General features: G+C 32.4%; 2 protein-coding genes across 2 annotated transcripts; both read left to right on the top strand.

Annotated features, from left to right (window-relative positions):
- The first annotated feature begins 28,701 nt into the window (after window positions 1-28,701).
- On the top strand, window positions 28,702-31,001 carry LOC107434993 (2-oxoglutarate-dependent dioxygenase 21, chloroplastic). Its single transcript, XM_016046525.4, has 3 exons — window positions 28,702-28,905; window positions 29,001-29,227; window positions 30,282-31,001. The coding sequence occupies exons 1-3, from the start codon at window positions 28,774-28,776 to the stop codon at window positions 30,847-30,849; spliced, it is 927 nt and encodes a 308-aa protein (XP_015902011.3). The 5' UTR covers window positions 28,702-28,773; the 3' UTR covers window positions 30,850-31,001.
- Window positions 31,002-44,825: 13,824 nt separating this feature from the next.
- On the top strand, window positions 44,826-46,727 carry LOC107434992 (hydroxycinnamoyltransferase). Its single transcript, XM_016046524.4, has 2 exons — window positions 44,826-45,344; window positions 45,739-46,727. The coding sequence occupies exons 1-2, from the start codon at window positions 44,874-44,876 to the stop codon at window positions 46,384-46,386; spliced, it is 1,119 nt and encodes a 372-aa protein (XP_015902010.3). The 5' UTR covers window positions 44,826-44,873; the 3' UTR covers window positions 46,387-46,727.
- The last annotated feature ends 25,362 nt before the right edge of the window (window positions 46,728-72,089 follow it).

Raw genomic sequence — 72,089 nt, 5'->3', positions numbered from 1 at the left:
TTTCTTGGATGCATTTTAATTTTTTGTGAAAAAATTAAAAATAAAAGAAATGACAAGAAACCAAAACAAAATAAAACAAATACATAAATAAATAGAGAAGATCAGAACAAAAAAATAGAACCTGATTATGGTAAAACAAATAAGCACAATGATAAAAGCTTTATAATTGTGTTGTTTATGTAGAAGAGCCAAAGCACATAAAAAAAAATTGTAAGCCACACAGCCATGGAGAAGATGAAGGGTTTTTTCTATTTGTATTTAAATTAATAAGAGAAAATTTTCCAAAGAGCTATTAATTTTGGTCCATTGCTATCTTCTTTTAGCTAATAATTTTCTGTAAACTACGATATAAATATATTTTTATTAATTAGTTTTGCATATGGTCGTATTTATAATGCATTATTATATAGGTTGCTTTAATCATATTCGATCACTATTAATTGTGATATGAGTTTCAAAGAATAATAAATAAAATCTTGTTAATTATATGCTCTTTTTTCCCCCCTTAAAAATATATATATATATATATTCATATAATATTTATATATCTTTAGAATCCTTTTATCTCCAAATTTTATGTTCATTACTTTTGGCAAAAATAAAACTCTTCTAGAAAACTTATATCTATAATATATATATATATATATATATATATATGCCTTATTATATACCTATGACTATGGTGCCTCCATGATTGTAAGACACTGTGAGGTTGAACATGTTACATACCTTTAAGGTTGACCCTGCATGCCAGTATGGTGGCCTGACAGTGCTCTGCATTCATTGGCATTCCACATTTTTGCTCTATTGATATTATTCTTATATTATCCATCGCACTCTAAATAGTATGGGATTTTTGTTTAGATTTTCTAGAAGATCACCCATCTATCTTGAGATTGCTTCCACTGAAGTATATTTTACCTTAAAGTTCCACTAGAACGGCTTCAATTGTTAAAAGAGTGACTATTTTTATATTTGAACCATCACTGATCCATACCTGGGTGATGTGAGATTGGATATCATGTAGCCTGCTAGTGCCTCATATTCGCCCATGTTGGTCTTCAGTATATTATTCATTAATCTTGCCCCTTCTTACTTCATATCCTTCAAAACTCATAAGTTTTATAGTTGACTCAAAAAAAAAAAAAAAGGTAAAAAATATAATTTGGTTTCCAATTGATAATATTACCACTTTATAGTCTTCCTATAATTTTTTATTGTAAGAGCAGATTGAGAAAAAAAGTAAAAACAGAAAATTTCATTTATACTTTTTCAATTTCGTTTTAGTTACATTTAGATCATACATTCTTAAACATTATCACTAAATTTTGTTTTTCGTCTTTTAGTGTTAAAATTAAATGGGAAACTCTAGTATATTAGTTAATTTTAATAGATATAAAATATTAAAAAAAGCTAATGATGGTTTTTTTTTTTTTTTAAATCATGGGATCTAAATATAATTATGATAAAACTGAAAGGTTTAAATGAAATTTGCTCAAGAAAAAAAAAGTATCATGCAACTAGGATGCTGTTTGTTATGTGTTCAGTTTTTATTTTTTGTTATTATTTTTTCTTTTAAATTGTATATAGTTTGTTTATTTCAATAGTTTGTTATTGTTGGTTGATGATAATTAGACATTTATATTAATTATAAATATATGGAGAAAAAAAAAAAAACAGAAAATGAAGCAGAATTTTAAATTGCATTGGCTTTTAATTTTCCTTCCATCACATTTGGTGTTAATTGATATGTCTTTAACTCTAACTACTACTACCTAAGAAGACTAATAAAAAATTAAAATAAGAAAATTATACAAGATTTAAAAGGAAAAAGAAAAGCAAAAATAAAAACTAAACACGTTAATGCTTAGTTATCTTTTGTTTTTTGTTTTTTGTTTTTTTGGTAAACTAGTCATCACTTCATTAAGTATCTAAAACCATTATGAATTTATATTTTACAATTAAATAATAATTTTTAAAGAGTAATGTTACAGATATCATCTAGTTTATAAATATATTTATCAAGAATACATATCTCACTGTTTGATTGTTTAACATATTCATATAATCTAAAATTGGATAAATGAACTTTTGAAAGAATAAATGTTATTAAATATAAACTAATCAATTATTTACATGTGTATTTTAGTATATATGTTGGTAGATTAAATAGTGCCTGTAGAATTATTCATTTTAAAAAGTTTCTCTTTTTTTTTTTTCAAAATTATTTTGCAATGAAAGGAAGATGTATTGATTACACATATTTGATTATGGATTCATGATATTATACATTAGGGTTAAATACATTCAAGTCCCCTAAATTATTACTTGTTTTGCACTCTACCCTTGAACTTTATAAAGTCTCACATTTTGCATTGAACTATTAATTTATATCATTTCAATTCAATCATGCATTTTCAATAGAATTTTATGTTTTTCCAAAATAGATGAATCTTATGAATTTAACTATACATCATCTATGTAGCACTATTACAAATTTTTTTTATTACATATTTGACGGGTGTGTATATTTAATTAGGACAAATTCATTAGAAAAAATTGCATAACTGAACTAAAGTGAGCAATCTAATCCTTTCTTTCATTGGGGGCAAAGTGCTGAAAAATATAATATTCAAGGTGACAACATGTAATAAATCCCATAAATTATTTTTTGTTTTTAGAAAATAAAATACAGTAAAACGTTTTTATAGAAGTATTCTATATTAGAATAACCTCCATTTAGTCAAAAAAATTTGATCCTAACTTTAACTAGTTATAAATAAGAATAAACTTTACATTGTAATAAGTTATGATTCTTTAAGGTTCCATATTAAACAACTTTGCCTCCACATAATAATAATTATTTATGTATTGCAAAAAATATGTGGTACCTTACATTCAATGTTTAAGATAATATTAAATATTTATGTAAACTTATTTGGGATAATAATTTATTCTTTGGAGTTGTTACAACATCTATAAACTGATTGATATATAATAACTTGCCGATAAAGTCACCTTCTTATTGAAGTCAAAGTGTTTTTAACTACAACTCTATTAAGTTATAATTTTTTCATAGTTATAAAATCAATTTGGTCCCAACAATATGACTATAAAGGTTTTATTATATCATCATTTTTTCAAAAAAGTATAATTTTAAAAATAAAAAAAGTTATTTAAGATATTTCAATGGAATATTTTTATATAAACCCATGGATTTTGGAGTAAATACAAAAACATCGCTTATTTTTAATCATATCATTCACACCTTTTGAAGGAGTTTAAATTACTTTTATACCCTTGTTAATGTTAAATTACTACCAAAATTCCTTTTATTTCTTTCTTGTTTTTGTAATAATTAATTTGAAGACTGTGATAACCTCCAAAGTTTTTTTTTTTTTGTTTTTTTTTAATTAAACGATGTGATAGCTTATCTTTTTTTTTTCTTAAAAAGTATATCATAATTTTAATTACATAATTTTTTTTAAATAATTATATATTTAAGATAAACTTAACTAAATCTAGTAAAAAATTATAATATATTTGACAAATTATAATACATTTAATGTATATATATATATATATATATATATGTATATTTATTTCGTTTTGGTTGAGAATATATTTAGTATAATATATTTGACAAATTATCACTTGGTTTAAAAAAAAAAAATTATCACCATATGGTTTTTTTTTTTGTCAAATTGAAAAATTATCACTTAGTTTAACTAAAATTAATTAAAATATAGATTAATAGAGAACTTTGAACTCTTCAATTAATAATTTGGAAAAAAAAAGAAGAAGAGGAATTTTGATATTAATTTAATTTTAGTAAAGGTATAATGGTATTTAAACTCTTCAGACGTAGAAACTTAAAGGATGTTTTTGTACGTACTGAAACCTGAATGGGTGTGAAGGGTTGTAAATGAAATATTTAATATTACAAACTCAAACATATTTTTAATGTTGGTTAAGTTGGTCGTTTTGGTTTTTTTTTTTTTCGTAATGTATTTTTTAAGATATTACAAACTCGCACATATTTCTAATGTTGGTTAAATTGGTCATTTTTGTTAAGTTTTATTTGGTAAACTTTTCTTTTCTATGTTTTTTTTTTAATTTTTTTATAGGAGGAGTAATTGTCAGTTTCCTCCATTTTGTAATGCATTACTTATTTATTTTTTGATATTAGAAGTTAAATCATTGCCTTAGTGATATTGATTTTTACCATTTGATTGTCCACCAAGGACTTGCAATTATTGAATGAGACCCAAAAAAAAAAAAAAAAAAATTGCATTTGAGAGACTAGCGTTCAATGCTATGTTTGTTACTTGATTTCGACAATAATTATTATTATTATTTTTAAACTATGATACAGATATTTGAATTCATAAATCATTCTACGAGAAAAAAATGTTGTTTCCAAAAGGACCTAACACAGCAAGGAAATTAATGAGATTCAACACACAAACAACATGCACCTTCTTGTATTGATAAAAAAAGTAAAAAATAAAATAAAATAAAATAAAAAGAAGATTTTATGTTCTATTGCCAATTCGTACCATCTATATTTATAAATTTGCCTGAGGAAAATCTTATACGTTTCCATATGGAAAAACTAGGAAAGTATGCAAGCGAAGTGAGGAGACTAAGCATTGATATAACAAGGCTCATTATGGAGAGTTTAGGGTAGAATCAAAACTACATGAGGGAAAGAGTTGAGAAAAGAATTCAGCTAGTAGTCATAAACGACTATAGCATCCACAAACACAATGGGAATAGCATCTCACACAGACCACACCCTCATCACCATCCTCCTTAAAAACACTTAGGGCCTTGAGATCTTGGATGTGAAAGGTAGTTCATGAGAGTTTCTTCCACAAACGGATGGGACACTTCGGGTTCTAGTGGTTAACCACTTGGAGATTCTTAGCAATGGGATTTATAAGAGTTCCTTTTCATAGGGTGGCCTAGAACGCTCAAGTAGTAGAATATCAATTGGGAGCTTTCATAGCATAGCTTAAACATTCCAACCTGAAAAAATGCTTCGAATTTAAATTTTTGACTAAGTATGAACAAAGTTGACCGCGGGTTGACCAAGTAGGTTTTACTGTTGACTTGTTGGCATGGTTAGAGTCTTTTTGACTAGGGAATTATCACAAAGTATGCATCATAATGAGTTCGTAGACTGGTAGCATGCCAAAATTGGACTTGAGATCATAAAGTGATAGTCATATCAAAGTGAGATCCATATTGATCGACTGAGGCTAAAGTTGACTTATTATTTGTGTAAATTATGGCTTTGAATTTTGTACCACCATATAGTGCTCATTCATACGAATCCGTAGACTCAGGTACACTTAATTTGGATCTATGATTTAAACGTTATGGATCTATAAAGTTATACTTAATTTTTTTTTTGAAATGACTTTATCGGGTAGTTTCTATCAAAAAGCATGTAAAAGGATAGTTGAAAATATCCTTGATGGGTGCCATATGTTACCAATCTACAAGTGTCATGTGGCATACTTCTTTTTCTGTCTATTTTCCCATGTGGGCTCTCTCTCTCTCTCTCTTTCTCTCTCTTTTGGGGTTCGACCAAAATTGATCATTTTTAGCCACCAACTCCAACATGTGCTGACCGTAGTCCAAGCACAGTCACCGGCAACCTCGGCTGCCAAATTTCATAGCTGGTCGACAAGTGACATGCTTGGATTGGGCTTTTAAAGTTGGTGGTGACCATTTTTTTTTTCCGTTGATTTGGCCGTTTTTCAGCCAACCCAGCTCGAAACACACCTCTATCCCCCTATTTAGACATTTTGATTCCGAATATGGCCTTTATTTTTTGAAATTCCAAACCGTTTAAAAGATATAATGATTTGAAGTTTGTTTAAAACTTTATGGCACTGCTTGTGAGGTTGGTTCATTTGAGCTAAGTATTTTCAATCCTTGTCTTACAAACTTTCATTTGGTATATAATTTGCTACTTAAGGATGAGAATTTAAAATATTGCCATTTTTAAGTTAATTTCTATAATTAATGTAAAACTGGTTTGCGTTGAAAGTTGTTTCTAGGAATTCTTATTGCAATTAAGTTCCTAATGATTAAAAAAGGTTAATGAAATATTTAATTTTATGAAATTGGGTATAAATAGGAAAGTCCCAAAGTTTTTGGGACCATCGGTCATTTGAAACCACTGTATATCTAGGCTCCCTTAGAGTCCAACATTGTGAATGTGAAGTAGTAAAAATAAAATTTTAAAATATTTATAGCATTCTAATATTCTTGAATAACATATTTTATATCCAAATAATATTCATGGTGAATGTTAGGCACTTGACGAAACTAGTAGCATACCCTGCAGTAGAGCATGGATGAGCAAATGTTAGTGCTGTGAGTGACATATTTTCTAAATTATATTTTTGGGATAAAATAAACACACACACACACACACACAGATATATATATATATATATATATATATATATATATTATTAAATTTAGATTTAATGTGTTATTTAACAAATTATTATTAATTTGGTACTTTATGAAATTTCAAAAGGTTTAAATGTTCATGTTTAATTAAAATAATTTCATTAATTGGTTTATTTCTATTAAACGCCGATCTATGGTTTTGTGAACTTTAAATTTTTGGGTTACACCAATTTAAGTTTATCAAAATATTTGCTTACATGTAGATTTATAGACTTAAGGGATTTATACTGTTAGAGAGGCATTTTAATATGTTATGGTTTTCCTTGCCAGCTTACTACAGTGCATTGATAGAATTGGTGTTCATATTAATAGAATGTGTAAATGTATTTTCATGTATTCTTATAACTATAATTATTATGTATAAAAGTAATTATTTCATGAGATTGGATTGAAAAAGATTTCGTTTTTTCCTAAAGTAATTTGGGCTTGATTAAATGTTAAACTATTTATTTGGGTTGGTTGTAGAATTAAAGAGATATTAGTTTATACAATTTTTTTTTAAATGTTTCAGTACCTTAATTTTAATTATAAACTATATTTGAATTGTGAAATTATTTATTATTACTTTAATATTTGGTAAAATAAGCATATTATTAAAACATGTCTATTTATGTGTGTGGGTGATTAAATATAGTGTATGATTTCATAAGATTATTTATTTATACATTTATTTTTTAACTTAAATGTTAATTTTAAAGAATTGAGAGTTATAAAAATATCTGATATTAAAATAATTTTAACATGGTCTATTTTCTTAAAAATTATATTTGGGTTTTCAAAACTTTTATTACTAGTTATTGATTTTTGGATAATATTTAAAAGGATAGAATTACGTTTGATTTTATGGAATATGTAAAATTATTTTGTGTGTTTAATCCCTTTTATTATTATTTATTTATTATGTGTATATATGTATATATTTATTTAAGGTTTTAAAATGTAATTATAGAAAATTCATGCTGTTGTACTTGTATGTTTATACGTGATTAGTTGGTTAATAGATGCACCATATAGTACCAATGTTCTCGTTATACACGTATCAATATTAACGCATAGGTTATATGTAGTCATCATTCGAGTGTCGTTGTAAGTAAAAGTAGACAGGTATTTTGTAGTGATAGTATTAGTCATCCTCACAATAGCCAAATGATGACAAGTTATATTTAACCATCCTATGGACATTAAGGTGGACGAGAATAGACATGTATTTTGCAATGATGACTTTAGCAACACTCCCTTTAGCCTTAGGATGGTAGTTTGTTTAACATTGGAACCCTGAGGATGCTAGAAAGGCCGTGTGGGGGTTTTCTTCCTCCCCCTCTCTCTCTCCAATTAATCTATCAAGTGGTGTTGAGACGCTAAATACCACTTGGCTGTACTAGTATATTGTATGGTGCATCGGGTGTTCTTTCGATATATATATATATATATATATATATATATGAAGTGTTAGATGTACTACACTATACCAGAGCAATGATCGAGTTAGGCTCATGAATAGTTTAGTATCATATTTCTGTTGCCTACGAAATCAGAGGGTTAGATAACCATTGTAGGCCCCTGACCGTATTGGTACTAGTATACTTATGGACGATTGATATCATGGGACTATACACTGGATATCATATGGTACATCAGATGTATTTTTGCTATGAATGTGCGGTTTAAGTAATATACTTATCAATTTTTTTGTTCTATTTTTATATTATCACTATTACTATTACTATTATTATTATTATCATTATCATCATCATCATCATCATCATCATCATCAATTGCATGATTGTTGTATTCGTTTGAATTAATGACTTTATGAGTTTGAAAAATAAGTGTGTAACATTATAAAGTAGTGGGAAAATTCATACAGTAACGATAATAAAAATCCAGGTCAGCTTTTAGACATGTATTTCAGCCTTCAAATAAGTGTATTAGCCTATGGGTAGGTTACTCAAATCTTTTGAGAGATTGTATATGTATTCATATTTAGATATATATATATATATACACAGTCCGTCTATGGTGCGGACGGTCCTCATGCGGACCACAGTATTGGTGACAGTTTTTCATAGTATTGGTGACGATTTTCTAAAAAATCATCGTTAATACTATGAAAAACCGTCACTAATACTGCGGTCTTCATGCGGACCGTCCTCACCATAGAATTTCCGTATATATACAGATATATATATGTATATATATATATATATATATATAAAGAAAATACGTATTTATATTGGTTATGGATAGTGGTGATGTTATCGGAATTAGTATGACGACTTTAGCTATCTAATTTAAAGTATTGTTTCTAATACAATTTATTTCATTTAAGGGTACCTTACAAATTTATTGTTTCTCAATGACAAATATGTATATGTATATTTTCTAAATGTTGAGATGTGAGTCGTATGGTTTAGGATCTGAGACCCAAGTTATCTTTATTTATTTATCATCATCATCATCTTTTTATTCATATTTAGGTGCTGGTATATTTATGAAGTATTATAAAATTGTGGAACTGTAGTAAGTTGGAGGTGTGAGCAACTATGAATGTATAGGAACAACTTTTTTATGCTAAGTTAAAAACTTGGGGAAGAGTCGTAACCATCCTATGATTTCGATAGGAAACTTTAAGAGGGGTCCAGACACACAAAAAGTATTTATGATTTATGATTTATATTTTTACTTTATTATTATTATCAAAGTTCCGCAAATTTATAGAAAATCATAGTAAAAGAGGGAGGAATAAGGTGAATATATATTTTTGGAGTAAATTTTCTATTCAGGAAATATTAAGGGAAAGTCCAATTTTTAGTAGAAATGCTGCTGGATGTTTTGTAGAAATTTAGGTAAGGTTTCCCCTAGTGAGGGCTATACTAAGGTTTTGGTAGTAACTCTGGGAGGATCCTAACATTAGCCATGAGAGATATGGTGGAGCTTGCTCTAGAGCTAATTAATGAAGATAATCCCAAGAGATATAAGGCAAGTAGTTTGGAAGAGTTTTTTAGATACCTTTCCTCTAAACAAATGATACCTTATATTGAGTGTTAGAAGATCTGAATTTGTATAAAACTATTTCTATTTATGACCCTTTTCTATAAGTTGAGTTTTATTTTCTTTCTTTTTTCCAACACTTTTTTGTAATTTGTTTGTTGATTGGTAGTTATTATAGGATATTACCATTTAGTATCTTTTAGTTTGGAAGAATTGCAACTTAGACATTCAAATTTACAATATTTCAATTTATATCCTTAAATTTTAATTTGTTACCTTTTGGTCTACTTTACCATTATGAAAATGTAACTTAATTCAATTTATTGCAATTTAAGGTATATAGTTTTCTAAATTTGCATTAACCTTCAATCACACAGTTTTATATAAGGGGGCTTAAAATAAGGGCATTAGTTAAATATACATGTGTGTGTATATATATATAGATCTTAAAAATATGGAATTAATACATGATTTTCCTTTTTCAGCCCTTAGATATCGCATCAAACATTGAAATTAAAAATTACAATTATTAATCAGCAGGTCCTGACAAAATTCGCTTTCCGTCAATAAAGTTTTATTATGTCATTAAATCCATATTTGATTACTTTTTGAATTTTGAATCATACCTCTTGGTATAATTTAATAATCATCAATGGTGAATCTTATTTTATTGGACCTTAATTTAATAAAATAAGATACACCTTACTTAAGACTAACTATATTTAGATTGAAGGGGAAGAATGGAAAAGAGATAATAAGTTTAATGAGGAAAAATATGAAAGGAAAGGAAAAGAATAATTATTGTTTGGTTGGTTAGTAAATCGAAAAGCGAGGAAAGGAAAAATAAAGTATATATAATAATTTTTGTTTAAAAAAACTGAAAGGCAAAATAAAAAATAATTAATGTAGTCTATGTTTTCTAAAAAAAAATCTTGCATATAAAATATTTTAATTAATTAGCTTTTAATTAATAATGATAATTTTGGAATACTTAAAAGTTTCATTAAACTCAATTTCTTTCATTTTTTGTCAAATTTGAGTTGAAAACTAGACTCATTAAAATAAACATAATATAATCTTTTCATTTTCTTCTCTTTCTTTCCTTATCCTTTACATTGCACTAATTTTAACAATCCAAACAAATGCATTGGATCTTTTTCTTTCTTTTCTCTCTTATTCCCTCAATTCAAAAATAATATTAATAAAAAATTTGGGGGAATTACACTATATCCTCTAGTTTAGGGTAGTTATACATGTTAGAAAAGTTAAATAAAAATATAATATACATAATAGATAAGGGCATTCAAATAAAATTAATTACAAACAATTCAGTAAGCCTAATTTATATAAGCTTGTAAATATAAAAATAGCATGCAAAAAGCTGCAAACAATATACAAAATAATCTGGATGATAGAAAAATAATATGGACGATAGAATAATAATCAAAATGTAATGATGCGAAATATATTAATGAAAATAATAATATAAAAAAACTTGTTAAAATTAAATTAGGTGCAGGATTGAACTTTGGTCCAGGCTTGTGTTCTATACGAGTTCAAATAATCTCATGTTGAAGATTGTTCAAAAAATAGTTTAAGAAAATTTTCCTATGTTTATTTGAAGATTGTAATATATGGTATTCTCTCTCTCTCTCTCTCTCTCCCCAGTAATCCAAATCACTGAAATTGATTAAGACAAAACCCAAGTATTAAAACAGATGCAAAGCATATCAATCTTACTACTCCAGATCTGTACCAAATGAATTTGGTTCACAAAAACCCAATATCCAAAATTGTTTAAATTGCACCAAAACACAGTTAGTCAAAAATAAAAAAACACGCGTCATCAGATAAATAACACATAAATAATTCTAAAAACACTTTTTCCACCAAGGCCATGATACCAAAAAAAATTTCAAAAATTTTAAACATGGCCCAGTTTAGAAACTCTATATTCAACTTAAAAAACAATTTTTTTAGAAGTTGTTAAAAAAAAAAATGAAAAATTGTATAAGGGTTTAACCTAAATATACTGAAAACAATGGATTTCCTTGTTCAATCCAAATCTTATAAAAAAGAATTATCCAAATAAAATATAAACGGAAAATTAAAGTTTTTTTTTTTTTTTGGACAGCCAGCAATTCAATAGTTAATTACACAAAAGACAAAAAGGTTTTGGAAACACTGCCATTAAGTTCCCCCTATCATTACGAACAACTATTCCCACACCTGCTATTTCATTGTCATTCAAAAGAGCTACATCCACATTTGGTGGCTGCCAATCCCCGATTACCGTGCTACTCCTTCAAACTTTCAGTCTAATTAGATTTTTTGGTTGATGGTGGCTCATCTAATTTTAAAATGCAATTTGATCTAATTGTTGCAATCCGAATTCCAAATTTCAGAGATTTTCATTTTAATATTTTCTAATGTAAAGCCCAGCATTGTTTGTCAAAAAACCTAGTTGAACCACAATACAATAAATTAAACTTGAAAGCCTAGATTACAACATTTTATATTTAAGAATTCAAAGTGCAACTGCCAAATTAAAAAGTATATTAAATTCCATGTAAGACCTACCATTCTCGTAGGTTTCAAAATAAAAATCATTAAATGATTTCAAATTTATTTAGTATTAATTACCAAATTATGGTTTTTGTGTGTGATTGTGAAAAGATAGTTTTGCCCTCATTTATTTGAGAAACAGTTGAGGTATAATGATCCTTTTATTTTTTATTTGATTAGTTGTTAAATATTTTTGTGAGTGTAGAAATTAGACATGTTAAGATGCAAAGGAGTGCCAAGTGGCTCACTGTGATAGGTAAATGGAAGATTTGACTGTCAAGTAAGCACTAACATTAGTGTAGGATTAGACCCATGCAGATAGGTTAATTTTTAGATTTTCTCAAAAATGCTATAGGAGGAATTACAAAACCCATAAACAACGAACAAAAAGCCTCGAAAATCAGCTTTCCAAATAATTTTATGGATAAATTTTTCAAGTTTTTTAGAGATAATTATGAAGGTTTTGGTGAGTATATGTTTGTTCTAATGGATCTACCCAATTTGGATGGGTTTTGGGGTGGATTTGACTTTCAAGGACCCATGGATATGTGGGTATCTAAGTGGAGGAATTTTGGATGGAAAAGGATTTTGTTTTTCAGCTCTTACTTATTTAATTAGAATAAGATAATAAAGAGGGGATATCTATTGTTTTATTTTAATTATCCTTTTTTATAATATTAATTAATTTAGCTTTCTAGAGACCCTAAGTAGTATTTAAGGTTTACAATATAGTTTTTTTCTCATTACCAAGTATAAAATAGTGAGGAAGAGAGAGAGACTTCATAGAAGATAAAACAAAGAATATAATGATAGTTTCTCTAGGGCTTCCAAGTGAAGATTAGAGAAGTTTGAAAGCTTTTGAGGGACCAAGGTAAAATCTTTGCTTAACATGGTCTGGATATTTTAATCTAGTATAGAGATTATTTTTGTTTTTGGTTTCTATTATTTGTTTCTTTTAGTTGGGAATCAAGACTTGGAATGGATTTTTGATTAGTGAGCGTAATTAAGATAATTTTCTGTTGTGGAGGATATTAGAATATGTTATTATGTTTATGACATTGTTTTTTGTTGATGTATCGATTTAAAATTATTGTATGGTTAGTATATGTACTTATGTTGTGATATGATTAATATGAACATATAAATTAATATATGATGATTTCTATGTGTAATTTGTGGCATTTTTCTTTGTTTGATTTTTTAAAATATGGTCTTAAAGTTCAAGTTGAAAAATTGTTTTTAGTCTCACCTAAACAGAACCCATTTCAACCCATTTTTTGACCGTTAATCATAATGTTTTCTCAAAATGTGATTTAACATCCAAACTAAACTCATGAATGAATGTTTTACAATTTGAACCACCCCCACATGATTTTTCTATAATTAGTTATGAATTTTCTAAAACGATCTTTGTGTGCTAAGTTTGTAAACCTGGATTTCAATTTAATTAACTTGCTGTTTGTCCCTGGTACATTATATTTTAAAAGTCAACTTAAAAACCTTTATTTTAAGTTAAAAATCACTGAATTTGGATTTTTATATAATTATTTATGATTTTTGTAACTTGACTCACTTTCTGAAAAATTAGAAAACATTATTTTTACGTGAGTATCTTATGTTGAACGATAACTTTTATACGTATATACATTTATTTTTGATCTAAAATTTTTTGGCATAATCTAGACATTCTAAAAAAGTTTATAAATTTATATCTTTTGGACTTATATCCAATTTTTAATGTATTTTACAATCTGGGCAAATCTACTAGAAAATTTATAACAAGGTCAGAAACCTGAGTTTGTTTATTATTTTCATTAGGCCAGTGAACTCCTAAATTCCTAAAATTTTGTATGTTAGTTCTCTAATGTCTTTATTAGTTTGTGATAAATTATCAGGTATGGATCATTTATATTTTACTTGAGTAACTAATGTTGAATGATCTCTTTTATATGTATATATATTTATTTTTGATCTAAAATTTTTACTGCATATTCTAAAAAGTTTATAAATTTATATAAGATCTTTGGGGCTTATATTCAATTTTTGATGAATTTTACAATCTGGGCAAATCTACTAGAAAATTTATAACAGGGCCAGAAACCGAATTTTATTTGTTATTTTCATTGGGCCAATAAAATTCCTAAATTCCTGAAAATTCATATGTGAGTTCTCTAATATCTCTATTAGTTTGTGATAAACTATCAGGTTTGGATCATTTATATTTTGAGAGTAATTAATGTTTAATTTTTGCATGTTTTGAGTAGAAACATTTTTTCTAGATTCTATTTTGTGCTTCTAAAATATAATTGAGTATGTTTTTGTGTTTATACAGGTCTACATATTTTTCTAAAGAACCTAAACTATGTTTACTTTAATTTGTAAAGTTCCATTTTGCAATGTTATGTTTTGCCTAATGATTTTATTTATAACTATGGTATATGAAATTTATATGAATAATAGTGAACTGTGTTACTAAAACTGAACTGAGCATAAGATACGAAGTTCCAATATCATGTCTACGTTGGTTATAGATGGCTATGGTACTTTGCACCTAAATATATAAGTCGCGCACACTATGTTATGATTAAGTTAAGTTAAGTTCAATTGGTGGTTACACCTTATGAAAATCCAACCTTATATTTCATGAACCCTATGATAAGACATCCTATTAAGTATTATTGATATGATTTTCTCAGATGGGATATATGTTATGAGCCATGTGGATATTATCTATATTGTAATGTTCTAAGCATAAGGTATTGTTTTAGGTTGTAAATCAATATGTAAGCCTACTATAACTTATGTTTAATGATTTATGCACTTTAAGATATGGATTATGATGTATATAAGAGCATGTATTATGACGACAATAAGTAATCTTTATTAGTTTGCTGGGTGGATCATTTGAGCATCTAGCAACACTTGAGAACTTCTAGATAATAAATTTTATGTTAGGAAATAAGTTGCTTAAGGATGAACTTTCATTAGTTTATTTAGGTTTCTAAATGGATTTACTATTTTGTAGGTAATTTTTTAAATTTGTTTAAGTTATTTGTTGGAATTTACTTAAGGTGTATTTTCGAATATTGATTTCTATTTAAGTTTTGGGCTTTTGAAAAGTATTTGTTTCACCTTAATGAAGTTTTAAAAATTTCTGCATTTTCATTTGTTAGTAAATGATAGCTACTATTATTATGCTCAACTTAAAGGGTGTGGTTAGTGTCACGGTCCTACATTTTACGCAGCGGAATAGACCGTGCGGCGCCAAGACTCTCCAGTCATGGCCAGCCTTTTCACTATCCGAGTTCATATATCGACCCATCTGATACCAATTGTATGCTCATGAGGTTCCCATAGTCATCATGGCTCATGTCGCTCAGCAAGCTAGCCCGATGGCCTCGCGCCCACTCGGTAGCTTGTTACTCAATCTTGTGCCAAGATCTAGCCAGCAACCCATCTCTTCACTCGGGCCTTGATCCATGCACATCTCGAATAGCATCCGACCCTAGAGCATGCACACCAGCATCGTGCCAACATGCCCTCAGGGTAGCAACACAAGATTGGAAGCCCACATATGAATGTCACCCGATGGCACGGTGTCGCCCCGTCCGTGCTTGTTTAGCTTCCAACCCTCGTGAGCGAGGCAGAACCCAAGCCCCCGCTCATTGGCACATTTGCCACAACCTTGTACCAAAGGCCTACGTGTGTTCTTGGCATAGCCAATAGAAAACGGCATAGCGAATGCTACACTTAGCCTCTGACACAGGAGTGACGCGCAATACCAGCTCATAGCGCCTACCGGTACTGTCCTCGGGACTCCCTGTCCCTCGGAGACATAAGACCACCTCCGTGGCACTTTATGTCCGCCCCATGGCTTGCCGTCGCCCATGGGAAGCTCGCTTAGCCCAAGCTCGAAGCCGGAGCCGGGGGCCGTGGAGAGCCAACACGGACCACCCCCCTAAAGAGCTTATTTAGCCATTTCCTTTCTGGCACCCATAGATATCACTTTGTGCGAGGAATCATAATGGGGTTTTCTCTAGCAAACCTTCACATCTTGGCTTGCTATTCGATATGCACCATCCTAGTGACATTCTTAAGAATTTCCCACGGCCCGGGATCGAAGATCCCGACCTTCAAATATTTACGAAAATGCCACTAGGCCATTCCAAAGGTGCGGACCGTCACATCCTCCCCCACTTCATTACGTCGATGCCCTCATCGACGTGCCCGCTGGCTATCCTCAAGACTCCTGCACTCCGCGCAACATCTTTCATCCACATAAGCTCTTCAGGCTCAAACTCAAGATCCTGCATACTTCGTCCCTCTACCTCTGTAGAATCACCCTCTGTGACGACCTTCGCGCGCCCACTCTTGGACTTGGCCAAGGACCTACTGCATGCGTTCACCCAAACTCAAGCTTTCCTCAAAACATGCACCTCCTTGTGCATAAATTAGTGCTTCACCCCGCACTTTCAGCTCCATATGCAGATGGTGTCCCCCTCGGACGAATTCTGCCTTTTGTATATCTCGCTGGCACCCAAGCCAGACTCATGTCCCCCTTGGACAAATGTTCTCTTCACTTGTTGGCACCCAAGCCAACGCTTATTGTCCCTCTTGGACGAATAGCTTCCCGAGCTCTAATTTCCATCTCCACGATGGTGATGCTAGCAATTCTCAAGCTAGCTTTGCCTTCTCCAAAGGCAAATTTATGCACAACATCCCTCGAGTGTGCATCTCAAATTTCCATCTCCACTATTATTATGCTCAACTTAAAGGGTGTGGTTAGGATGTGTTACATTATTGTTAGCAAATTAAAAATCTTTTAGTATATATATAGTTGTGAAAATATGCCTAATATTCAAGTTTGTCATTTCATTATACTTGTCTATGTTGGGAATCTTCATAGACAACAATTTATGATATGTTATAGAAAACAATAGATGGCTTTGCTTTTTTGTTTGTTGTTTTATTTTATTTTTTGGAGTATAGTAATTTGAATTTGAGATAATTATATTATAAAATAGTGATTGCTTCCAAAAGCATAATAAAAAATAAGTTATAATAGTATTATGATCATGGGACTAATTTTTTCCTTCTTTAGTCTGAATGGAAAGGGAAAATTCATTCATGCCTACTCAAACATAGCACCTCTTGAAGGTGTATTCTCACTGATTTTACCACTAAATGATACGAACCTAGGTCGACTTGCACATGAATCCATATTATATTAGTCCAGATCTCAGTTAAATTCAAGTTCTTATGGGAAAACCTTAACCCCTAACCAACCTATGATTAGAAACCTTGGTATAATGAAGACGCCGCAATAGGTTATGGAAGTCCTATTGATAAGTCAAAACTAAAACATTCACTCTCTAATGGTGTTTTAGGTGTTTAAAGAGAACAAAGAGAATTCTATCTCACAATTAATTTTCTGATTAATATTGAAGGTGTGTTCTACCTTAAAATCAAGCATGTAAATAGGCTAGAGTCACAAAACAATAAATCCTAAAAATTTAGGTTAAAACTGGCCACTAAAGAGAAAAGGAAACATGTTGGCCGAAATTCACCTACTTTTCTAAACTAATTTGGATTAATTAATTCCTTTATCTTGAATTAGAAATTAATTAATTTACAATGAAAATAATAAAATAATAACTTTCCCAAGTTGATTTGTCCAGCAGATAAATAAATAAAAACCAAATATGAGACTAATTTCCTAAAACAAAAAGTCAAAATCAAATTAGGAAACTAGTTGACTAGTTTAACTATGAAGATATCTTTGACCAATTTCTAGCTTGTTTGAGCTTCAAATCAGCTTCCATATGTCATGTAAGATGCCAAATATGATTAATAATGATTCCCAAACGTTGCCTTTTGATTGGAATTAGTCAAACTTATATGAACAAGAAGAAAAGTCAAAGATAGCGGCTAAACAGCACCACCATACAGTACTAGTGTTATGTATAGTTATATTATGGATAAGCATGCATGTTATATTTAGTGATTCTTTGTGATCTGCGGTTAGCGAGGGTAGGCAAATATTTTGAAGTGATAGTATTAGCCACCCTTCCCTTGGTCCAAGGACAGCAGATTTAACCATCCTTATAGGAGCTAAGGCGAGAGGGTTGGCAGGTATTTTGCACAATGAGTATCAGCCACCCCTCCTTGGCTATAGGATGGCAAGTTATTTAGCATCAAAACCATTAGGATGTGGATGGAGTCATGTGCAGGTTCTCTTCTCCCTTCTTTATCTGTAGTGTGGTGTTCGGGATGCCAAGCATCACTTGGCAACACTAGTATATTGTATGGTGCATTAGATACCTTTTTGATATATACATATATATTATGTTATGTCAGTATGTACCACAGTATAGGGGAGCAACAACCTAAGATGGCTCATGAACAACCTAGTCTCGTATTTTTGCTGCATACGAGATCAGTGGGTTAGATGATTATTATAGGTAACCATCCCTGACCATATTTATAGTAGTGTACCTACTACAGCTGATATCATGGGACCGTGTATTGGTATTTCATATGGTATATCAAATTTATTTTCATTATGATTGTGTAGTAAACGTGATATATTTATCATTTTTAGTTTTATTATTATTATTATTATTATTATTGCTATTGTTACTATTATTATTATTTTTATTGTCGTTGTCGTTGCTGTTGTTGTTACTGTTATTATTATTATTACTTATTGTTGATGTTGTTAATATTATTATTTTTATTATTACTGTTGTTGTTATTAGTATTATTGTTTTTAATAATATTACTATTATTAACATTATTATTTCTTATTGTCATTATTATCATTATCATTATTATTATTGTTATTATTGTTGTTGTCAATTGTACCATTATCATTTTTGTCCAAATAAATGCTTTAATAGATTTAGAAGTATCGTAGCCTTTGGACAAGTATTGTGGCCTTCAGACAGGCATAGTAGCCCCTTGTGTAGTTATTATAGCCTTTACATAGGTATCATAGCCTTTATGCAGGTATAGTAGCTTTTTGAAACGTTATCGTAGCCTTCAAGCAAGTATTGTAGCTTAAGACAAGTACAGTAGCCCTCAGGCAGGTATTCTAGCCGTTGGACAAGTATCATACCCTTTGGGCAGATATTGTTGCCTTCGGACAGATACAGTAGCCATTAGGTAGGTACGGTAGCCTTTGGACAAATATTGTAGCATTCAGGCAGGTTATTCAGATTTCTCGAAAGATTTTACTATTAATAATAATAATAATAATAATAGTCTTATTATTGTTGTTTTTATTATCATTCTATCTACATTTATACATTTGATGTGTTCATGAAGTAGTATAGAAATGTAAGATTAGACTAAGTGGTTGGTGTAGGTGGACATGAGTTATAAAGGTATTTACTGTTTATTAAATTATTTCCAGTATCTGTATTCTTATATTTTTGTTTTGAAGTCTTGCAATTTGTGGAAATTTGGAGTAAGGTGGGATAAATAAGATGGATATATATCTTTTTAAAGTGAGTTTTCTGTGTAGGGAAATATTTGAGGGAGTCCAGTTTGCAGGGGAGATGCTGCCGAATTTTCTACAGAATTTTCGATGGGGTTTTTTATAGTCTGGATCATCCTAAGATTTCGACAGAAAACTCCGGGAGGTACTGACATACCCACCTAATTAAATGTCTAACCCACTCAAAATGCATTGGGTTGGACAGGTTTGAAGGGTCAGTATGTTTTTTGCACGGGCCTAATTGAAGATGCTTTTAAGATTTAAATGTCCATTTATGGTCATATAAGTCTCTAGAGGGTTCACTTTACCCAAATAGAGTTTTAATATGTTAATATACTTATATTTAGTCAATGGTTAAATTTTAGTACTTATTCTTCAATGTGATCTAAAAGCTAGTAATGAAATATTTGATATTAAAACCATCAGGTAGACCACATATGAACCTAACTCTATATATATATATATATATATATATATATTATGATGCAGATATTCATACCATAGGAACCTATGGATATTTATATATATATATATATATATATATATATAAGAAAAATAGAAACTATAATCCAATTTCCAACAATACTCTTTTGTGTTTCAATCCCCATATTAATATAGGAATATATATACACACAAAATAGGGCTTCATTAAAAATGCCCTTAAGTTATGTAACTTGAGGATTAGTGGGCATCTTTAATAGCAGCCTTTAAATGAAATGGGAAAGACATGGATGACTTAAATTTGTAGCCATTTTATAATTTTCTTTAATATTTTATATCTATTTTTTCTTTTTTAAAAATTAAAACAAAAATATATATAAAAAACTCCCAATCCCAAAATGATCTAACCTTAGAACCCCCCGAACCAAGAATGAAGAACAATCGAACCTTAGCTCCTCCTTGACTAAGAATGAAGAACAATCAAACCCTAACTCCCTTTGACCAAGAACAATAACTAGATGATGAAATGAATGGCTAGCAAACCCAAAAACTTCAACCATGAAACCAACCCCTTCCACCTTATCTCCTTAACCTAGAAAAGTGGCTCAACTAATGAGAATCCATCTGTACCTATACAACTTACTACCCGCTGGGGTGTTGATCCTATACAGTTGAAGACTGAGCCAAATCCTAGGGCACAAGCCAAGAGATATAAGGATAACCTGGCTGGTTCCATACAAGGAGTTATCAATTCTCAAAATGGCTTATCAATACTTGAAGATTCAAAGTATGTTTTAAGCATCCAAGTGGTGAAAGCCGATATGGGCCCAGGTAGCTATTTTAGTGCATTTGTCGACTTTGGGCAGTAAGGAATGGGTTCAAAACTTATTAAGCTCAATTGAAATCATAAGAGGTCATAGAAACAAGTCAAGGCAGAAGAAAAAACTTATTAAGCTCAATTGCACATGGAAGGTATTTTTGTCTGAAAATTGCTCCTTGGCTGCTGGCTTTATTGTATTTTGATGATTAAGCATTTTCTCTTTGTTTCAATCAAGGAAAACATATGGGAATCAATATTAATCCTATTTGGTATCTTACATGGCATATTGGAACTGATTTGGAGTCTTTACAAGCTGCAAATTGGTCAAAATTAGCTTAGTTGTCAAACTAGTCAACTAGTTTCCTAATTCGAGTTTGACTTTTTGTTTTATGAAACTATCTTATATTTTGATTTTTATTTAATTATTTGCTGGAAAAATTAACTTGAAAAAGTTGATATTTTATTATTTCAATTATAAATTAATTAATTCCTAATTCAAAATAATAGAATTAATTAATCCAAATTAGTTTAGGAAAGTAAGCAAAATTCGGCTAACATTTGGTTTCCTAATCTTTATGGCTGAATTTTACCTAGTCGTTTAGGGTTTATTATTTTGTAACTTTAGCCTATTTAAAGGCTTATTTTTCAATGGGAATATAGCTTACATAGTTTACAAAAAAATATTTGTGAGAAATAATTCTTTTTGTTCTCTTTGAACACCTAAAATACCATTAGAAATTGAGTGTTTTAGTTTTGACTTATCAATAGGATATCCATCATCTATTATGGCGTCTTCATCATATACCAAGGTTTCTAATCACAAGTTGATTAAATGTTAAGGTTTTCATTTGAATTTGAATATAATTAAGATCCGGGCTAATATAATATGGGGTTTAGGTGCAAGTAGACCTAGGTTCGTATCATTTAGTATCAGAGCCGAATTTTGTTCAGGTTTAATTTATCTTATTTTCTTTATTTTTTTTTTTGTGTTAATCTGAAATTTTGACATAGATTAAGGTTGCATCTATTCTACACGATCTACATATATATATATATATATATATATATAAATTTCAAAATCATTTTTCCTAGTCACATTAGGTTTCCTTGTTTTATCATATTTTGCTTCTTAGTTTGTTGGTTGTTTTTCATCATTATTCTTGTTAATTTGGTTTATTGTTGATTTTTCTTTACTGTTTTAATCTTAATTAGTTGCATTCATATATTTAAAAAAAAAAAGAGAAGAGTTTTGAAAGCATATTGCATAAAAAACCTAAAAATTATGCAATTTGTTATTATTTGAGGAAGGATCAGGTTTGGTATATTTTGGTTTTGGAATTGCAATTTTTGGTATTGATTCTTGCTACTGGAGTTGTGTTTATATTTTTTGAGTAATTTAAAAAAAAAAGAAGCCAAAAAGCCTATAAAAAAAAATTGTAAAAGACCAGTTTTGGTTGAAGTTTGGAGTTTGAATTTGCTTGAGCTGGAAATTTGAATTGTGATATTTAGAGTTGCTGGAAATTCAATTTTCCTGCTGGATATTTGAATTTTGAGTGCTTCAATTGTTTGGATTAAAATTGATAAAGGATTTGATACAAAGGCTTAATTTACAAGAACAACAACCAATAACTATTTCATATTTTGTTCAATATTGTTCTTGTTTGTTTTTTGGATCTTTTTCCTAAATTTTATCCTTAAATCCTCGGTTTCTTTATATTCTGGACCAGTATTTAATTGATTCCAAATTTTCATTGATATTTGACCTTGTTTTGGATTAGATAGATCGAGACTAGGTTTTGACAATTCACTCGGTATTTGTTCGTTTTTAGTTGCTATTTTGTTGATAAGTTAAATTAAGGCATGTTTGTGATCTAGTTACTATTTTACATGTGTTTTAATTAAAGCTTTGAGATATTCTTGTGAGTGGGAAAAAGGCAAGAGAGTGAGTTCAAAAGGGGGTAAAAGCCAAAATTAGTATGCAAACACGAATGTCGAGACTTTGTTTGAGTGAAACACGTGAGGGAGTGATTTTGGTGAGAATTTTTGTGTTATTTATACTAATATGGCAGATTCAAGGATGAGAAGAGGAAATGACTCATTTAGAATTAATGAAGAGGAATCCGTTGGGTTCAAGGGTGATACTCGAGCAATGGGAAGTGGAGGTGAACCTACCGACATGATGGCGATCTTGGAACAAGTCCAGAGAATGAATGCTCATTTTGATCACCTAGATCAAAGATTGGATAGTGGAAAATTCTTAAGGTGGAAAGAATACAGGGTTTGATGCACATGGAGGCCGAGGTTGTGGTCAAGGAGGCTGTGTATGACCTAAAGAAGAAATCGGGGATGGTAATTTTACAGATAATCTTGAAGAGGAAATTGATGATCTTTTTGCACTCCAAGGAAGGCCACCCGTGGGAGGCATGGTAGGGATGGAAGATGATGATCTTGGAAATGTTAAGGTCAACATACCACCATTCATGGGAAAGAGTGATCCAGAGGCTAAGAAGGTTAAATTAGCTGCTTTGGAATTTGAACATTATGTACTCCAATGGTGGACAAATGAGCAAAGTACTTGAAGGAGAGTTGACGATGAATTGATTACTACGTGGCACCAAATGAAAAGAGCCATGAGAAAGAGATTTGTATCGACTCACTATCATAGGTTGCTGCATCAAAGACTCCAATCATTAACTCAAGGAAGTAGAACCATAAAGGACTACTACAAGGAGATGGAGATGCTAATGATGAGGTTGAGCATGAATGAAGATCGAGAGGCAACCATGGCACGGTTTCAAGGTGGGTTGAATCGCGAGATAGCCAATCAAGTAGAATTGCAACAATATGTGGAATTGGAAGAGATGTTGCATGTGGCTATTAAACTTGAGAAACAAATCAAGAGGAGGGATACAAGCTCACGGTTTGGAGGAGTATCAAATAGCGGGAGATCAAATCCAAGTGTTTCGAGAAGCAATCCCACATATGACACAATGCCAAAATTGAAGCATGGTGAAGAAAGTTCTACTCGGCCAAAAAAGAAAGTCAAAATTGAATCTGTCCCAACACCAAGAATTAAAGGTAAATTTGAGCCTAAACCTTCAAGAAATAGAGATATTGTATGTTTTAAGTGTTAGGGTCGAGGACACATTGCCAATCAATGCTTGAATAGGAGAATCATGGTGCTAAAAGGTAATGGAGACTTGGAATCCGAAAGTGAGGAATCCGAGGGAGAGGCCGAATTTGTTGATGAAGAAATTGGAGATGAAGAACATGAGGAATCTAAAACACTCAAGGCTTCAAGGGATGAATTGAGCTTGGTGGTAACAAGGGTTCTAACCGTGTACAAAGATAAGGATCAAATTCAAATAGAAAATATTATCCACACTCGATGTGAAATTCAAGGTAACATATGTAGTATGATAATTGATAGTGGAAGTTGTGCTAATGTAATTAGTAATGTGGTAGTTGATAAATTAGAGATAGCAACCATTAAACATCCAGAACCATATAAAATACAATGGCTTAATGATAGTGGTGAGATGAAAGTAAACAAATATGTCAAAGTAAAATTTAGCATTGATAAATATGTGGATGTTGTATTGTGTGATATTGTTCCCATGCATGCTGGACATATTTTACTGGGGAGACCATGGAAATTTGATAAGAATGCCATACACTATGAAAGAGAGAATTTCATTATTTTTAAATTTAAGGAAAAAAAGGTCAAGCTGGAGCCGTTAACTCCAAGGGAAGTGTTTAGAGATCAACTTCAAATGCAACAAAGTAGGGAGGCCGAACGGCTCAAGGAGAAAGTAAGCATGGCACCCAAGGTTTCACCATCCATCCAAGAGGGTAGGTCTGAACTTGTTGTCCAAGATAAGTCTTCTAAAACCCAAATTAAATGGAAAAAGCATGTTAAACCCGGAAGTGAGAAAAATCGAGTAAAAGCCGAGAGTGAGGAAAGAAAAGGGGAGTCCTTGAGTGAGAAGGAAAAAGAAAGGAAAGAGAAGAAAAAGAAGAATTTTAATCTTAGTTTTAGGGAAGTTAAAAAGGCCTTTTTGAGTGATAAACATTTGCTAGTCATGATTTATAAAGATGTTTATTTAAATGATCAAGCTAACCTCGAAGAACTTGAATTACCAAAGTTCTATCTCTTCTCTTTTACAGGATTTTGAAGATGTCTTTCCGGAGGAGATTCCTAATGGTTTACCACTTATCTGAGGAATTGAACATCAAATTGATCTTATGCCGGGAGCTACAATTCCTAATAGGCCTACATATAGAAGTAATCCCGAGAAGACAAAGAAGCTACAAAGGCAGGTAAGTGAATTGTTTGACAAATGTTATATTTGTGAGAGCATGAGTGCATCTGCTGTTCCTATTTTGTTAGTACCTAAGAAAGATAGTTCATGGTGCATGTATGTAGATTGTAGGGCTATTAATAATATAAACATTAAATATAGGCATCTAATTCCTAGGTTAAATGATATGTTAGATAAATTATATGGTGCTTGTGTGTTTACTAAAATTGATCTAAGAAGTGGATATCATCAAATTAGGATGAAAGAGGGTGATTAATGGGGCGAAGCACAAGAGAAGTCTTTTAATTTGTTAAAAGCAAAATTATCTAATGCACCTTTATTAGTATTGTTGAATTTCGATAAAATTTTTGAAATTGAATGTGATGCTTCAGGTGTAGGTATTAGAGTTGTCTTTATGTAAGAAGAAAGACCCATAACATACTTTAGTGAGAAGCTAAATAGAGCCACATTGAAGTACCTGACATATGACAAAGAGATGTATGCGTTGGTGAGGGCCTTGGAGACATGGTAGCATTATTTAATGCCGAAGGAGTTTGTGATTTATATGGATCATGAATCATTGAAGCACATCAGAGGTCAAGGGAAGTTTAACCGATAGCATGCTAAGTGGATTGAGTTAATTGAGACCTTTCCTTATATCATCCGCTACAAGAAAGGTAAGAAAATAGTGGTTAACGATGCATTATCTCGAAGGTATGTATTGTTTTCTACCTTAGATGTTAAATTGCTTAGATTTGAACAAATAAAAGAACTTTATGAGCATGATAGTGACTTTGGAGAAATATTTAGGAATTGTACAAAACATGGTTTTAATAAATTCTACATTTTTTAGGGATATTTATTTAGAAAAATTCAACTTTGTGTGCTTAATTGTAGCATTAGAGAATTGTTAGTGAGAGAAAGTCATGGTGGTGATTTAATAGGTCATTTTGGAGTCTTAAAAACTTTATCCTTATTGCAAGAATATTTTTATTGGCCTAACATGAGGAGAGATGTGGAGAGAATATGTGAAAGATGCCTGAAATCCTGAAAATCCAAGTCAAAGTTGAAGCCGCACGGTTTGTATCTTCCATTGCCGATTCCATCCTTTCCTTGGGTAGATTTGTCGATTGATTTTGTTGTTGATTTACCTAGGTTTAGGACAGATAAGGATTCAATTTTTGTTGTTGTGGATAGGTTTTCTAAGATGGCACATTTTATTCGGTGTAATAAAACTAATGACGCATCTATTGCTAATTTATTCTTTAAGGGTATTGTGAGGTTGCATGGTATGCCTAGAACTATTGTGCCGGATAGGGATGCTAAGTTCTTAAGTTACTTTTGGAAAACTTTATAGCCTTACTTAGGAACTAAACTTTTATTTTCAACTATTTGTCATCCACAAACTGATGGACAAACTGAAGTAATAAATAGGATTTTGTCCACATTGTTAAGGGTTTTAATTAATAGAAATTTAAGAACATGGGAGAAATGTTTACCTCACGTTGAATTTGCTTATAATATATCTTTGCATTCAGCTACTAAATATGCCCCATTTGAGATTGTTTATAGTTTTAATTCTTTGGCTTTATTAGATTTAACTCATTTACCTTTAAGTGAACATGCTAATATAGATGTAAAGCAAAAAGTTGATTTTGTGAAGCAGATTCATGAAAAGAAAAAGGCAAATATTGAGAGGAGAACTGAGCAATATGCAAGGAATGCTAACCAAGGCTGGATTAAAGTTGTCTTTGAACCTGAAGATTGGGTATGGTTGCATTTAAGAAAGGAGAGGTTTCCCAAACAAAGAAAGTCGAAGCTTATGCAACGTGGGGATGAACCTTTTCAAGTTTTGGAAAGGATTAATGAAAACGCTTACAAGCTTGACCGACCGGGTGAGTATAATGTGAGTGCTACATTTAATGTTGCTGATTTATCTCCATTTGCTGTAAGTGATGACTTTGATTTGAGGATAAATCCTTTTCACGAGGAGGAGAATGATAAAAATCCGTCCGTATCCGCACAACTGACTACCCGCTGGGATGCTGAGCTTATATAGTTGAAGACCGGGCCAATCACTAGGGCACAGGCCCAAAGATTTAGGACAACCTAGCTGGTTTCATGTAAGGAGTTATCAATTCTTAAAAGGGCTTGTCAATATCCGAAAATCCAATGCCTGTTTTAAGCATCCAAGTGGTGAAGGCCGATATAGATTTGGGCAGCAAGGAATGGGTTCAACACTTCTTAAACTCAATTGAAATCACTAAGATGTCATAAAAATAAGTCAAGGCAGAAGCAAAAGCAACCAAAGAGGCCATTTGCATATGGAAGGCATTTTTGGTCGAAAACTACTCCTTTACCACTGCTTTATTGTATTTTGATGATTAAGCACTTTTTCTTTGTTTCAATCAAGGGCAATGTATGGGAATCAATATTAATCCTATTTGGCATCCTACATGATATATTGGAGCTAATTTGGAACCTTTCCAAGCTGAAAATTGGTCAAATTTAACTTAGTTGTCAAACCAGTCAACTAGTTTCCTAATTCGAGTTTGACTTTTTATTTTAGAAAATTATTTTATATTTTGGTTTCATTTAATTATTTGCATGAAAAAATAACTTAGAAAAGTTGATATTTTATTATTTCAATTGTAAATTAATTAATTCCTAATTCAAAATAAGGGAATCAATTAATCCAAATTAATTTAGGAAAGTAAGCGGAATTCGGCCAACACTTGGTTTACTAATCTCTATGGCCGAATTTTACCTAGTTGTTTAGGATTTATTATTTTGTGACTTTAGCCCATTTAAGGGCTTATTTTTCAATGGAAATACAACTTACATAATTTACAAAAAAAATATTTATGAGAAAGAATTCTCTTTGTTCTCTTTGAACACTTAAAATACCATTAGAGAGTGAGTGTTTTAGTTTAACTTATCAATAGGACATCTATCACCTATTGTGACGTCTTCATTATATACTAAGGTTTCTAATCATAAGTTGATTAGGTGTTAATGTTTCCATTAGAATCTGAACATAATTAAGATCCGGGCTAATATACTACTAGTTTAGAAGCAAATTGATTTACGTTTGTATCATCAAACCAGCCCCCCTCGTATTCCTCTCTTCTCTAAAACGAATGGCCAGATGAAACGAATGGACGATGAACCTAACTCGATGGATGGCAGATCTAACCTGACCAACAGCGAACCCAATTGGATTTTTTGTTCTTGGTCAAGGGAGGTTGTGTTTATAGCTCATGTTTAGATTTTTTATTTTTTGATATTTTTATTTATTTTGTCTGTTTTAATTTGAAAGAAGCAAAAACATATTTTTAATATTAAAGCAAATTATAAAATGACTACAAATTTGAGCCATCCATGTCATCCCCATTTGATTTAAGAGCTACCATTAAAAATGCCTACCAATCCTTAAATTACGTAACTGAAGGGCATCCTCAGTGGTGCCCATTATATATATAAATATATATGTCTTTTGCTATGAGCTTGGCGCGTGTCCCAATTAGTTTTAACAGGTAGTAGGTGTTTTATATAAATATAATTAATAGGTGTTAGGTGTCTTTCATACTTTCTATATAAATAGCATAATTATCTTTTTCCATAGTCTCAAAACTGAATCTCCAGTGGGAGAGAAGAACTTAGCAATGAAAACTTTACATCCTTCAGAGGTGCCCACCATCGACTTCAATGACTTGAGCAGCCACAACTCTGAAACTAGTTCTTTAATTGTTGCAAAGACGATCCACCAAGCCTGCCAGGAAATGGGCTTTTTCCAGGTAACCAAACGCGCACATGTTTCAGATTTTGATGGAGCATATTTCCATTAATTATATCATGACTTAATATGACATTTCTATGAGTTTTATTGTAGATTATAAATCATGGCATAAGCAAAAGAGCCATTGAAGATGCTTTTGACACCTTGGGCAAGTTCTTTGCTTTGCCAAGTGAGGAAAACAAACAATTTTTATCTGATGATGTCCACAAACCAGTAAGATTTGTCAATGATAGCCAAAATTCAAGGGACTTTCTTAAGCTTTATGCACATCCTATAGAAGATTGGATTGATTCATGGCCTAATAACCCTGCAGATTTCAGGTATTTCTTTGTCCTTACTTTTTCTTCTGATTTAAAATGGTAATAGGTCTGGAGGTCCTTGATGAAACTATAGCACCTTAACCCAAAAAAAAAAAAAAATAAAAAATAAATAATAATAATAATAATAATAAAGAAAAAAAGAAGAAGATACCTCTGGCACTCTTCAATATTGAACCATCGTGTCTTTCATATATAAAAAAATGTAAACTATAATATTATTAAACGAAGTTGTTTATCCATACAAGAAAATTGTTTTGTCTTATGCATGCTTAGTTGTTTAATATTAATTTTGGGAGAAAACATTATTATATCAAATGAAAAACGACAAGGAGTTGAAAATATATAAATTTATATGTGCAACGAGATTCCACATGCGCATGCATGCATGTGACCTTAAACTGGCATCTATAGGCTGGTGTAAATGATATGATATAAAATGACGCTGATTATCAATTGGTAGCAATCATTTTATAAACAAAATACTCCAACACTGATAGTACTTAAATTAATATTTTGAAGTTCAAAAAAGTGTACATTTTTTAAAGGAATCGAGTTATAGACAACGTGGTAGCCAGCTTGAATTGGTCTTTCATCTTCTTTTTGTTTTTATTTTTATTTATTTGGGTGAATAATTGGTCTTTTACCATATTCAACATATGTGAGTGAAAAGCAAAATATAGAATATATATGAAAAGCTAAAGATAACAATGAAATTAAACTAAACCGATGAATCAGAGATATATTTAATCTATATTGTAATCAATATAGTATATAAATTTAGAACTAAAAAGCCACCTAGAAAATTTGAATTCCATAAAGTTTTTGCCATTGTCATGTCACGCTGCTTTATTAGTGATAATATCAGTACCGTATGTACACTGGACATTTTTCTTTATTTTAACTATTAAGATAATATGATCAGAAAAACTCTCTTGAGAATTGAATTTATTTACCTGAATTTGAAGAATTGGTAATGAAAAATGCATAATTTCTTCTTCTTTTTTTTTTTTTTTGTAAAGATAACAAGCGTAGAAAATTTGACATATTTTCACAGGGACAAAGTGGGAAATTATGCCAAGGAAGTAAGAAAATTAGGCATTGACATAATAAGAGCCATCATGGAGAGCTTAGGTCTAGCTCCAAACTACTTGAGGGACAAGCTTGAGAAAGGAATGCAAATGATAGTAGTGAACAGCTATGAACAATGCTCTCCCTCAACCAACATAATTGGAGCTTCACCCCATACCGACCATAGCATAATCACCATCCTTCTTGAAAATACTTTTGGCCTTGAGGTCTTGGACTTGAAAGATAATGAATGGAAGATTGTACCTGCTGCAATGGAAGATGCCCTCATCGTCCTTGTAGGAGATCATCTTGAGCTGCTTAGCAATGGCTTGTACAAAAGTGTCTTCCACCGGGTGGTTCGGAGCTCTCGAAATAGTAGAATTTCGATAGGAAGCTTTCAAAGCCTAGCCATGAGAAATATGGTGGAGCCTGCTGTGGAGCTGGTTGACAAAGATTATAACCCTAAGAGATACGGGGCAAGTAGCTTAGAGGAGTATATTAAATATCTAGCCTCTCACGAAGCAAAACCTTATGTTGAGAGTTTGAAGATTTGAATATATTATGTACCGAGGTTTGTTTTTCTCATTATTTGTTCCAGGTGCTAATCAAACTTTTAGTACATGAAAACAAACCAAAGTCAACAACGGATGTTATTGTAAACACTTCCTTCATATACCACAACACAATGCTATCAATTTTTAATTTTCATGGCATATCTTAGCTCAAGGCATGGTGATGTACCAAGGTTTGATTTTCTGATGATTTATTCCTGTTGGGGTGAGAAGGTTATGACCAAGAGCAAGCTAGCTTGAAGTGTTAGCAACAAGCAAGCTTTTGGTGATGCTCTTGGGAATGGTTGTGTGTGAGTTGTGTTTTTAGGTTTTGGTTATGGTGTTTTCTGGTTTTTAGGGTTCCTAGAGTGTTCTAAGGTGTTGAAGAAGAGATGAGAAGAAGGGGACCACGTTGGGTTTTGAAAATGAGGCTTGGATGTGTAGCCATTTCATTCATTTTACAATATAAGCTTGAAATTACAACTAGTTCACACATGCCAAGCATGTGAGCTTACAAAATGATTAAAGTATTTGAAATTTAAAAAGTAAAATGGTCAACACCTAACTTTTCATACACAAAAGAGTCAAAAACCAGCTGCAACATGTCTATTCCAAATATAGAAAAAAGTGGCACATGGTTTGAACTAAGTTCTTATTGTTTAACTAGTTTGGGTAAACAACCAAACTAGCTTCACCTACTTAGTTCCCCTTTGTATCTGCTTATGAAACTTGGTTTGAAGCATCCTTGGTCATCAATAAATATTGTTCCAAGAGCTAGGAAAGTTCTGGAACCGGATCATGGGCCAAACAGCTCCAAAACTGGCCCATACTCTGCATACTGGGCCCATCAGATACAACAATCTGTTTGGAATAGAAAATGGACTTTCCCATGTCATTTGGACCTGAAATTTGAACCATAGTCTTCTATATATGTCTGTAGACATCCCTCCAAATTTCAGCCCAAAACTCCATTTGCAACCTGAGATATAAGATAAATAGTGGAACTATGTTGCTGGAAATTATGAATCCAGCACCATAGGCATTTCAAGCATAACATTCCTACTCTTTTGTGCATAATTTTGCCTATACTTTTGCATACATAACTTAGGCACAAAACATTATCAAAATATACCTTGCATAAATTAAAAACATACAAAAAAATATAAACTCATAAAAGGAAATGATTTGATACCAAGGTGTGCATGCTAGCCGATGACATGCACCATCAAGTGGCAAAATTGCCACACTTCAACAATTCCAGGTGCTAATCAAGCTTTTGGTAATATAGTCAAGCCTGTTGATCTCATTTCTTGACTTGATTTATGAGAAAAAAATTAATTGTATTGCCCTATCCTCATTGGCATCCCATCACTTTTTTGTTCCACTGTATTTCAGATAGTATAGGGTATTTTGTTTCCACGAGATTACGTTTAATTCCAGAGTTATTTCGAACTTTGAAATCAACTTTTTTAATTAAAAAAAATAAAAATCTTGATTGTTAAAAGAGTGATTATTTTTATATTAGAACCATTATCGTTTCATAACCAAACGATGTAGAATTAGATACCAAATAGTATTTGTTAATAAAAAAGCTTACTAATGCCTTGCACCCGTCAATATTTATTCTGACAATCTCACAATTGATTCGCTACTAACTATAACAATTCATCTCAATATATTATTCGCCAATTTTGTTTCTTTTTGTCTTGTATCGTTTAGACCTCACAAATCTTACATTATTGTAAACATTTCCTTTATATAGCACAAAACTTTGTGATGAAGTCTCCCTCCCAATTTATCCCAAAAAGGAAAAAAAGTGAAAAAAAAAGGACATATCTTCCTTCTAATCCTTTTCTGAATAAGGAAATACTGAACATAGCCTAAATGTCTTCTGGACTAGCCCAAACACAATGGGCCTTTCCTTATCCATACTTTTAATTGAACCCTGTTCACTGTAAAAAAACCGAAAAACTTTGGATCCCAAACTTGCCTTCCAGAATCGTATCCCATTATGTTTATAAAAAATAGAGAATTGTATCCCATTACCAAAAAATTGCATCAATAAACACTACAACAATTTAAAAAATAAAAATTTATTTTTCCCATGGGCCATGATAAATTGTAGTGGTTAAATTATTTTTGGCCATAAGAATCAGTTTTAGTTGCAACTATTACTATGAAAACTTTTGCCCATAGAATTATTGGTCACAACGTAATAATAACCCTTTGCTGTGGCTAACCAGAACATGCCTTTTTTTTTTTTTTTTTTTTTTTATAAGGCACAATAATGTTGTGGTTAAGACCACATGTAGCAATAATAATAATAATAATAATTACAATGATAAAATTACAAATGTTCCTTTCGAAACCGCTCCGAGTTTCAATTGCATTAAAATTTTAATTGTTTCAATACATTGCCTCTCCTCAACTACGAGGTCATTTCAGTTCATCCCTCTAACTTAATTCATTAAAAATTGACTAAATAGGTCGCCTAACATTCAAATAAATAGTCTACATAAAGAATAAATTATACATGCATTTTTAAATTATAACTTTTTTTATACTAAAGAAAATAATTAAAAAAAAGAAGAGATGAATGAATAAAAGAAACTTGTTATTTTATTTTTTCTTTGATGTTTTCTAGAGATATGTTAAGAAGAAGCCATTAAATGATATATGATACATGTATCAACAATAGTAGTTCGCAGTTGAGTCAATAGATATTAATAAGAAAAAAACCAATTTTCATAATTTGAAGAAAAATTTTGTTCCATACATAAAGTATATCTTTTGGATGCATGTATGTAATTTGGACAGCTAGCTAGCTAGCTAGCTAGCTAATATATGTACATATTAGGAATATCTTCCATAACCATTTGTAGAGCATACACTTCCTTTTCTGCATCGATTTGGAGCAATGTGGTTCATGAGTCATGCGAGGGAAAGGGTTTAATTAATTTAATGCTCAGCTGCTTCATCATCTGTTGTTTGGTTTCATAACAAAGATATCTAGCAACTGCTTCATCATCTGTTGTTTGGTTCATAACAAAGATATTCTAGCAACTTCCTCAGTTTCCTCAGGGCCTGCAAAGATTATTATATTCATGATTTGTGAGTTGTTGAAGGACAAGAACACATTTACAAATTCCACCAAAAAAGGAAAAAAAAAAAAAAAACACATTTATGATTCTGGTTACTTGTATATATACAATATCTTAATTTAACTGATATATAAATTTAATATATATATATATATATTATATACAATAGTGCTGTAGTAAATGTCTATCCTGCTCTATAACATGTGCATCTAATCATTTACATGCGTATTTTTAAAAATTTTATGCACCTATCTTTTAAAAAATCTGCATATGTATAAATATTTTAACTGTCCACAAATAGAAGTTTTTTATAGCAAAATTCACTATATGCATATAGACAATATATATATTATCCAATCCTCAAAACCCTAGATTATATGCGCACTTAATAATTTACATGTATCCTTAAAATAAAAAAATAAACGGATACAAAATTTACAAATATATCCTTTGAAGAATACGGAAAAGTATAAATATTTTGAACATCTACAAATAGAAGCTTTTTATAAGTAAACTCATTATGTGTGTAAAGATATATATATATATATATATATATGCTATCCAATCTTCAAAACACTAGATATAATCATGTACAGAGATTTGGTATCATCCACATATTGCAGAAAAACTACAACACATAGAAAGCTGTAAATAAGTGAAAGAAGGTATGTTTTTCAGAGTTCAAATATTTGTCTTCCTATCTGTGCCTTTGTCTGTCAGGATCAACGCACTTTAGAACTATCTAATTTAGAAGATTAATACCTTTGTATTTAAAATGTTACAATTTAAACTCTCAAATTAAATTTCAATTTATCATATTATAATCCAATTGTATTTTTGGATCTAATTTAATTGTGGTCAACTGCTTGCTCATCCTACTTTACCAATAGTATATTTGATTTAGTCCAATTTATTGCAGGCCCCTGTAGTTTTAATCGGTTTCAACTTAAGACTTTCTAGCTAATTTCAAACATTGGCATTTTAGGATCTTCTAATTTAAATTTTATATCATTATTTATTTGTGAAAAAAAATTAATTAGATTAAAATGCAACAAATTTAAATTTGAAAATTTAAGATGCTAACATTTTAAATTTAGGAATCCAAAACTATAAGCTACTAAATTCCAAGTGTTGAGTTAATTATTAATTTTGATTTTTCGGCATTTTAATTAATTTTGAAGTTATATTAGTTTCGGTAGAACTTTTGATGATGCAATTGGGCGCCTTTTTGTAGAGCCTTGTTGTAATTGAAGCGGTAAAAGGGAAATTCCACCAGCATTAACGTTGTTAATTTGATATAATATTTAACTGTTGATTAATACCCTTTTGAATCATATTTCTGTACTAGACTAAAAGTAAATCAATATTTAAGAAACCCAAATTTCAGTCCTTCGTGCATTTATTAGAAAATGAAAATTGGCGAAGGGCATACCACTCGAATCAACTAACAAGGATATTTGTCTGCCTGCATGCCTTTGTGCAACCGCCACCTACAATATTAAGTTCTGTTAAAAAAAAAAAAAAAAAAAAAAAGACATCGCCTCATTGAGTTTGCTGCCACATAAATAATAACGTAATTTTTTTATTATTATTATTACAATAAAAAAAAATCAACTTTTTGGCAATAAATCATGTAATTAACTTGGATCATATTTGACTTTTTGTAAATTATCTCTCATATTAATTGATGATCTTTTAAAAAAATCATTTTCAATGCTATTGTGTAAGATATCTATTACGCTAAAGTGATATAAAAAAAAAATAATGTTTAATAAATTTTTTATTTGTGCAAAATCTTTTATAGTATAATGCAAGTCATAAATTCAATCATTTTCTCTTTCCTTGTCAATTTATAATATTTCTTTCTTTTTTCTCTTTTTTCAATTTATATGCCAATTTATTTCATTTCAAATTTTAGATAGAATTTATTAGAAAAAAAAATTTTAAAAAGACATTCTATATTGATAAATATTATGGCATCCAAGTATCAACATCTTTTAAAATCTTTGTTACATTAATTCCAATGAGTAGAAACATTGAAGATGCTCTTCTAAAGCAAAGAAATATGTGGTTACCTGATAAATATTAAAAGTTAATTATATTTTTAATTATTATTATGGTGTTATGTATACAATTTATTATATCATTATATCGTAATAAAAAATAAAAAAAAAAAGAGACAATTCTGATTTCTTATATAAATTTATGTAATATATATAATTTTGATTTATTAGAAATATGTTTCCACCTTATTATAGGAACCTGTCATGGCACGCCTTCACGTTTAGATTTTTAACTTTAAATTATTAATTCTTGCAAAAAAAGCTAAAGAAAACTGTAAATTAGTAATTGAGAAACTATATATTTTAAAATATCCACGTTAATTAGCATAATTCTATCATAAAGTGGATCACCCAAATCAAAATTATATCTATGTTTTAACCTCATCCAATGGCTACGGTAATTTGTTCAAGATATTTGTCAAATCTTTTGATACATACAAGCATATAAATATAGAGTTCTGATTTAAGTAAGCTACTTAGTTCACTCTATAGTATATAATCTTGATGTGATATAATATTAAATTGAGAAAAAAAAGAAAACGCATAAAAATTTTATTTTTTTTAAAAAAAAATCTAATGATATTTATATATCACATTATAATTTAATTGACTGCTATTAAAAGAATCACCATTTCCCTTAATAGGTTTCTAATATTAGAAAATAAAAATAAGAATGTTTTAAATTAATATTGTTATATATAATTTGACGATTTTATTCAAGGTAGCCAATTATAAAATGAGCTAGATAGTCCACTAAACCATAACTGTATAAACATATATATATATATATATATATATATATATTCGAAACTTATAAATATGATAAGTCTTAAGAGTTGTCAACTGCTTAATTAAGCTTTTAGATTTAATTCATTAGTTGGATGCCATGTTAATACTCTTCCTTGTGTTTCCAACTCAACATTAACTAGATATAAATACAAAATAATTATCCTATTTAAATATTTTGATTTTGAAAAGTTAAAATATAATGTAAGTAAGTTAGAATGAAATATAAATGACCAAAATTTATCCTAATTGATTTGCATTACATCACTTTAAAAATTTATGATATCCTTAAGACCATTTCTAATTATGCAGAATTAGATTTCATTAGTTGTTACATTACTTAGACAGATTTCAATTAAATTATTTTAAATCTTGTCAACAAGTTTTAAATTAGGCCTAATTTTGACTAGACTTAAAATAATCAAGTCATCAGGAACGCAGAGTCTACCATTATACACGAGGGCTCCATCCCTCTTTATAGAAAACTCCAGATCAAGACATTCTTGTACCTTACTCTTGATCGTCCTCAACTTAGGATCGTCCATTTGAGTCTTCAATATACGGTCCACTAACACTGGTCACACCTGAAAACTAGCTAAGAGGACTCCAGAAGGATGCATATGCATTGACACCCCCATTTTCTTCAACTCCACCATGAGAGGAAGTTGGACCACTCAGATGTGGGCGAAAGATCCAGTAGCCATTCAACTCAAAGCATCCGCTACTACATTTGCCTTGCCTGGGTGATAATCAATCACATAATCCTAATCCTTCAAGAACTTCATCTATCTCCTTTGCCTCATATTTAGTTCCTTTTGAGTGAAAATGTACTTGAGGCTTTTGTGGTCGGTGTAAATTTGACACGTGACTCTATACAAATAGTGCTTTCACTTTTTTAGAGCAAAGACTACTACTGCCAACTTTAAGTCATGTGTAAGATAGTTTCGCTCATGCTGCTTCCATTGCCATAAGGTAGATGCTACCACCCTTTGATTTTGCATTAGCACACAACACAAACCTTGATGGATGCATCACAATAGACCTCAAAACCCTCATTCCCATTCGATCAAGTTAAGATAGGTGTGGTTGTCAACCTTTGCTTCAATTCCTGAAAACTCTGCTCACACCTGTCCGTCCAGTCGAATTCAACATTCTTTTGGGTTAAGTTGTGAAGTGGTCCTGCAATCCTCGAAAACCCTTCGATAAAACGACAGTAGTGTCCCGCTAAACCAAGAAAAATTCGTACCTCCCTCACAGTATTAGGGCGCTCCCAATTCAACACTGCCTTCACTTTTTAGGATTTACATAAATACCATCTTCCGACACAATATGTTTGAGAAAATCAACTTGGTTCAACCAAAACTCACACTTGTCAAACTTAGCATAAAGTTGATGTTGCCTTGAAGTCTGGAGCATTCTCCTCAAATGTTTCACATGCTCCTCTTGATTCCTTGAGTAGACTAGACTATCATCTATGAACATGATGACGAAATGGTCTAAGTATGGAGGAACACCCGATTCATCAAACCATGAACGCCGCTAGGGCATTGGTAAGCCTAAATGACATCACTAAGAACTTATAGTGTCCATACCCTATCCTGAAGGCAGTCTTAGGAATATCTAACTCTCGGATCCTCAACTGGTGATAGCCAGACCTAGGTCAATCTTAGAAAATACCTTGGTGCCTTGAAGTTGATTGAAAATGTCATCTATCCTCGGCAGTGGGTAACGATTAGGGATGGTCACTTATTAAGTTGTCGGTAGTCGATACATAACCTTAAACTACCATCCTTCTTCTTCACGAGTAAAACTGGGGCTCCCCACAGTGATACACTTGGTCTAATAGACCCCTTATCCACCAAATCTTGCAATTAAACTTTTAATTCTCTTAACTTCTCTAGATCATAATGAAATATGCGCGGTGCCCAGAACCAATTCAATAGAGAAGTCAATTTCCCTCTCCGGTGGCAACCCTGCTAACTCATCGAGAAATAAATCCGAAAAATCTCTTGCCACAAGCACATCTTCCAACCTGATCCCACTTACTCGGGTATCTACCACATGGGCTAAATATCCTTGATAACCCTTATTCAGTAGCTTTTTGGAGGTGAGGGCCGAAATTAACCTTGGTAAAGATCTTCTAACTTCTTCACGAAACACTACCTTAGGCAGACCTGGTCTTCTGAACGTCACTTCCTTATTATAGCAATCCACGAAGGCATGGTTCCTTGCCAACCAATCCATGCCCAAGATTACATCGAGCCCAAACAGATCTAACAGGATCAGGTCCACTTCCATTACTTGATCTTTGATACAAAAAAGGCAACCTTTAACCATCTAACTAGGCCATAGGGACTCTCTCGTAAGAGTGGCGATTTCTAATTGACATCCTAAAGGAGTGAGAGTTATACCAACTCTAGTAACAAACTCCTTTGAGATGAATGAATGTATTGCTCCCGGTCTATAAGCACAAGCACATTATTACCAAAGATGTTTAGTGTACCTATAACCATGTCAAGTGTAGCTAGAGCTTCCTGCTGAGTCATCACAAGCACTTTCCCCTTACCTGTCTATTGGGAGCTCCGTCCCCTACCTCAGCTCGGTTCTGCAGATTGTTGTGCTGATCTTGATGGACCTCCTATCGCCTGGGAACTTTAACCCCGATATCCCTAGGAACTCTAACCCCGATATCCACTAAATTGTTGTGTTGGCCGGCAAGCCCTTAACACTCCAGCATCACCATAAGGGCAATCTCTCCTCATGTGGCCCGCCTGCCCACATTGAAAACATGAACCACTCCACTGATGAGGTCCATGATGCAGCCTATTACAAAGTGTACAGTGCAGCTTAGGACCAAGACTAGACTGCTGATAAGAACTTGCATCACCGTTAATTGAATGATGAGCTGGTTGTGGTCTACGACCGCCTCTCTGCTGAAAAGTATCTCATGGGCTCGCTCTTGCACGATCTGAGAAGCCTGAACTGTGGCTTTTCTTCAAAGCTCCCTGACTAGGTGCTTCTATATATGAACTATCAAGGGATCTACATCTCGACCTGCGCATCAAAATCTACCTTTCCAAGTCCAATGCAGCGTCTCATGCAAACTGGTAAGACGGATGTACTGATCCAGCAAGAGTCAAAGACATGTTCTCATTTAGGCCATCAATAAATCTTATCTACTTCACTCTACCATTCGGAATCAAGTATGGATAGAATTCTGACAACTCCCAAAATCTCCATACTTCATCACTAACATATTCCCTTGGTGCAACTCCTCAACCTACCGCCATTGGGCCTTTCGATAAGCAAGAAGATAGTACTCAGTGGTGAAATTAAACTAATCCCATGTATGTCGCTTTCATGTCTTCTCCACTTTCCAACACTTCCTCGCATCTCCCTCCAACATGAAAACTAAAATCCTGAAGATGTCCTCATCAGGGCACTGCATCCCTTCTTCTAATATTTTCTCCATGTTGGACAGCCATTCCATGGCTGTGGCTGGACCCTGGGTCCCATCAAAGCTCACCGCCCCTAATCGCCGGGCTTGCTCCACAGTGTAACTACTACCGCTCGTGCTCTCTAAGATTTCTTAGGTTCGATCTGCTTCTCGAACTCTAGATCGAGCCTTCTCGAGTACTACATGTGCCCCATCTACAAAACGTGACAAATTTTGAAGAAACAAACAAGAATTCAGAGAGAAGAATACTTTAGCACGATTACAACAAGGAGTAACTTATGGATGGGATGTACAACAATGCACAATCCTTTAGGAATACAAGAATCTAAAGCTGTGATACCAATCTGTCAGGACCCATCCAAGATCCTTTACCGGAATACTTGAAAAATCCCGATCCCAGGGAAACACTATTAAACATTCCAAAGGAAAATTTAACAGTATCTCCCCTAAGGGTTGGACTTACTACAAAATTACCTACACAGAAAACACTCATATATGCACCACCTTATTCCTCCCACCTTAATATAATTTATTTCCATAAGTTTGATGCATTTCAAATGAATAATAGGGATTTGTAGCAATACAAGATTTAATATTGTCCAATACGATATATAGAGCATTTAGAGTTAAATACTAATATGAAAGTTATTACAATAGGGAATGAAAAGAAATATTACAGGATAGAAAATAAGGAAGAAAGAACTCCTTGAATTATCAGCAGCGGGAAAGACATCAAACTCGCCCCAGACGATCAACGTATACTAATATGGGCCTAGGGGAACGAATTTAAAAACATGAGATGCTAATTATCTCAGTGAGTGACCCAATCTACCTTACAATAGTAACAATAATAGTAATAATAAGTAATAAACATTTGAAAATAACATTTGCTCTTAAAATTCTTACAATTCACTCAGTTGGAAAGGTTCTATTTTTAAAACATTTTCATAAAATCCAACATTTATATACCCTGACAATTAAGGAAATATATAAATGAATGAATGCAAATAGAATACAAATATTTAGAATTTAGAATTTTCCTTGAGAAAAATTTAAAGACAATTAATTGAATTTATAATAGAATAGCATAAGATAACTAAAGTCACAGATAAATAAATAAATAATAGAATTCATATTACAAGAATTTAGCATAAATCAAATTAACCAAACAAAATTTAACTCAATTTATAACCTATAAAACTTATTAATTAAATCAATTAATTAATAAAAGAAATAATTAAATCAATTTAAAACATCTATTTTTAAAAAATGGTAAGAATATAATAAAATCCACTTTAAATCATCAGTCAATTTAAATAATAAAATGATAGTAAAATGCATTTTTAAAACATCAATTGAAATAAATGATAAAAACACCATTAAATACATTTTTATGTAAATGCTTTTTAAAACATTTTTATTTTGAAAATTCATGTCGAAAATATCCTGATGCAGCATACTATATAATAATGATGTCCCACGATACCTAGCGTCCTAAGTACCTCCTGACCGCGGGGGGCAGGAGGGGAGGGGGGGAGGTTAAGAAGAGAGCATGCATCCGGTCGCTATGACATCCCAACGACACTGATGCTATAATCCTCAATCTCGGCCATGGAGGGGGGTGGCTATGGCCAATATCAATCTTGCCTATGCTCGATCTGATGGCAACCACGGGAGATTGTACAACTTGCGCGCTCATCATATCCATATATATGGTACAGAATACCAGTATTATGTGAGTGCATCTAAAAACCAATAAAATCATAGATTTACCACTGGATTTAACTCATCTTTTCAAATCCATAAATCCCTATTTCCTTTAAACAATTATCATAATTCAATCACTTAAAATCCATCAATTTCACCACAATTAAATAAATTCCATAAATAATCGAATACTTAATTATATTCTTTAGGCACCAAAATTTTAAAACAATATTTCTTCAAATCCTCGAAACTTAATATAAATAAAATCGCATAAAAATCCCCAAATGCATAAATTCATATAAATGCATTTTTATTGATCATCAAAATCCGCAATTAAATTCAACAATAATTCACTAAAATTAAATTTACAATTCCTTAAAAAATCAAAATATGGGTTTCATGCACACATATTTATTTCACCCCAAATTTAACATCAAAATTTTCAAATAAAAATTTCAAAATTAGCCAACACATAAAATACCACGATTAAATATTTAACTAACATAAAACATATATAATTTAACACACGAAAATAAATTTGAAGGTGGATCACTCACCTCAAGCATTCGTATCAATCAAGATCCTCTACAGGATCAGTCCCACGACTCACCCGTGCTCATAAGATATTAACACTACATAAGATCAATTAAATTAATATTTTATTCGGTGTTTTACACACGGGTACCCGGGGGAGCTAAAACAAATGGTATCCAAAATTCACAAATTATATATCGAAATGAAGCTTATGAAATGAGGATCATGGATTGAGTCTTACCTCCTGGAGACTTGACCTGTGGTGGCCAAAATTTTGCTGGAAAGGTTTTGGGTTTAATATCCTTGAATCTTACAAGCCATCAAGAATTGAACAAAATCGACCTTGGATTTAGATTCAGGGAGGTCGAATTAGTGGGAAAGGGTTGGTGGGATCACCGGGAACTCGCCGGAATGAGATTTCACGGCGAGCCATGCCCACCGGAGAAACTCGTCGTTGGTGGTGTGTCAAGTGGCCAATGGCCGTGAAATTTGGTGGGAAGGTAGATCGAAGGATGAGTTTCTCAATGGGACTAGCAGTGTTAAAAATAGGTGGTTGGTTTGGGAGAAATCGATGGTGGAAGCAAACGGCACCGCCGACGAAAAACAGCCGATCTGGGCGATTCGGCGGTCAGTTGGCCGTGGGTTTTGGATGGCTGGTCGGAAATGGAAGGCCGATGATGGTAGTCAGGTGCGTGTGGAAGAAAAATGACTGGAGGTGGGTCAAACAGCAATAGCTGGTGGTGGCAGTCTCTCCTCTCTCTCTCTCTCTCTCTCTTTCTCTGTCTCTCCCCTCTTTCTCGCTCTTCCCCTCCCCCACACTCGAGTTTTGGCCAATTTAAATAAAAAGAACCCTTGGGTGCCACTATGCACTCATAGGATTGGCTAGGGAGTTGACACGTGGCACACACTGGGCACACGCATAAAATAATATAAAATAAGACAGTATTAGAAAATTTTTACAAGTCCATAACTTTTCCACTAAATGTCCAAATTAGGTGTGCTACTAGTCTATAGACTCATATCAACAAGTAGTTTACAATCATACAAGAGTCAAAACAAAATTCTACAAAAATAAAAAGTCAAATTTGGCACCTTCGAATAGTTTGGACTGCAACTTGTTTTGTTCATAACTTCCAAATGATAGCTTCATTTTCGATGTGCCATTAGTCTACGAACTTGGAATGACACGTATTCCACAATGGTGCCTCGGTCTACACAAAATTGCATCTAGGATAAAAAATCAAAAATTACCCCTTCTCGATCAATGACGGTCAAACACGATCAATGTGAAGAAAATTCCACTATACTTTGGAACGGGGTGTTTAAAATATGGACTTGACAACACAAGGTCACACATGGCAGTGGCACCATTAGGGCATGCCCTAGTAGACCCAACACAAGGAAATACTTTCATGACCCAGTAAATTAATAAATTAATTAAAAGGGTTAAATTTGTCCATCTTTTTTGAAATTTGATTTAAATATCAAATTTAATTTCTTTAATTTTAAAAATATTATTAATCTTCTTTTACGTTTTTCAAACAGTTATTCATTTTTTTCTTCTATTACTTTATTCACATCCTTAAAAATATTATCATAATACTCCTTAAAAGTGTTTGATATAATTTTTAAAATTTAAGGGATTGAAACGAAATTACTATAAATCTCAAGAACTCTTGATGTAATATTTTTTAATTATGGAATAATATCAACAAGATAGATTCAATAAAAACCTCTAAGTAAATTAATCTTATCTGTCTACCAAATTCGTGCATAGTTGATCAAATATTACAAGAAACCTTCTTTCCTCTAGGAAGTCGCTGTTAGGTATATCATACAAATATATATGTGAACAAAACCTTTTTAATAATCATAATATATATATATATATATATATATATATAATATATAGTTAATCAAATTAAGCAAATATAAAGAGTTTTGTCATAGAAATATTCTTACTTTAATTATATAAAGGTAAAATTCTCAACTTTGAAACTGTAGCCTATAAATTTGTCTGGAGACAGCTTAGTCGCATAAAGTAACTATTTTCTCAAATAAAAGTTCCCATAAATCCTAATCTCCCAACCTTTAATATCAAAGAAAAAAAGAAAAAAACACTTTAGCCTATATTAATCTGCCCACAATATTAATACTAATATATATATATATATATATATATATATTATTTTATATTTCATATTATATTTATATCATATTAAAGTAGGTGGGGTAGTTTGTGAATTGAGCAAAAGCAACCTATGCTATAAGGTCTTGGAGTCTCATCGTATGCAAAAGTTCTCTATAAATACCTTCCCTGCATGTTTGAACTCTTCCACAAGCAAGCCAACAGATAAAAATAAAAAAACACTTACTAAGATGGTAAAGTCCAATGTTGTCCCAAAATTATACATTGAAGGTGTGCAAACAATTCCACCGGTGAAGATCACCGAGCCAAGACAGGTCCGTCGAGTACTAACGGCCGACGATGATCCAATTGGTCTAGGTCTCTTTGGCCATTGCCTGCATGTTGTTCTTTACTACAACAAGGCAGCCAAGGAGGATTCCGGTTGGTTTCACGCCGGATGGATGAAGGAGTCACTGGCTAGAATTTTGCCAGACCAACCCATGATCGCCGGACGCCTCCGGCGTGGTGATGTCGACGATGATCATCAAGAACTAGAGGTTGTTTCCAATGACGGCGGAGTTAGGTTCATCGAGGCTCGAGTTCCCGTAACTTTGTCTGAGTTTCTTGATTCAAAGAGTAGGCAAGATGCAGAAACCGAGCTTGTTTTTTGGAAAGACATTGATGAACAGAATCATCAATTCTGTCCATTATTTTATGTTCAGGTACTCAAAAATTTTATACGTACATTTATATATAATTTTTGGATAATATATATTCCGTAAATTATATACAATCATTAGATCGAAAATATCCATTATAAGTTAAACAGTATTTGTCGATCATAATTTCATTATATATAATTTATATATTTGGATAGGCTTTCCAACCAATTTACATTAAACACTTGTATCTAATTAAATGTAATTTGAACCGTATATTTCATAAATTATATGTAATCAGATAATATTAAATTCATATTTGATGGTAAGAATATGGTTTTTGTTTATGGAAATTGGAAGGTTATGATATGAAACTATTGACATATAAATATATATATATATATATATATTATTTATTAGAATATTAATTTTTTTATTAATTACTTTATATTTTCAGGTCACAAATTTCGATTGTGGTGGATATTCAATTGGAATAAGCTGTAGTATTCTTCTGGCTGACCTTCTTTTCAAAGGAAATTTCCTCCAAAAATGGGCTAAAATGCACAACAATATGCTGTACAAAAACAATGTTCCAGAAATACCCATTTTCTACCTTCCTAATCTCAAGAAAGATCGTCGTCCCGTATCATCAAGCCTTTTCAGCTCTAATACAAGAAAAAACAATGGCCAAACATTCATCTTTGATATTGACACTAAAAGTATCGATTCGGTAAATAACACCTTTAGCGACAAACTTGCATTGCTTTGTGTTGAGGAGGCGGAGAGCAAGCTTGGAAGCAAAATGGCTTCGGAATTTCCTCTGTTCCTGAATGAACCAAGTAGGAAAATAATCAAAGTCGAAAAGTGCTCGAAACACGAAGATTTCAATAGAAAGCTAAGCCGTGGAGTTAGCAGTGAAGGTTGGGATTGTCTTGGAGCAGGAGCGGTTGAATTTCTTGGTGGGAATCAACCTGTTCACGTTTCATATTGGCTTGGATCAATTTCTGGAGGACTTGTTCTGGCAATTCCAGATTCTGATCCCGATCATGAGGCCATATATGGAGGAAAAATTATGGTCACAATTCCTAAAGCGAATCAAATTTAGTAGGCCATATAAGGTGTGGTCCATATATATGAATTAGTTCCATCTTTATCCCTTTGAATATTTGTACGTGGGGCTAGATTTTCATATTGGCTTAGAAATTATAATCAGTGTTATAATAATGATAAAAGTGGGACTACTAAATGATATAATAATAATCAAAATGGGATTACTGTCCTATGGTGTGATAAGTACTCGAATGTCAAAGTGACTAATTGTGTGTGTAAGTTGAAATATCACTTTCTTTGGTTTGCTGTCATTTTGTACACACGTACAAGGGATTTAATTATATTATAAATAATATGTACTATTTCACTCTTACTGAAATAAATTGAGTTTGTTAAAAAGTTTGTACTAAGACGGATGATTATCCTGCATCGTTAGCTGGGAAATCAGTCGACAACAATTAAATCTGTTCACATGGTTTTCAATTTATTGGCCTTATATGTTTTTTTTTTTAATTTTTTTTTCTCCTTTATTAGGGTTTAAAAGGATCACTACTAATCTGTAAAAAAGAGGATTTGATAGCAATGTATCCATTTTAAACATTGTTATTAGGTATTTTCTATTTTGAAAATTACATATTAAAATTATCAATAACTATTTTTAAAGATCAGTGGTTCTGCCCTATAATAAAATGGTCATCCAATGCTTATTCATGTTAAATATCCATGTTTAGTGTTTAAAAATTGTTATAAAATAACATAAACTCTAATTTTTGATTCTTTATCTGTCCTTTAGTTGTGCCTATTGTGTAACCTGGCACCAATTCCCTTAAAGCACATATGAACATCAGAATCCTTAAGAAACTAATAAATTAAGAAAAATAACGAGGTAAATTTCCTAAAGAAATTATTAAGAAAATAGGCTGATTATTACTTCGATATGATCCTTGATATAGGGGTATGAGGATTCGAATTCTAATTCTTCTCTAGGAGGGAAAAAAAAAAAAAAAAAAAAACATAAGGCTTTGCAGCTAAACTGTCAATGTCCAACATATTTATTGATCCGTGATCCAAATGGATAGGTTTCAATTAAAAATTGTATAATTGAGCAATAATGTTTAAAATTTATGTGTTTTGTTTCTAAGGCGATATCTTTTATTTTAATTGGGCAACATTATAAATTAGACCTTTCAATATGCAGATTTCTTGCAACTATATCTTGTCATCAAAGAGTCCCACAACAACTAAGCTCATACATTTCTTAAGCTTAGAGAGCAAAAATTGATAGAGATGTTAATTTGTTCAAGATCACCCCATTTCCGTATTTCCCTACTTCTAATGGACCGAGGATTTAATGGTTAATTGGGATGGCGAGGTGGAGTTGAGGTAAATTTTTTTTTTTTTCTTTTGCCTTGAGTCGAGATTGGTGTAATAACCCATACCAAAATACACAAGTTTGACCAAGTGAATAATATGTGGGTCCAAGTTGACTTTTTTTTAATGGTCAATATTTTTTTGATTTAACTGAGGTACCATTACATAGATTTCATCGATACGAGTTCATAGGCTGGCCACACGCCAAATTTCGAGTTATGGATAAACAGTTATGATTTTGAGAAGTTTTAAGCATAAGTTTTATATCAGTATCCAAACCAGTCCCCAAGTTTTTGTCTGTTAGTGACCTAGGGTCTATATAAGCTTTGGTAAGCGTGTCAAATAGGAAACCAAATTCCAAAATACCCTTTTCAGCCCCAAAACCCTAGAAATTCTCTCCTCAAATCCGTAAATCCGAACTGGGTCGTTTTCAACCTGTTTACCGTCAAACCGGATTACCACCGTTTTTTCCCAATCCAGCCACCAACCTTGTACACATGCCAGCCAGGGAAAAAACCCACGTTGAGGTGAGCTTGGCCTTAAAATTATATGGCGAACGGTGACCGGATGCACCCGAATCTAGCTGGCAAAGGCAGCGGAGGCCCGCGAGGTGGGTCGCCAAATTTTTCTCAATTTTTGGCCGTTTAAGGCCAACCCATACACCTTTTCCACTACTTTTGACCCCTCTGAACTCATTTCTGTGGTTCTTTTGCCCAAATTCCTTACCGTTTGGGAGATCCAACGACAGGAAGTTTGGCTAAAGCTTCAACCGAGTTTTCCGGCCACCGAAGGAAACTTTGGACCAAGGTGAGCATACTAGTGGGTTCCTTGTCTCTTGGACTTTCCGTCAATATAAAGTTTGTGAATTTTGGAGGTCGTTTGATAATTTTTCCATTTTGAGTCAATTAATTAATTTTCGGATAAGTTGGGACTGTATTTGGACAAAATTGGTCAAATGAGCTAAAATTGAAGTTGGATTAGTGAAATTGGATATTATTAGGACCCATTAGGTGGTTCAATTTCGAAATATTAGGCTTTGGGTGAAAATCTCCAGTTTTGGCTACCGAGTCCTAAGGACATGCGGTACAATTGGATTGTCCGATGTCCAATTTATGAAATTTTATAGTACTATAAATTATTTTGAGACATTTGGGTTATACAAGTGTCTCTCGTTTAGTTATTTGGAGCTTGAGGAATATTTTTATTATATTACAGGTACTCGAGTTGAGCCTGGAGGCGATCTTGTAGAGAAGCATGCGTGAGCATCTACAGTACTATGAGTGGCTATATATAGTATAATATATATGTGGTTTGAGTATTTTACTTATACCTATTGTTTGATTTGAATGTTCATTTTATGGATATATAAGGATCTGCTTGTACATATATCTGTTATCATTTTATATGTCTTTTGTCAATATTTTAAATGTTTGGCAATTCTAATGAGTTCATGAATGAACTTGTGATATTTAAATATTTGGTATTTGAATTGAAGTTTTAAATCACTTTGAAAAATAATTGATTTGAGAAAGTATATTGAAACTTATATGATTTTAAGTATGTTCAAGTATTTTAAAATTTTATATGCTTAAAATTGATTTATGGTGAATATGTTTCACGGTGGTATTTCTGGTTTATATGAAATGATGATTTAAAAATTTTGAAATATTTAAATAAGCATATAAATTTGGAAATCAAATAAGGACTCATGATACAGTATTGTTCGGAAAAGTATTTAAGATATTACAAGATTATTTTAAGGATACTGTATCGGTTATTTTAAATTGATGTACCATGTAATGCTAATATCTTAGATCAGTATTATATTATATTATATTACAGCGCACTGGGTTTTGCCACGGTACCATGAGGTTGGGTTCAGCTCACAGGATATTATTGCCACGGACTGCGAGGTTGGGATGTTCCCACAGGTTATTATTGCCACGGTATCGTGAGGTTGGGCTCAGCCCACAAAATATTATTGCCATGGACCGTGAGGTTGGGTACATCCCCGATGATTATTATTGAGGGTCGTGAGGTGGGTGTATCCCACGGTTTACAGATTGATACATAGTATGGTACATTGTATACGTTTGTATATATTGTTGATTTACAAATATTGTAATGATTTCTACATTTCCATGTTTATTTGTTGGAACTGTGTTTATTATATTTTATGCTCAAATATTTATATATTGATTTGAGACATTTCATAATATTACGATGATCGTTCATTCACACTTTTAAGCATCGGTTTTTTATGATATTAAATTCGGGTACAAGTTTGGGTTTTGTGAAATGATTTTTAAACGGAGAACTTTTCAAACAAGTGGAACGAGAGATCTTGAGAGAAAGATTTTTCAGAAATGAATTATTATTTTTCTATTATACTATGCCACTCATTGAGATTTCTTTATCTCACGTTTTATTGTTTTTAAATTTCGTTCCCCTAGGCCCAGGCAGCTAGTAGCAGTCTACCTCGCGCATAGCTTATCGCTTTGTTCCTTCCACAACAGCAGTTGTATTTATCTTTTCTTTATCTTTTGTTATCTTCTGGACTTACTTATTACTTATTTGTACTCCTAGACTTTGTTGCCACTCCTAGAATGCTCTGATTTTAAATATGAGACTCAATACAGACCATGGTACTTATATGTGTAGTTATGGTCTGTAGTACAGTAGGCCGGTTATGGACTTTACGCTGTTGTAAATTTACTTATATATATATATATATTGAAGTATTATTGTTATCGCTTGTGTTCATTGTCCACGTTTTAAGGTGAGGTTTCATTAGATATTCTCTAAGAATTGTCCAGTGGGACTTCACTAGGCGGGAGCACCCAGAAGATCTTGTGAGGGTTTCCAGGACAGATCCTGTCATTAGGATGGGAACGTAGAATCATAAACATATATTTATGTATATATATATATATATATATATATATGTAAACTCTTATATTTTATGTGTATATATATATATATGTAAACTCTTATTACTTTCAATTTTTTTAAATAGCTCTTATTACTTTTAATTTTTTAAAATGTATATATTTTATAATTTCTAATTTTTGGTTTTCTCTTTGGATATGAATTTTTTTTAAAAGAAATTAATTTTTTAATATTAAAAATTAAAAGAATTAATGAAAGAACAAAGTAGAAAATGGGAATCTGCCCGGTCTTGGCAATTCCAGCCTCATCCTACCACCCAAATAAGGTGTGGATGGGGACGAAGAGGCCACCCTAACCTTGCCTGGCCACGTTGTTTCATCTTTAACAACAAACATTTTAAGTGATTGTGAGAATAGGGAAATGTGGAAATTTATGCGGGTAATGTCTAGTATAGAAACTGTCTATTCTAGACTCCAGGTCTAGTTTTCATGTTTAGAAAAGTCTTCATAACCAAATCCAACAAAGCTGTCTCTGACATTCATTAATTATAGTTATAGCATTATAAATTCATTACAAGCTTCCTCTGATTAAGCTCTACTAAAAAAGGAGGACTTTCTTGAATTTTTTCGAACCAAATTACATTTTAATACGCTTTTTTTAAAAAAAAATAAGTAAAACATCATTACATTAAGAAAAAGATACACACACGCCATTGTCCACATGTTTAAGCCACAAAAGGGCTTCCTCTCACCAAATACTAATCTCATCCGTATCAATAACCACACGTGCTAGTGAATGAGCAACATTATTAGTGCACCCAGGAGAAAAAACACAAGGAAAACCATGCCAATTCCTTGGAAGATTTGTATGTGATTTTAAAATACTCTACCACCAAACTCCTGCAGAGTCATTTAAGAGTGAGGTAATAGCTTGTTTCGCATCAGTCTCAATAACCCCTTTAGTAAAACTACTATCAATATCAACTGGCACGTCTCATAAATGTCGTCAGTTCCAAAGCTAAAGGCAAAATCTGATTGACAATTGGCTTTGAAATTGCACTCATCAACTCCCCTTTCTCATTCCCAATAACAACCATAATTCCCAACTTGAAATTCCCCTTTCTCATTCCTAATAACAGCCCTAACTCCCAACTTGAAATGCCCCATCAACATTGATTTTTAAGTTCTCATGTGCATGACGATGACATTGCATCATGTTAGCAGCTGGTTCTTCAAGTTTGGAAACGCATGAGCTTCGTGAAGTTTGAACGATATGTTGATGGCCAATTTTGATATGCTACACTTCTTAGGTCCAATTGGCCCAAATATGCTTTTGTTATAATAAAACTGTCATTTTTTTAAGTGATAAATAAATCCAAACTACCATACGAGGCTATTAAAGGAAGTGAAATTGGTTAGTACAACATTATTCTGAAAGCACAAATCGGTTTATTTTCATACAATCACTAACCCACTTGGAAGGTCTCTAACATAATCATGTAGATGAACCAATTTGGTTTAAGTGTGGTAAAATTCAAGTTTTTCAAAAGCTAGTAAAATAATGTAACAACCCTTGGGTCTAATTTTTCGATTAATAATTTGTTGCTGCTATTTACACGACTGAATTATCCTTTCCCACTGGAATTTTTTTTTAAAAAAAATTTTTTACTAAAATACCTTTGTTTTTTTGAGGAAAAATTAACAAGAATCAAGACAGACCCACTACAGACTTTGCAGACAAGAATACAGAGAACCGTGAGAAGTACCAATTTTTCGTAAAGCTGAACCAGCGCAAGCTTAAAATGGGGCTTTAAAAAGATATAGGATCCTCACCAATTTGGCATTGATGTTCTTATTTTCACAAGTGGCCATTAAGGTATATGAAAAAAGATCAGAAATTTCTAACAAATAAATAAATAAATAAAAGAAAAACAAAAATCAGATAAAAATGACAAAACAATGAATTTGTTATATGTTGGCTAGCTTTTGTGCAGCTGGAGATCAGAGGAAGAGGGTGGAATTAATTATCAATTTCGATACATTTACTTATTTAATCCACCGGTTCAATTCAGTCTTTTACTTGAGTTGTATTCCAAAAAAAAGAAAAAAGCATTATTTGATTCTGGGCCGATGCCAATCAAGAGGGCTCGGACAAGTAAAGTACTGCCTCGCCATCGCCACCTTCATCTGAACTGCCTATCCATGGTCAAAATATGTGAAAAGGTTGTGAAAAGATGTGAAAAGGTTGGAAAAATAATTTTATCTCTTATTCCTCAATCACCTTTTGTACAATACGTGTACATATATATACACATGCTTTTCTCTACTTCTAGTGTGGAAAGAATAAAAATTGCTATACAAAATTAATGAAATTAAGGAAGTAATAATGACAACAAATCCCACCAGTCAAGCTTCCATAAACTCCACTTTAAAAAGGTTGATCAATTTCAAAGATTATTGTCATTTACTCTGTAATAAAAGAGTTGACCAATCCCAAAGATTATTGCAATTTACCCGGTAATACTCCCTCTCAAGGTGGAACATGAATGTCAATCATGCCCAGCTTGCTAAGAAGATGAGTAAAGAGGTCACTTGCCAAAGGTTTAGTGAAAATATCTGCAACTTGCTTTGTTGTTAATACATGTGAAGTTTGAAGTAACCCTCTTTGAATCTTTTCACGAATAAAATGACAATCTATTTTAATATGTGTGTTCCATTCATGAAAGATGGGATTGGATGCAATATGTAGTGCAACTTGATTATCATAATATAAAATTGCAGGAGCAAGAAGATTGAGACCAAAATCTACCAAGAGAAATTTTAACCATTGTAGCTTACAAGCAGCTTGGGCTATAGATCTATATCCTACTTCAGAAGAAGATTAAGAAACTACACTTTGCTTCTTGATTTTCCAAGAAATAGGATTGAATCCAAGAAAGATGCAATAACCACTTGTAGAACAGTAGGCATCGGGACAACCTGCCCAATCTAAATCAGCATAAGCCATGAGTTGTAGCTGCCTAGAGGATGAAAAAAAAATACCTTTGCCACGACTCCCTTTCAAATAACGCAAAATGCGTAATGCAGCTTCGAAATGCGGATATCATGGTGTTTGTATGAATTGACTCAACACATTAACAGCAAAAAGAATATCAGGTCGAGTGATTATTAGATACATCAAATGACCAATAAGTGGTCGATAGATAGATGGATTTGGTAAAAGGTATCCATTTTCAGCACTAAACTTGACATTTTGTTCCATTGGTGTCACAGACGTCCAACAACCTAACATTCCCATATCTTGTAAAATATCAAGTGAATATTTTCGTTGACAAAGAAAGATACCTATAGATGAATGTGCAATCTCAATCCCAAGAAAATACTTGGGTAAATCAAAATCTTTTATACTAAACTTAGCATTAAGCATGTTATTTAAGGCTGTAACTTCAGTTTTGTCATCTCATGCCACCAAAATATCATCAACATAAATCAAAATAAAAGTAGAACCAGATGTTGTCTATTTTGGAAAAAGTATGTATTCTGCCTTTAATTGAAAATAACCCATAGAAATGAAAAAAGACGTAATTTAGCAAAACAATTACGACTTGCTTGTTTGAGACCATATATGGATTTTTTAAGGCGACAAACAAAATTTTCTAACTCCCCTTGTTTGGAATAACTTAGAGGCAGTTGCATGTAGACCTCATCTGTAAGATTCCCATGAAGTAATGCATTGTGGACATCAAGCCGATGCAAAGACCAACCTTTAATGGCTGCAATGGAAAAAAAACAACAAAACAGTGGTCATCTTAATAACGGGAGCAAAAGTCTCATTATAATCGATCCTTTCTATTTGTGTGAATCCTTTAGCCACTAAACAAGCTTTGTATCTCTCAATAGTAATATCATAACGATATTTGATCTCATAAACCTATTTGCAACCGATAGGTTGCTTACTAGATGGTAAAGTTGTGATACTCCATGTGTTGTTCTTCTCAAGAGCATCTACTTCTGCAGACATTGCTTTTCTCCATTCTGGATTTTTTTACAGCTTGATAGAAATTCATTGACTCCAACTTAGATTCAAAAGATGTAAGAAAAACTTTATGGTTATTAGATAAACGAGTATAAGAAATGACTTTAGATAAAGGGTGAGAAGTACCTATACCACAAGTTAAATATTGGATGTAGGTAAGATGTTGTAATAGTAGTGTTGCATATGTAATCATTCAAATACCTTGGTACCCTTCGAGTGCGAATAGGCCGACTATTGGAATCACAAACGTCATTAGGAGGTGAATGAGATAAGGAAGGAGAAAAATTTGCATTGTTTTTATTATGATGCTCTGAAATTGGAAGAGGAACAAGAGGATCATTATGGTATTCAGAAATTGGCAATGGTATAACTGGATGACAAAAAGACTGAACAGAGGAATCATAGTAAGAAAAAATATGCTCATGAAACAAAACGTCCCAAGAGATACAAATATTTTGAGACTCAATATTATAAATTTTGTATCCTTTTTGTCCAAAAGGATACCCAATGATTATGCCAGGTTTGGAACGAGCATCAAATTTAGTTTTATAAGGAGAAAGATTATGGGCATAACAAAGACAACCAAAGACTTTAAAATGAGAGTAAGTATAAGGTTTACCTAAAAACATTTCACATAGAGTTTTGCCATTCAAGACTGGCAAAGGAATCTTGTTAATTAAATAGACACCAGTAAGGATACATTCCCCCTAGAAGTTCAAAGGAAGATTACTTTGTAATCTTAATGTTCGAGCAACATTAAGCAAATGACGATGCTTACCCTCCACAATACCATTTTGTTGTGGAGTAGCAATACAGCTTTGTTGATGAAGGACCCCATGATTTTTAAAAAATCTTGTAAATATTTGGAAAGAAATTATGTTCCACTATCAATGCAAACACCCTTGATAGGAAAAGCAAAATGCAATTCATTAATGGGTATAACAAGAGAACTATCAGTTTGTATTTTTCTTACCCTGGTAGTGTACTAAGTAGAAACAAAAGTAAAAAAAAATTTCAAAGCAGATTGAGTTTCATTTTTATGCTTCATTAAAAAAACCCAAGTATAACAACTAAAATCATCAACAACAGTCAAAAAATAATGTGCACTAGAATTACTAGGAATAGCAAAACTTCCCGAAATATCACAATGAAGCAATTCAAAAGGTGAACTAGTATTTGTATTACTTAAAGGAAAAATATTTCTCACATGATTTCCCAAAGGACACACATTGCAAATTTTATTGGAAAAAAATATTAAAATCAATTGTAGAAATAGAACTGGATAGATTAGTAGCAGGATGACCCAATCTCCAGTGTCAAATGTCAAACAAAGGACTCACATTGGCGTAAAGATTTGTTGAATGCTGCATATGATAAAGACAATTCCAACATTTACCTACTTTAATTGTTTTCTTGGTGGTGAGGTCCTGAAGAAAGTTACTGAATAAGTAAGACTTTTTGTGATCTATGAAATTGACAACAAATTAAATTTAAAAGATGGAATGAGGAGAATATTATCAAGCTTGAGAGAGTGAATGGAAGTAGAACCAATATTAGTTATTTGAGTAGTAGAACCATCGACCATTTGGACACTGGAAAGAGAAGTATTTAGTGATACAGAGTCTAACAATTGAGGTAAAGACCACATATGATTTGTGGCTCCACTATCAATTATCCAAGTGTCATTCTGTAGAGAACTTAAAGCAGTACTTGCAAAACTTGTCAAGGCATCATTTCTACCTTGTTGAAGAATGGCTAAAATTTGATCAAACTGCTCATGTGTTATTGGAGAAGGAGAAATAATAGCATGTTGAGAAGCAATGGCGGGTTGCTCAATTTCTGATGGTGTTGATTGCTCAGATGTTGCCACAAAACCACAAGGTTGAGAACAAGAAGCCTCTGATGAATCAATGGTGGTACGTGGTGGATATCCATGTATTTTCTAACATTTGTCAATAGTCTGACTATTTCTTCCACAGTGACTACAATGATACTTTGAACATTGTCTTTGCCCAATCCCCTTTCCAGATTTGTTATGAGTTAAATTAGAACCTGATTTTATATTTTGGTGGTAATTGGTGCCTTGAAACATTCACTCTGATCCCTCTTGTTGAGTAGATGATGATACATTGAGTAGTCTTTGCCTCTCTTCTTATATTACCAACGAATATATTTTATTTACAGTGGGGAGAGCTCCTGTAGTAAAAGTTGACTCCTAATGGCAGAATATCCATTATTGAGTCCCTAAAAGAACTGATTGCATGATCTTATTATAATAAATCTGAAACTTCCTTTGTAGCTCCATAAGAACAACTTGAAATGGTTTTATAAGATGACAATTCATCCTATAAAATCTTTAAACGAGTGTAATAAGCAGTGACAGAAAGATTCCTTTGTTTACAATATGAAATTGCCTCTATTACCTCATATATCTTTATGCAATTTGGTTGAAAAACATGTTCTAGAAGGTCCTTCCAAATTATTTGAGCTATATCGGCATAAATGATACTTGTTGCAAGATCTAGAACCATTGAATTTATCAACAAGCAACCATGTCATTGGCTCTTACCCACTGTTCATAAGTCGAAGAGTTGGAATCTAGAGCAGATATGTTTCCACCTACAAAGCCCAATTTGTTTTGTGCCCTCAGAGCCATACGCATCGATCTATGCCAAGTGTTGTAATTGTCCTCATTGAGTGGTGGAGTTACAAGCACAATACTTGGTTTATAAGAGTGACGCAAAGTGTATGGATTGGAAAAAGTTTCTGAATTAGAAATGCTTGGATTAAAAGAATTCATGTCTTGCCTTAAGAAAAAAGCAAAGAAAATAATTAACCAAAGAACAAAAAAATATGCTCTGATACCATGAAAAGATGTGAAAAGGTTATGAAAAGATATGAAAAGGTTGGAAAATTAATTTTTATTTCTTATTCCTCAACCACCTTTTGTACAACACGTGTAAATATATACATAAGCTTTTCTCTAATGAAATTAAGGAAGTAATAGTGGCAAACAAATCCCACTAGCTGAGCTTCCATAAACTCCACCTTAAAAAGGTTGACCAATTCCAAAGATTATTGTCATTTATTCTGTAATAAAAGGGTTAACCAATCCCAAAGATTATTACAATTTACCCTACAATACATGACCATCGCCATCACCATCAATGACTTTCTCTACATTGTCGGAGTCTGTTAAAAATAAAAAAATAAATAAAATAATTTGTAATTTTGGTAATTATTTGATTGGCTGCTTCATAGTTAAGAAAGCTTTTTACTGGGTAGATTAAGTTGATAATATTATATTATGAAATTATGCTACAAGAGCACATGTAATGTAACACTCTGTCCCAAAGTACATCGAAATATTCTAAAGTTGATCAAAATTTATCGGGTTTGACCGCCATTGACCAAGAGGGGTCAAACTTTGATTTTTTGATTCGGATGGAATTCTACATTAATGGAGACACCGTTGTGAATTATGCATCTTCTTGAGTTCATAAACTATTAGCACATTAAAAACAGTGCTACTGTCTGAAAGTTATGAGCAAAATAAGTTGAGGTCCGAACTGTCCGAGGGTGTTGAAGTTGACTTTTTATTCTTGCAAAATTTAGCTTTGACTTAGTATGGTTGTGAATTACTTGTCGATACGAGTTCATACACTAGCGGCACACCTAATTTGGACATGTAGTTTGAAAGTTATAGACCTGTGAAGCTTTTCCGAAACAATAGTTACTATTCATCGATCTGTGACTGTGTGAATAGTATCACCACATGTCAAATCTGGCAAATCCGTGAGTGCACAGTGGCACCCATAGGAGGCATTTTGATTGGCTAAGAAAGGGGGAAGAGAAGGGGAGGGAGAGGAGAGAGAAATAAGAGAGAGAGAGAGAGAGAAATTGGCCACTATAGGTTGGCCACTTTTTGGCCATCCCCTTGCTACACATGCCACACCCCTAGGAAGCCCACCTGAAAACTGGTTGACCACCTAATTTTCATAGCCAACCGACTGCCAACGCACGGGGATCGAGGCCATTTTCGGCGGCAGTGTCGATTCTTTCTCCAGCTAATTTCTCCCAAATTAGACCTCCATTTGCTTCACCGCCAGTCCCATTGGCTTACCCATCACCAGATTTATCCCCCCACCAAATTTCACGGCCAGTGGCAAATTCCAGTGACCAAGGTAGTTAACTTGAAAATCTACCTCCAGCGAGTTTTCGATGACACCTCCTATCCTTTTCCACTAATTTGACCTCCCTGAATCAAAATCCGAGGTCTTTTTCCTCCACCTCCCAACAGCTTGTGAGATTCAAGCACATTAAACTCGAAACCTTTTTCGACGAGATCCTGGCCACCATAGGTCTGATCTCCCGAAGGTAAGACTTAAAATGTAATCTTTGCATCATAAGCTTCGATTCAGTATATCATTTGTGAATTTTGATTAATGTTTGTGTCAGCTCCCCGGGGTACCTGTGTGTAATATACCCGATTAAAATATTAATTTAATCGATTTTGTTAATATTGATATTTTAAGAGCACGTGTTAATTGTGAAATCGATCCTGCGGAGGATCTTCATTGAATTGCATGTTCGAGGTGAGTGATCCATCTTCAAATTGATTTGTGGGTGTTAAATTATGAATATTTTGTGTTAATTAGATATTCAAAAATTATATTTTATGTGTTGAATATTTAATTAAATCCTATTTGAAATTTTGATGCCAAAATTGAATGAATTAAAAATATTTGTGCATTAAGAAATGTTTTGATTTTTGAGAAATTATGAATTTAATTTTTATTAAATTATTGTTGAGTAAATGTTGAAATTATGATGCATGTTAAATGTATTTATATGATTTGAAGAATATCTGAATTTCATGAGGTTTAAATATTATTTTTGGTATGGATTGATTTTTCGGATTTGAGGAAAATAATTATTTAAATTTATTATGCATTGATATAATTGTGGAGTTTATTTTATGGTATTGAGGAATTGTGCAAGTTAATTATGCACGAATTTTACGTGGTTTTAAAGATATATTGATTCAAATTGATTTTGGAGATTTTAGAAAAATATTGTATTAAAGCATTATGCTTCAAAAATATTTTTATGTGTTTAAATATAATGGATTGATTTTATGCCACTGGAAAGTTGATATATTTGCATCAATGAGATTATGGGAATGAATTTTACGTGATGGATTTACGATGATGGTTTAAAGAAATATGGATTTGAAAATAGGTATTTAATTTAGTGGCAATTATGAGATTTTGAGATTTGGAAAACATATGATTTTACTGATTTTTAGACGCATCCACACAGTACCAGTGTTCTATAGTTGTAGATGTGATGAACGCACAGGTTTATACTCTCCCGTGGTTGCCCTCGGACCAAGGACAGGTTAGTTTGATATTGGCCATAGCCGCCCCTTCTATGGCCAGGATTGAGGTTTATAGCATCGACGCCACTGAGCCGACAGGGCGGCCTGAATATAGGTTTCTCTCTATATCCTCCTCGTCAGGTAGTGCTTTGGGATGTTGGGTACCGTCAGACATCACTAGTATATACTATGGTGCGTTAGGATATTTTCGACACGAATTTTCAAACAAAATATTTAAAAATTTGTATTAAAATTAAAATGTATTTAATGGTGCTTTTATCATTAAATTCGATTGATGTTTTAAGATGTATTTTACTATGATTTTATTATTTAAATTAATTTGATGATTTAAATGGATTTCTTTATATATTTACCACTTATTTCAAATAGATGTTCTAAATTGATTTAAATATTTCTTTTATTAATTAAGTGATTTATTCTATTTATTTAAATATTTCCTGAATTATTTTAATATGTATTTTATTGTGATTTTTGTTTTTGTTTTATCTATTTATGATATTTTATTTACTATTTATTAATTGTTATAAAAGTCATTTTTACTTTTATTTCATTTATAAATTTTAGATCTTTAATTTATTGTATTTTATTTGTAATTTATTTAATTAATTATTTCTTGATTTCAAGGTATACAGATGTTGGGTTTTGTGAAATATTTTAAAAGAAGAACATTTCCAACTAAGTGAGCTGCGAGGGTTTTGAGAGAAAAAATATTCCTTTCAAATGCTTCGTATTATTTATTTATTTATTTATTATTAATTGATTAAATTTATTTTATTTTTATACTATTATTATTATTGTCTAATAGATTGGATCACTCACTGAAATGATTACCATCTCATGTTTTTAAATTCGTTCCCCTAGACCCAAGTTATTAGATGTTGATCATCTGTGGTGAGCTTGACATTTGGTTGTTGCCGAATTCCAAGGAGTTCTGCTTTCTTTTCCTTGTTATCTTATAATATTTCTTTTTATCTATGTTGTATACTATTCCATACTCATTGGTATCTTATAATGTTCTGTATACTATGTTGGATATTTATGTATATTATTGCACTGGTCCCCTGTTAATTTTGAAGTGCTACAAATTTGTGGAAATTAAATTGTAGCAAGGTGGGAGGGATAAGTAGGTGCATATAGGAGTGTATTTTCTGTGCAGGAAATTTTGTGGTAAGTCCAATCCTTAGGGAAGATGCTACCGTATTTTCCATTGGAGGGTCTAGTAGAGTTTCTCTGGGATCAGAGCTTGTCTAGGATTTTTGTGAGGAATTTTGTATAGGTCCTCACATGTAATTTGACATTAGCTGATGTGTGCAAGCTTGTAAGGCGGTTGCACATTTCCCTTGAATTAGGAAGCTTCTTGATGTTTTCTTGGACTGCCAATGTAAGCCTATAAATAGGTTATATCTACTCCATGTGAAAAAGGCCCAATTAAGCATGTGTAAGTGATTTTAGTCATATCTTCTTTTAAGTCTTGGCCTCTCCTCTCTTTTTTAATATCAATTCAATTAGTTAAATTTTTTCCAAAACAACAAAGCCTCCACTTCATTTTTTCAATAGTTTCTACTATTATCAACAAAATTTGGTATCAAAGCCTTGCTTTAACCCTCCATAAAATACCCATGGAAGCCAATACCAAACCAACTTTTAGTTATGCCCAAAATCTAATTCCTATCTTTAGCGGTGAGAGTTATGATTTTTTGTGCATTCAAATGAAAACCCTTTTTATCTTACTAAATTTGTGGGATATAATTGAAGAAGGCTATGATGAACCTACAAGTCCAAAGCAATTGCAGTCATGGACAGAAGTAAGAAGAAGGAGTACAAGTAAAATATCCAAAGAGATGCATGAGCATTGCTTTTCATCCAACAAGAGGTAAGCAAAAGTATCTTCCCTAAAATATCAAATGCAACAAAATCTAAAGCTGCATACGAAATTCTGTAACAACAATTTGGAGGCTATGAAAAGGTAATCTCCATTAAACTTGAAACTTTTTGGAAAGAATTTGATAATTTAGCAATAAAAGATAATGAAACTATTCAAGAATTCTCTTCTAGAGCTTCTGCTAGAAGTTATGGAGATACTATTGCTGATCAAAAAACTGTAGAAAAAATATTAAGATGTTTGCCAACAAAATTTGAGCATATTGTTACAGGTATAGAAGAGTCCAAAGATTTGAAAACATACACTTTGGATCAACTATTTAGCTCTCTCGAAGCACATGAAAAAAGAATGAGCAGGTTTCTTAACCGACCTGTGGAGCAAGCATTTAAATGTAATTGCAACATCACAAAAAAGAATTTTGCAACTTCAACAAGAAACTCAACAAAAGGAGGTTCTTTTAGAAGAGAACATGGAAGTTAAAGCCGAGACAGAGGAAGAAGAAAGAATTATGACCAAAGAAACTTCTCGAGGAATTCTAAGTGTTAGTGCATTATTTGCAAAAAGCCTAGGCATGAGTAAAAAAATTGTCTCTTTAAATGCACAAAATGCAAAATTTCTAACCATTCACAAAGAGATTGTTGGTATAAAGACATGCAAGAAAGGAATGAAGTTAACTTTTCTGAAAAGGTTGAAGAAAGTCAAGTATTTTATTCATGCATGTCTATTAAATAAGAATCAAAACATACATGATATTTGGATAATGGATGCAGTAGTCATATGACAGGTGATCCACAACTCTTTGTAAAGATGGTTAAAAAAATTTTATTCGAATAAAAGCTTGGAGATGGAAAGTCACATGAAGTTAAAGGAAAATGAGTAATTGCAGTAAACTCCAAAGGAGGTAACTCTAAACTCATCCATAATGTGCTTTATATTCCTGGCTTAACATCAAATCTCTTAAGTGTTGGCCAGTTACTTTGAAAGAATTATTCTATAAATTTTGATCGATATGAAAGTAAAATTATCGACAAAAATAAAAACATCATAGCTGTAAAAATAAAAATGAATCAAAATAAGGTTTTTCCTCTTATTATGCCACATGATGAAAAATTAAGTTTTCAAAGTCAAAAATTGGATGAGTCATATTTATGGTATCTATGATATGGGCATCTAAATTATAATGGCCTAAAATTATTAAAAGACAAAAATATGGTTTTAGGCTTACCTCCTATTGCTCACATAGATAAAGTCTATGAAGGATGCATATATGGAAAAATGTATAGATTGCCATTTTCCAAAAATACTTGGAGTGCAAATACACTACTAGCGTTAGTACATTTTGATATTTTTGGACCAACTCGAACTCCATCTATGAATGGAATAAGGTATTTTCTTCTGTTTGTTGATGATTATACCCAACTGATGTGGGTATATTTTCTTAAAGAAAAGTTAGAAGTGTTTTCAATCTTCCAAAATATTCAAGGTGCTCGTAGAAAAGCAACTCGAGAAACTACTGAAGACACTCCGGATAGACCATGGTGAAAAATTCATTGCTAAACCATTTATGGAGTATTGCAAGAAAAATAGCATTCAGGGAGAGCTTACAATTCGGCACATCCCACAACAAAATGGTGTAGCAAAGAGCAAAAATAGAACAATTGTAGAAATGGCTAAAAGCATGCTAAAGGAGAAGGGTTTTCTAAATAACTATTGGACAGAAGCTATCAACATTATCGTCTATATTTTGAATAGATTTTCAACAAAAGCTGTCATGAACAAGACTCCATATGAAGCGTGGCACAAACAAAAGCCCCAGGTACAACTTTTAAAAGTATTTGAATGTATAGCTTATGCACATGTCCCCTCACAATACAGAGAAAAATTTGATGAAAAAGGAGATAAATATATATACCTTGGATACAACAAAGGTTACTTATTATACAATCCAAAAACAACTAAACTAATAATTTCTAGAAATGTTATCTTTGACCAATCTGCAGCATGAAATTAGGAAAAGCACTCTCAAAATAGGAGCAAAAATACTTGAAGAAATTCCTATTCAAGATAAGTTAGATTCTCAACCAGTTTAAAACCTTGGTCCAAGCATAAGTCATTAAGAAACTCCAAGTCCAATCCAAATAATGGATATATCTTGAGATGATGAATCACCACTGAGAAAGGTACACTCAATCGTAGATATCTATGAATCTACAAATATGGCATTTTTTGTATGTGAGCCTCAAAATTTTGAAGAAGCAACAAAATAAAATATCTAGATTAAAGCAATAGATGAAGAAACTGCAAAAATTAAAAAGAACAATATGTGGGAACTGGTGGATTTACTTGAAGGCAAAGATGTTATTAGACTCAAGTGCATCTACAAAACCAAGTACAAAGAAGATGGAACAATTCAAAAGTATAAAGCACGGCAAAGGCTACTCACAACAGCCAAGAATCGACTTTCATGAGACATTCTCACAATTACTCGAATGGAAATTATTAGAACAGTTCTTGCAGTAGTTGCTCAAATGGACAAATCTGCCTTTCTCAGTGGAGAACTCAAAGAGGAAGTATATGTAGAACAACCTTTGGGTCACACCATAAAAAAAAAAAAAAAAGAAAAAAAAAAGAAAGCAAAGTCTTACAATTAAAGAAGGCACTATATGGATTAAAGCAAGCACCACAAGCTTGGAACAGCAAAATTAGTTCATACTTCAGACAAAACGAATTTCAACGGAGTCCAAGTGAGCTTTCTATATATGTCAAAAATGAAGGTACGTAAGATATTCTCATTGTCTGCTTATCTGTTGATGATTAGATTTATACTGGTACTAATCCAAAACTGGTAGAAGAATTTAAAAGTGCAATGAAAGAATATGAGATGACAAATCTTGGCCTAATGAAATTTTTTCTTGCCATCCAAGGTCAACAAGCAAAAGGAGAAATATTTATTTCTCAAGAAAATAATTTAAATGATCTTCATAAATGGTTTCGTATGGACAATTGTAAACCGATGTCTACACCAATGGCTTTAAATGAGAAGTTGTATAAGGATGATGCACAGAGAAAATTAATGCAAAAAACTACAAAAGCTTGGTTGGATACCTAATTTATCTAACAAATACCAGGTCATATATTATCTTTGCTATCATTTATGTTTCCAGATTCATGTACAAACTGATACGAACCTAGGACGACCTGCTCCTAAACCCGTATTATATTAGCCCGGATCTTTAATTAAGTTCAAGTTCTAATGGAATGGACCTCAACCCCTAACCAACCTGTGGTTAGAAACCTTGGTATAATGTACACGCCACAATAGGGGATGGAAAACCTATTGATAAGTCAAGCTAAAACAACCATTCTCTAATGGTGTTTTAGGTGTTCTCAAAGAACAAAGAGATAATTAATCTCACAAGTATTTTCTTAATCAAATCAAAGTTGTATTCATATTGAAAAATAAGCCTTTAAATAGGCTTTGAAAGAAACAAAGTAAACCCTAAAAACCCTAGGTAAAACAGGCCACACAATAAAGAGTTCTATGGTGGCCGAAATTCTCACTCATTTCCTAATCTAATTTGGATTAATTAATTCCTTTATTTTGAATTAGGAATTAATTAATTTACAATGAAAATAATAAAATAATAACTTTCCTAAACTTATTTTTCCAGAAAATAAATAAATAAAAACTAAAACGTAATGGTAATTTCCTAAAACAAAAAGTAGAATCAAATTAGGAAACTATAATACTAGCTTTTTGACTAAGTTGACTTTGACCAATCTTTGACCAAATTGAGCTCCAAATCAGCTTCTAGATGCTTTGTAGGATGCCAAATAAACTGAATATGAAGTCCCACACGTTGCCCATGCTTGGAAAAATAAGAAAAGGCTAATACAGTAAAATACAGTAAAGCCAGCAAGCAATACAGCAAATTCGGCCAAATTGTTGAGGCTGTCCGTACAAGCCCTTTTTCATTGCATTTGAGGCTGCTTTAACTTGATTCCATGACCTATTAGGCATATGTATTGAACCCATAAAGCATTGGAACCATTTCATGCTTCCCGGACTCCAAAAATGTACCAAAACCGTCACCCGGGTCCGTATCGGCTTCCACCACTTGGATGCTTAGAATAGGCTTTGTATCTTCAAGTATGGAAAGGCTTTGTTGAGATTGATTATCCTCTGTATAATTAATCCCAGGTTGCCCATAAATCTCTTAATTTGAGCTCTTGTGATTGGCCTAGTCTTCATCCGTGTCTAGTCAGCACCCCAGCAGGTTATCGGTGGAGCGGCCTCGGGCGGAATCACATCATTCCCCTCCTCTTGAAAAGGATTTGTCCTCAAATCAAGATCATCACCTGCAGCAAAAGGAGTTAAATCAGCAACATTAAATGCAGCACTCATGTTATACTCACCCGGTAAATCAAGCTTGTAGGCATTCTTGTTATTCGGCTTCAAAACTTGAAAAGGTCCATCCATAGGCGGCATGAGCTTTGACTTTCTTTGATTAGGAAACCTTTCCTTTAGTAAGTGCAACAAAACCAATTCTCCTGGGTCAAACACTATTACAACAAAATCTAGAAATACATGCTCATTATGGTAAAAATTACACTTTTTAAAGTTAGCAAGCAATATTTCCCAAATTTTCAAATTGCCACTAAGTAAAGCTCTCAACAATGCAGATAAAGTTCTATGCAATAAAGACATCTTTAAATAAGTATCTTTAAAATTCATGGTCAGCAATGATTTCTTATTCATAATTACTTTATTAACATCACCCAAGCTAAGATAAAAATTTATATTTTTCCTTTCTTGTCTTCCTTTTCCTTTCTCACTTAATGCCATCTCACCTTCCTCACTCTCGGCTTTTGCACCAAATTTTTCACTCTTGGTTTTATTAAAATTTTTCCACACAACCTGAGTATTAGAAGACTTACCTTGGATAGCAAGCTCACCTTTTCCCTCTTGATTGGATGGTAGTCCACTTGGAATTTCATTTGGGAAGACATCTCCAAATTCCTTCAAAAGAGAAATCATTGAACTTGGCAATTCAAGTTCTTCAAAGTTAGTTTGATCATTAAAATAATTTTCTTTATAAATCATGACCAGCAAAGGTTTCTTACACTCAATAACCTTATTAATATCCCCTAAACTTAAATAAAAGTTGTTACTTGACCTTTCTTTTCTTTCTTTTTCTTTTTCTCTCTCGGATTGGCACAAACCTTTGGATTTCCCTTCCTTCTCCAAGCTCTCGGGTTTGCCACTTTTTTTCCCCTCTCTTTCGGTTTTTCCTTGATCTTTCCACTCAATATGAGTCTTAGAAACCTTACCTTGATCAGCAACCTCATTCTTACCTTCTTGAAAGGATGGTGAAGCCGTTGATGCCATACTTGCTTTTTCCTTGAGCTTTTCGGCTTCTCTCCTTTGTTGCATTTGTAATTGGTCTTTGTAAACCTCTTTAGGAGATAATGGTTCCAGCTTGACCTTTTTCCCTTTAAACCTGAAAATAATACTATTTTCTCAACCAAAATGTGTAGCATCTTTATCAAATTGCCATGGTCTACCTAATAGTATATGTCCAGCAATCATGGGTACAATATCACATAAAACTACATCCTCATATCTACCTATATTAAATTTTACTTTGGCTTGTTTGTTTACTTTCATCTCACCACTATCATTAAGCCATTGTAATCTATATGGTTCAGGATGTTTTATTGTTTTTAAGCCCAATTTATCAACTACAAGGTTACTTATTACATTAGTACAACTTCTACTATCAATAATCATACTACAAATCTTACCTTGAATTTCACATCGGGTGTGGAAGATGTTCTCTCTTTGAATTTCATCCTCATCTTTGTATGCAGCAAGTACTCTCCTAGAAAGCAAGTTTAATTCAGCATTGGATGCTTGCAAGGTTTCGGGTTCATCCTCCAAGTCCTCCTCCTCTTGTTTGGCTTCATCCTCACTTTCTTCACTTTTCGATTCTAGCTCGTCATTGCCCTTTAACACCATGATTCTTCTATTCGGGCATTGGCTAGCGATGTGTCCTCCTCCCTGGCACTTAAAACACACAACATCATGAGTTCTAGAAGGTTTAGGATCTAATTTTACCTCATTCTTTGGTGCTTGGACAGATTCGGTTCTAGTCTCCTTCCTTGGCCAATTTGAACTTTCTTCTTTGACTTTCGGCTTTGGCTTGCTTTCATAGATGGGATTGTTCCTCCAGCCACTAGAATTGGACTTTCCACTGTTGGAAACACCTCCAAACCATGATCTTACACCCCTCCTCTTGAATTGATGCTCTAATTTAATAGCCACATGCAACATCTCCTCCAATTCCATATATTGTTGCAATTCTAGTTGATTGGCTATCTCACGATTCAAACCACCAAGAAACCTTGCCATGGTTGCTTCCCTATCTTCATTCAAGTTCAATCTCATCATAAGCATCTCCATCTCCTTGTAATAATCCTCCACGGATCCATGTCCTTGAGATAAAGATTGAAGTCTTTGATGCAGCAACCTATGATAGTGTGATGGTATGAATCGCTTCCGCATGGCTCCTTTCATTTGTCGCCATGTAGTAATCAAGTCATCACCAACTCTCCTTCGGGTGTTTTGCTCATTGGTCCACCATTAGAGTGCATAATGGCCAAACTCCATTGCTGCCAATTTCACCTTCTTAGCCTCCGAATAATTATGGCGGTCAAATATCATCTCCATTTTTTCTTCCCACTCCAAATATGCTTCGGGGTCATTTTTTCCCATGAATGGTGGGATGTTGATCTTGATATTACTAAGATTGTCATCTGTTTCTTCCCTCCTATATCTTCCATGGCCAGCTCTATCTTGGACAGCAAAAGTTTTGTTCATACCTTCCTCAAAGTCTCCACCGAATGGCTCCTCATTAAATTCCTCTCTCAATTTTTTGCGACCTCCTCGTCCTCGGCCTCGTCCTCCATGGAATTCTTGCCTATTTCTTGTGTTCGGAATTCCTTGGCAAACTTCTAGCCTTCCCATCCTTTGATTCACATGCTCAACTTGAGCACTAACCCGCTGTATTGACTCCAAAACAGCTCTCATGTCCACTTGGTCTCCACTCCCGGTAGCTCGGGCATCGCCATGGAATGCTACGGATTCCTCCTCATTGATCCTCAAGGGTGGATCTCCTCTCCTCATTCTTGATTCTGTCATGTTAGTGTAATAATGCAATAAAAATAAAATAGGACCTTACCAATTTCACTCCCTTACGTGTTTCACTTAAATGAAGACTCGACACTCGTGTTTGCACACTTGTTTCGGCTTTTTACCCTCTTTTAAGCTCACACACTCTTGCCTTTTTCCACTCAATGAATTATCTCAAAGTTCTAATTAAAACACCCACAAAACAGCAATTAGATCACTAATATGTTTTAATTAAACTTATCAACAAAACAGTAGCAAAAAGTAGGCAATACCGAAAGAATCCAACAAATTCTAATTTTTCGGCTTTCTAGACAAGAAAACACAAAATAATGGGAAAACGTTGGAATTTTTGAAAACTGCACCAGATGGTAGTAGATTATGAGTTCAAGAATAAAATTCCAGAAAAAGAAATTCAAATACGAACAATCAAAGAGAACAAAAATATAGAAAAGTTGTTGGTTGTTGTTCTTTGTAATTCGAGTTTTGTATCAATTCCTTTAACTAATTTTAATCCAAATAATTTAAGCACCCAAAATCCAAATATCCAGCAGCAAAAATAATTCCCCAGCAACTCAAATAAATAATCAAAAAAAAAACCCAGCAGCTCCAACAAATTTCCAGCAACCAAATCAAACTCCAACAAACCGAAATATTTTTTTTTCTTTTTTTTTTCTTTTTTTTTTTTTTTTTATATTCAGCTTTACCTCTTCTTTCTCTTTTTTTTTTTTTTTTTCACTCACAGAACATAAACACTGCAGTAGCAAGAGTAAGTACCAAAATTCCAAATCCAAAACAAACACCAAACCCGTGACCTCCAAATAAACAAAATGTGCAGTTTTTTTTTTTTTTTTTTAAATGTTGCTGCAAACTTTTTTTTTTCTTGTTTTTTTTTTTTTTTTGATTATATGAATGCAAATATTTAAGACTAAAACAGCAAAGAAAAATTAACAAAAACCAAATTAACAAGAACAATGATAAAAGACAACCAACAAACTAGGAAACAAAAATACGATAAAACTAGGAAATCCTAAATCAACTAGGAATGAATTTTTTTTTTTTTTTTTTAAGATGCTGAACGTGTATAGGATGGATGCAACCTTAACTTAATGCTAAAATTGCAGAATAACATGAAAACAAATAAAGCAAATAAAGATAGATCAAACCTGAACAAAATTTAGCTCTGATACCAAATGATACGAACCTAGGACGACCTGCTCCTAAACCCGTATTATATTAGCCCGGATCTTTAATTAAGTTCAAGTTCTAATGGAATGGACCTCAACCCCTAACCAACCTGTGGTTAGAAACCTTGGTATAATGTAGACGCCACAATAGGGGATGGAAAACCTATTGATAAGTCAAGCTAAAACAACCATTCTCTAATGGTGTTTTAGGTGTTCTCAAAGAACAAAGAGATAATTAATCTCACAAGTATTTTCTTAATCAAATCAAAGTTGTATTCATATTGAAAAATAAGCCTTTAAATAGGCTTTGAAAGAAACAAAGTAAACCCTAAAAACCCTAGGTAAAACAGGCCACACAATAAAGAGTTCTATGGTGGCCGAAATTCTCACTCCTTTCCTAATCTAATTTGGATTAATTAATTCCTTTATTTTGAATTAGGAATTAATTAATTTACAATGAAAATAATAAAATAATAACTTTCCTAAACTTATTTTTCCAGAAAATAAATAAATAAAAACTAAAAAGTAATGGTAATTTCCTAAAACAAAAAGTAGAATCAAATTAGGAAACTATAATACTAGCTTTTTGACTAAGTTGACTTTGACCAATCTTTGACCAAATTGAGCTCCAAATCAGCTTCTAGATGCTTTGTAGGATGCCAAATAAACTGAATATGAAGTCCCACACGTTGCCCATGCTTGGAAAAATAAGAAAAGGTTAATACAGTAAAATACAGTAAAGCCAGCAAGCAATACAGCAAATTCGGCCAAATTGTTGAGGCTGTCCGTACAAGCCCTTTTTTTATTGCATTTGAGGCTGCTTTAACTTGATTCCATGACCTATTAGGCATATGTATTGAACCCATAAAGCATTGGAACCATTTCATGCTTCCTGGACTCCAAAAATGTACCAAAACCGTCACCCGGGTCCGTATCGGCTTCCACCACTTGGATGCTTAGAATAGGCTTTGTATCTTCAAGTATGGAAAGGCTTTGTTGAGATTGATTATCCTCTGTATAATTACTCCCAGGTTGCCCATAAATCTCTTAATTTGAGCTCTTGTGATTGGCCTAGTCTACATCCGTGTCGAGTCAGCACCCCAGCAGGTTATCGGTGGAGCGGCCTCGGGCGGAATCACATCACAAACCTAGTAAAAATCACTATACTTTAGCAAAGATAATTTTTCGCTATCTATAAGGTACTAGAAAGCTAGGAATCAAGTATGCCAAAGGAGCAGATAACAAGCTCATTGGATATATATATATATATATAGTGATTAGACAAGCACGGTAGATGACTGCAAAAGTGCCTCAGGATATTTATTCTATTTGGGTACAAAACCAATTTCTTAGTCATCAAAGAAGTAAAGGACCGTGGCATTATCTTCAACAGAAGCATAATATATATCAGCTACAAATGCATCAGGTGAAGCAGTATGGCTCAAAAGAATTTTATCAGATATGCAACATGAAGAAACTGCTCCAAAAATCACCAGGTATGATAATATGTCAACAATAGCAATGATAAAAAAATCTAGTGTTCCACTGCAAAACAAAGCACATAGAGATTTGACATCACTTCATCAGATATTTGGTTGAAGAAGAAGAAACTGAACTAGAATTTATTAACACAAATAAGCAACTGGCAAACATTTTTACAAAGACGACAACAATAGAAAAGTTAGAAGTTTTCAAGATCTTTAGCAAAATTACAAATAAAGAGAGGATGTTAAAAAATAAAAATAAAATAAAATAATTTGTAATTTTGGTAATTATTTGATTGGCTGCTTCATAGTTAAGAAAG

Source organism: Ziziphus jujuba, chromosome 6 (assembly GCF_031755915.1).
Source record: "Ziziphus jujuba cultivar Dongzao chromosome 6, ASM3175591v1".
NCBI classification, from domain to species: Eukaryota; Viridiplantae; Streptophyta; class Magnoliopsida; order Rosales; family Rhamnaceae; genus Ziziphus; species Ziziphus jujuba.
The sequence above is the reverse complement of the archived record's forward strand: the minus strand, read 5'-3'. Positions and strand labels throughout refer to the sequence as shown.

Coding starts and splice junctions, on each gene's coding strand:
- LOC107434992 (XM_016046524.4), top strand. CDS start 44,874: ATGGTAAAGTCCAATGTTGTCCCAAAATTATACATTGAAGGTGTGCAA. Junction 45,345..45,738: donor GTCCATTATTTTATGTTCAG/GTACTCAAAAAT, acceptor TTATATTTTCAG/GTCACAAATTTCGATTGTGG.
- LOC107434993 (XM_016046525.4), top strand. CDS start 28,774: ATGAAAACTTTACATCCTTCAGAGGTGCCCACCATCGACTTCAATGAC. Junction 28,906..29,000: donor AGGAAATGGGCTTTTTCCAG/GTAACCAAACGC, acceptor GTTTTATTGTAG/ATTATAAATCATGGCATAAG. Junction 29,228..30,281: donor AATAACCCTGCAGATTTCAG/GTATTTCTTTGT, acceptor ATATTTTCACAG/GGACAAAGTGGGAAATTATG.